We start from the raw sequence: 72,089 nt of genomic DNA, 5'->3' as shown, positions 1-72,089 counted from the left end.
ATAATATGCACTATGATGTGCATCTGGCAACGTAAGATATACGTATATGATGTTTACTTTTTAATTTATAACATATAGTATCAAGGATGTGACGGGACCGATACGAGAATATTCAGCCTATACCCACCTAATATTGTTATAGTCCAGCGTATACCCATCTTAATTATACGAAGGGACGAGCGTATATAGAGGTGAGTATATGTTGTATTTCTGAAAACGGTAGAGCATATACGTGTCAAAAACTCAAGCATTACAACACTGTATTGTAGAAATGGATTTTAGTATACGCCGTTTGTACATTCAATATATGGTAATACATAATTACTAACTTAATTTGCAGGATACATATTACTATTTTAGATGCATGTATTTTCTGTAAAGCGAACACTAACTGCATGAGGACGAGCGGTGGCTCGGTGGTGTTTCGTGAGGTCCTGCTTCAATCCTCAGCCAAGTAAGTTTGTGGTGCACAACAGTGTATTCGTAGGTTTGTACGGGTACTCCCGTTTCCTCCCTCATTATCATTCCACCAATTCTTCCGTCGTTATTCACTACCATTATTCATCCGTCTCAGCCTTATAGGCATGACGATAAACTGAAATATGTCATTCCATTTACTATCTGTGTGTGAGTTGGCTATTTTTGAATAAAGCCAATTATAACCAACATAAACTCGTTCCATTGTATTTAAATTTATTATTCTCCATAGCATCCTCAAAAGTTCATTTAATCGATCTCTATTGTTTGAAATGGTAATCATAATATGAAGTAATAGCTTCACAAGTTAATAACGCACTTAATGTCTGCTGCTGTTGTTTTCTTCTTTCGATTCCCATCAGCAATAGCCACAGTTATGTGCTAGCGATAATGTCAATACTCAATAGAGCTCTATTAAGGAATGTACAGATAGTCTATACATCCACTATTAAGTACAATGCAAATAGTCTGCAATATATTGTATTTTTCTTCATAATTCAATGGCAGAGACTTGAATTGTATTGAATATAACGTGTCAAGACGAGCAATGAAACAAACATCACGCTTTTGAATAGGGCAAATGTTTCCATTTGGATTATGTTGTAGTTGTTAATGCGAAAACTCAAGTACAGAGAGCTTTGAAGTATAGGTTCCAAAAACATTTTTACTAGTTATGAACTTTATGATCGTTGGGGAAAAAAATAATAAATAGCAGAGTCATATGTACACTCATGTCCAAAATTTTTGTCGCATGTCTATAAATATGTTGATGTAGGAATATAATTTGATAACGAATTCGCCCGATATTTCTTACAATGTTAGTATGTGTATAATCATAATCGGCAAAGACATGTATGTGGCAAATTTCATGTCAAAAGAGCAGTAAATAAGAACAATAAAGCGAAAATAAAACTTTCCTGTCCATTTAGCAACATTTTGTTTTACTCATTCTAATTTTCATATTTATAATGCTTTTCCTATGAAATTTACCACAAATATACATTTACCGATTATACACATAGTACCAATATTAGAAAACCCTGCAAAATCATTATCAAATTATATTTTTACAAGAAGAGAGTTATAGATATGGGACAATCATTTTGGACATGAGTGTACGTTACGTGAAGGGTTCTGGTTTGTATGGTACGATTTTGAGTTGAGTTGATTTTGAGTTTTACGTCCCGTTCAGTAGCGAGACTATATGAGACGTGGACCTACTGATTAACGTGGAATCCGAACCACATGAGCTCCCACCGGGAATCGAACCCGGGTCTCTCACGCCTGGTATGATTTTGTCTCCGTTATCATGTAAACCGGAACTGATAGTTGAGTTATGCCACTTCCGGTTTTAGTAGAGTTATTATAGTGGAGATGCAACATATACTTCGAATGCTTAGTTGGTTGCAGAAAAGTGTTTCCTTTATGTTACCGTTCTTATTCTATCACAATAAACGTTAAATCGGAAATGGTTGATTTCTATCACTTCCTCTTTGAATAGGGCGTTAAAAGAGAAGATGGTACCTATCTTTGAACGCTTAATCGATTCTATAAAACCGCTTGTCACTATATCTTACCCTTCTTGCTCTATGTAGATCAATTTTGAAACCGGAAATAGCAGTGAATTTCTACCACCTTCGGTTTTAGTAGAGACCTAGTCAGGGAAATGAAAACGTGCTGTGGAGACACATAATCGACTGCAGAAAGCGGTTTCTATCTATGTATTACCGTTTCTACTACATAGCGATCAACATTGAAACAGGAAGTGATTGATTTTGGACCACTTCCGGTTTTACTAGAGAAAAGTGTGGAGATGAAATGTACTCTTGGCCTACTAAATCGAATCCATAAAACCGTTTCTCACAACCTATTAGTGTCCTTGCTCTATGCAAACCAATATCGAAACTGGAAGTCATAGTGAATTTATACAACATCCAATTTTAGTAGAGACTTGAGGTTAGAAATAACATATGTTATTGAGACGCTTAATCGATTGCAGAAAGCTGCTTATCTTAATCTTTTATCATTTCAGCTCCATAGCCATCCACGTTATAACCGGAAATGGTTGGTGTGTGGCAATTCTGCTGTCAGTAGAGAGATTAGAATATATATTAAATAGATCTCTGGGAAGTTTCTTTGATTATAAAAAAATCGATTAACTCCATCTATTTTTTTATTATTGCTCGGGTGATCAACGTTTCAACTGGAATTGTCTGATTTTGGCCACTTTCGGTTTAAATAAAGGGATAAGGGTAGATGCTACCTATTCTGAAGACACTAAATCGATTAAAACAAGAAAAACAAAAATTCTCACTACCTTTCACCGTTTTTGCTATAGGCAAATCAATATTGAAACGGGAAGTTGTAGTGGATTTTTTGCTACTTCCGGTATTAGTAGAGAGTTAAGGATGTAGATGTAATACATTCTTGGGACACTTAACCAATTGCAGAAAACAACATCTTTCTATCTATCCATTATCGTTTTCTAGCTTTAGCGATCACCGTTAGAACCAGCAATGATTAAGTTCTACCACTTCTGCTCTGAATATCGGCTCCAGAAAAGAAATCGAGTTCTAGTTTTTGATCATCTACATTTTCACCAAATTTGGTGATGGTTGGTAAAGTAGCTCTTGAAATTTCTGTCTCCTGGAAAACAGATGGACAAACGGGGCAAATATATAAATGAATTTTAGTAAATCAGGCTGCTTGAACATGAATAGCTACCAAAGAGATGTGAAGTATTTAGGTAAGCATACATTATCTTGTAAAGTAAACGTATTTTGTTAGCACACACACACACACACACACACACACACACTCACATATATATATATATATATATATATATATATATATATATATAGTGGCGGATCCAGAATATGATCAAGGGAGGGGCTATTGCATAGTTTGCCGCTTTATCCAGTGTAAAACAAGATTGAAGTTCATTTTATCCAGTATATACCTGAGGGTCAAGGGGGGCTATAGCCCCTCCCTAGGATCCACCCTTATATAGGGTGTTTCAAAACGACACCGACAACGTTTGGGAGGTGATTCCTGCTACCAAGATAAGACAAAAAGTATAGACCAACCTGGGTGCACAAATGGTTCCTTTCGGAGTTGTAGTCTCCCCAAAACATGAAAAAATGAACTTTAAAGACCCATAGCTCCAAAACTATGGGACCTACCGTAGTCGGGTCAAATGATTGGTGTGTGGCAGGAACTAATACGTACTATGGCACTTAGGAACTAACACGTACGCTGTCCAAAAATACATATTTCAGAATCCTAACGTACCCACGCAACAATTTTTGTAGAAGGAGTTTGGCTATGGACATGTAACTTGCAGTACTCACCAACTACCTCTATAAAAACTTTTACAGAAGTACCACAGGATTCTGAAACATGGATATTTGCATAGAGCACGTACTAGTTCCTAAGTTAAGTCTAGACCCGACTACGGTAGGTCCTTTAGTTTTGGAGCTATTAACCTTTAAAGTTACTTTTTTTAAGTTTTCAGCAGCCCATAATTCCGAAAGGAAGCATTTGTGTTTCCAAGTTGGTCTATACCTTTAGCATTATCTTGGTGTCAGGAATCGCGTCCCAAACATTGTCGGTGTTGCTTTGAAACACCCCATATATATATATATATATATTGTGGTAAGATTTGTTTTTGAGTTAATAATTTTGTATATTTTTAATTTTATTTTAATGTTTATGTTATATGAATTGTATATTAAGGTTAAGGTAATTGAATGTTATGTACGAAATATAATGTAAGCTGTATAATGTTATTATTTTAGAGTTAGCATAATGTTGTAAATAAAATGTTAATAAAATGTTTTTGTTGAAAGTTTGGCAATGCAGGAAGGTAATGCAAACAATGCGTTTATTTTTGCATTAGCCAAATTTTATGCATTGTATAAAACAAAATGTAAAATTTCATAAATTTTACGAAATTATGGATATGCGAAAATTGCTTAGAATTGAAAAATTAAAGTGTGTTGAAGGTTGCAGTTTTTAAGTTTTAACACATGGAAAAATTTGTTTTCCATGTGAAAGGGGGTTGCATTTGCTAATAAGCAGCTAACAAGCAAATAACAAGCAAACAACAAAAGTTAAACCAAGCTTAACAAAACCAGAGGATAAAAAAGGTTTAAAATTAAGTTTTAAATTAAGTTTTAAATTAAGTTTTGGAAAGCAAGTTTAAAAAATTAGTAAAAATTAGTTAGGAGCATTTAAATTCAGTCCAAGTTTAAATTTTGAAAAACTTTATAAATTAGCCAATCTATTTTCGCCAATAGTTATAGTTGTATTTATATATAAATAAGTTGTTCAAATCTATTATTTGGGTTTGTATCTATTAGACGTATGTAAAGATAGTCTCCTGACTTTAGAAAATTGAAACAATGACTAAGTCATTCGTTTGTACCGAAAATATTTTTGTTTGTACCATTTTCCTTATAGGGTTACTTGAGAGGTCAACTGGGGGGCTATTTAACACAGCACAAACATTTGAAATGCACCATTCGAAAGCAAATCGTTTGTACCATTTGTACTGAAAAAAAAAAGTTGTGTTTGTACCCTGATAGTTTTCGAGAAAGAGGGGATGACATTTGGGGGGCTATCTTGTACGCAAGATACGCCCCGTAATGTGAACTATTTCCATGCCCTTTAATAAGTATTATGTGTTTATTCATGTGAATATATGTGTATTTAGAACTCTGGTTGTGCATATCCAAATAAGAAAAATAACTTTTTGGGAATAAATCAAAATTAACATTAAATCGGCGGGTGGGAAAACAGTGTGTGTGGAAATAAGCCATTTTAAGGGAAAGGCAGAAATAACACTAAAGATGTAGAACTAGAAGTTGTAATGAAGAGCAGTACAATTTGCAAGACCTCGCACGTTATAGCAGAATGTTATAATGTCGATTGTACATTTGTGGCATTAACAAAGGAAAGTTCTTTCTTCAAATATCCCAAAATGCTTTTTGCGGACTAGTAGTGTTTTTTCCACTCTCAGTCTCAACTTTGTAACCATAGTTTTAGACCCCGTAATAGATACAGTGAGAAAATTTCACCTTTTATTCTGACACAATATTAAGGTTTGCAGGATTTTTATTTAGCATGTAGGTAGCCAAGATGTAATCCAGCATTAACCTCAGTATTTCCCGATGTGGATTCAAAGTACTTTACAAGTCTGAGTAAGGCAAACAGCGACGACAAGTGTTAATTCTGAACTTATCCTGACAGAGATTACTTTTTTAAAGTATTTTTTTTGGGAGAAAAATGTTTACTTTCAAATTGTTATTATTACTAATTACCATTATTAGTATTTCTGTCTTTCATTAATATACTACCAATGTAATAGTGTCTAAAATTTTAGATATACTTCAGAAAAAAACCCTGGCTTCACATTTTGTCACCATGTTTTCTGTTAAAAGGGCGTGTGTGTCCAGAGTTCAATATTTTTCTACATTAGACCATAATTCATAGTTACATCCTATATAGCTAATAAGCAATCAGTAACCATGTATATTTAAACACACACACACACATATATATATATATATATATATATATATATATATATATATATATATATAACTCTATGGCCTATGGAACCCGGAGGTTCAGTGCCGCGTTCACAAAAGCTCTCCACTGATTTCTATCCTTAGCTAATTGCATCCAGTTTCTACTTTGTATTCCTATCTCTGCGAGATCCATCTTAATATCATCCTCCCATCTGCGCCTAGGTCTTCCTAATGGTCGTTTTCCTATGGGTCTACCAGTCAAGACTTTGAAAGCGTTTCTACTTTCTTCCATTCTAGCTACATGACCTGCCCACCTAAGCCTCCTAGACTTGACGACCCTAACAATGTTGGGTAAACCGTATAAACTATGTAATTCCTCGTTATGAAGCTTCCGCCATTCCCCATTCTCGTTCCTCTTGGGTCCGAATATTCGTCTCAGGATCCTGTTCTCAAATACTTTCAGTCTATGTTCTTCCCTCAGAGTAAGCGACCATGTTTCGCAACCATACAGAACAACAGGCATTAATATCGTTTTATATATTTTAAGCTTCAAATTCCTCGACAGAATTCATCAACCGAACCGATTCGTATTTTTTTTTGTCATTTCCAAAAAAATGTGTTTACTGCGCATACGTCATTTTAACAGAAATCAATTCATATATATATTTGCTTCATATTTCCTTACATTTTTTCCAAAATAAAAAAAAAAAAAAAAACAGTTTAACGTCCCATGATTATATTATTTAGACTAAGGCAGATGGATGATTAAGGGAAAATATTGATGACGGAAGGTTTGGTGGAATGAGAATGTGGGAGGAAACCGAAATACCTCGAGAAAACCCACAGATACGATGTTGTCCACCATACCTTATTTGACCGGGATTGAACCAAGTACTTGATGCACCAGAGGTAAGCACTATACCGCTGAGCCACCGCATTCTCTTCACATCTACGAATTAGTCCATTAATATCATTTGCACAATCATTTAGTAATTGATTAGTTCCACTAATACTAGGAGCACCGGCCTTCCCCCGGTTAAGATTCTGTCTGAAGAGTTAGAAACAAACCAAGATTTCGCCGTATTAATGCCTCATCATCTGCTAAACCCCTACTTCGCTTATATTTCTTCATACTTTTTTTTTAAAATAGTAATCGGACGGAGGTAAATCGGGCGAATGTGATGGATGGGGCAAGGTACTTTGCTACGTTGGGGCACGAAAGTGGGTGTTTTCCAGCTCAGTGTAACTGTTGCGTTCTCCACTGGCAGGAACACAATTTTCGAGAGCAAACCCCGTCTCTTTGCTTTGGTACATCCCGTAATTTTTGCATCAGGTTTCTTTAACATCTTTATATGAGTGTAAACACGGAAATGAAAGTATTCTCCAGTTGACAAATCTTTTCCCAATAACTCGAGAACAAATGAATTAATCTGGATCTTTTTGTCGTAATCCTTTGAATAGTTATAATTTTATAACTTGCCAAAATCGGTACTCTAACAGATTAATTTATTCGTGAGTTATTAGGGAAAGAAATTTTGTCAACTGAAGAATACTTTCTTTCGTGGCTGTAGTCCCACTTTGTAAGCAATTAATACACCTTTCTGATCCCAAAATGCGAACAGTATTACCTTGTTCGATGAATGCTACTTTGACCTTTGTGTGTTTGTGGATAACAATGTATGTTTCAATGTCTTACTCGTTTATTTGGTTTTAGAGTCAAATGAATACTACTTGGCATCCATGTATAGTTGGTAATATGTTTAAAAAAATCCTTTTCCTTGTGGTTTGGTACAAAAGGCTTTGATCGCATTGTATGCGTTACTGTTCTTCAAATAATGTCAACAATGGGGAAGCTCAACTTTCGTCCACTTCGGTTATATACAAAATGTCATGCAATATGGTGTGAACAGATTTCCTACTAATGTTTACTTCCCTATATATAATAAACAATTAATAATCAGGCGTATATCCCCAAGCCCTAGTTGCTCTACTTTTGCCACCACACTTGGGTCTGTTATCCATTGAGGGACAAATTTCTCTAGACTTGCATGACCACATTTCAATTATTTCTTCCAACTTGTCACTGTGTTATACACTAAGATGGTATTCTTTACCATCTACAGCTTCCATCTCTTTATGCATCGTTTATGCCAATTTTCACTGGAGATGGAATAACCTAATCACACTTTGGTATTCGATTTCACTCAATATGCTGCCGCTACCTAGTTTTCTAGTTATAATATCAGTTAACATGACTTGTAAAGACAAATTTTCACACCTATCAGCGGGATGGCAGCCTACCATTGTACAGACGTGTGCATTGCTATACCCTGGCCAGTGAACGATGATTTCTGACAGCTTTGCACAAGGCCACGGCGAGCAAGCAGAAGACAGCAGGTCAACCAACCTTAGGCTCAGAACTTATCGCGTCTCCATGGTAACCACCGCACGTTGCCAAACTTTCACTTACTCCCTCCCATCCTCAACGAGGAAGCAAACGATTCTCCCCTTGCGCGAGAAGCACATGGCAACACACCGCACTCCTCAGTCGTCCTCGCGAGCTGAGCTGTCAGAAATCATCGTTCGCCGGCCGGGGTATAGCATATCTCTATCATGGTGAGGGTAAAAACTCCCAATCAGCACTCTTAATAACATTTTGTCATCATATATGGCTGCATAGTTTTACTTTAGTGCATCGTTATGTCTAACTTCCTTTTTTCTTTACCTTTCTTGTTAACTTCAATATAATATTCATTACCACAATTTAATATAATTGAGTATTATAATTATTTTTCATACTTTATAATATGGTTTCTACAATATACGGAATGCTACTCACAATTTTCGAGAATTTTCCAGTAAATATTACAAAACTTACCTTAAATCCTTGTTTCCGCCGTCACTTTCAAATCAGTCATATCCGAATTGTATGCAACAGTTTCAGTGATTTTTTTCATGACTGGAAGCACTTCTGGGAGTCTCCGGTCTGCATCGTTCAAGAACTGTGGCGATTCCACTTAGATCCCGATGGAGTTGAATATGGAAACAGTGACCGTGTTGAGTTCTTAACTGGAACTCCCTCATAATGAGGTTCAAACTTTGCTACAATTCTAATCGTGTTCAATCCGTCCGTTAGAATGCGTAACATGTTAATTTTATTACAAATACTATAGTTTGTTTATCTTGTATCCTCGAGGATTACTTCACGTACGTTTCCGTAGTTGTACAGTACATGACGGCGGTTGACCCAAATGTTTGTCATCCTCTATAGACTCTCAGCCATCTTTGAAATGTTTAAGCCACTCAGATGGTTTTGCTGGGCTTAAAGTTTGCTAACCAAATATCTTCATCATTTAATGAACTTCAGCTGTAGCTTTCCTTTGTTCTTTCACAAACTTGTCAAAATTCGCACCTTCAGCAGAATACGGTGTAAAGAACCAGCAAGAAACTATGAAACGCCTTTAATCACAACAATACTACTTGGAGCATACTAACAGGCTAGCGGCTGGAGTTCGTACTGCTACCGGTTTGAACAGAACATTAAAATTTACGAAAATTTTAGGTAGCACCTCGTGTTCACAAAAGTACAAAGCACATGCTAGATTTCGAATGTATTACATGTTTAAATGTGTGCGGTATGCAATTTTAATTATGATACCTGCATCATAATTGTAAAGAAGTTGAAAGGAAATAGTGGGTAATATTGAACATCCAAAGTTAGTATGAGTACCTAGTTTAAAACTTATCCAGAATACGTGATATTAGTACTTGTATTTATGAATCATACAGCTACAAATAGAATATATGATAAAAATAGTTTCAGTTAATTAATGCCTCCAACAAATTATTATATATTGAGAGTTTAATTTGTGTGTCCATGAAACGCAACACTTACATTACACGTGGTATTTATTTTTCTGCTTCCTGTGTAAATTCTGATATCTTCCTCCTCTTAATTAAGTTCATTGTTTTCATTCTAAATTTGTAATCTTATCTGCACTGACCCATAATTATTCGTTACAATTCTGATATATGTATAAAAGCACGCATACCAAAAGTGAGAGCAAGGGAATTTTATTAAACAAAAGGTACGTAGATGAATAGGAAGAACAAAAAATTTTCTTCAAAAACAAATTAAGATCGTATCAGCTACATAAAATTTCCTGAAATGAGAATCTACCCCCAAATAAGACTTGTAATGAATACTTAATTGTATGGATTAAATGCCACATATTTCAATTCCATATTCTCTGCTGCATTTGTTTTAAAGACTTTATTTCTGTGCTGAATTTATATGAGATGTGGAATGTCACGCAACGTGTTGTGTTTCGAATTAAGTAAGAATTCTCCTTTTTTTAGGTTGTTTCAACTTTATGTACGTTCTTTCAATATCTGTTCACGGCTCCAACTATTCTGGAAAAATAAATATAAAAAAGGATGAGTATAGAATATAAATTATGTTTTGGTAATTGATTATTTTTATCTAATAATTTCCCTATTTATCTTATTGAATCATAATGTAATTATATTTCAGTGGGTGATTTTCGGCGTGATGTTTCAACACACATATACATTAATTTTCACAATCCTCTAGTGTAACAAGCCAGAATGAATCCAACTCAGAAGCTCCTGGCGTGCAAAGCAGTCGAAGACAGCTTCTGTTGAAGAGCCGAGCCTATTCAAGCTCCCACACTAAATAGAGCGATCTTTGTCAGTCAGACAAGGGGCTATTTGCCCACCAAATTTCCTTCACATCCCTCCAATAGTTACCGAGCCGGGCCGAGCTTGCCAATGACCATCAATTATAGCCATTCTCATTCCCTAGATAATGCAGTGCTTGTCCATTAAATTTGGTTTAGATCAGGTCAAAGGTACAGAGAAACAAAGTACCACATACAAGCCCAGTCGAGTTTGTCCTTGGCTAAGCCCGGACACCAGATATACCGATTGTTATTCCTTAGACCATGATGTACACTCATGTCCAAAATTATTGTCGCATGTCTATAAATATGTTATTGTAGGAATATAATTTGATAACGAATTCGCCCGGTATTTCTTATAATGTTAGTATGTGTATAATCGGCAAAGATATGTATGTGGAAAATTTCATGTCAAAAGAGCAGTTAATAAGAACAATAAAACGAAAATATAACTTTCTTGTCCATTTAGTTACATTTTGTTTTACTCATCTTAATTTTCGTATGTATAATACTTTTCCTATGAAATTTACCACACATATACATTTCCCGATTACACACATAGTATCAATATTAAAAGTAGCCTGCAAAATCATTATCAAATTATATTCTTACAAGAAGACAGTTATAGATATGCGACAACCATTTTGGACATGAGTGTACGTGTTCGCAAAATTTCGTTCATATCTGCAAGTAGTTACCAAGAAACCAAGAACCCGCAGACACACATATATAACTGGAGTGAAGCCTTAAGCTACCGTATGCTCACGTTGGGATATGGGCTTACTATTTGGGAGTCACAATTTAAAAAGCAAGTATTCTCGTTTAAAAAAAAAAAAGTATATTTTGAGTGAAACTAAGATTGTTCCGTTAGTATATTTGTCCTATGCTCCACACGATAACTTAAATGATATTGATTGTTTAAAAATTCTTTTGTTTATTTGCAACGGAAAGCTAGAGCGATCGTCTCAGTCGAGTTCGGGTGACGCTAATGCCGACTATTCGATTTTATTTAACATCTATATAATCCCTTGTTTGTATGCTACCTGCACAGTATCACAAAAATATTGGTTGCCTATAACAAAACAAAATATGGATTCCATGACCCTCTCATTGTCTTTAACAGAATCTATCGAACGTGTATTCACTAACCGCTTAGTCCGAATCCGATTTCCAGTATAAAGGGGTAAATTATTTCGCCCCGTCGTTGTCATTGTGGCTTAGGAATTCATCTGGCCTCCATCACACAGGTATATGGGGGAACCTGAGAGTAAAGATAATGTGGTGCTGAATTCACCGTCTCTTTTAAGTGCCGAGGCCACGCAAACAGAAATGAATTCTTATCTTCCACATTGTTTGCGTAGCAAAACAAGTTCACGGTCCCGATCCCTGTTCCCGCTCATTCAGGCTGGGAAGAAACTTTGAGAATAATAGTAATATCCGAGGGCTCTATTTGGATTGCAGTGGACTGTACCTCCTACGGCAACAATATTTGGGTGTCACAAGGTCATTCTGTAATTATCCTCAAAATAACCAAGAAATATTCCACAATAATCCAGTAAGAAATCTTATTTCTGGGACATAAGCGGGCATACATGTTTTAATCGGGGCATGTGGGGGCTATCCGATATACTGGAACTGGCATTTCCTGGAAGTCCAGAGAAAGCCTCTGTGATATATGGGTGACTTATTCCTAATAGGGCGTGTGCCCTTTACCTTTTCACATTTAAATCTGTATAAGAAATAATAATAATAATAATAATAATAATAATAATAATAATAATAATAATAATAATAATAATAATAATAATATAATAATAATAATAATAATAATAAATAACTTCGGCATCCCCTGAATTTGAATTTAAATTGCGAAATATTTTCTAAAACATTTTTCGAACGATTGAAACAAAATATTTAGTTTAACGCCAAAGAATTACTCCTTATCTAAATGAGACGGATGCTAAATAGAGAATGAATTGTGATGGAACGTTTATAAACAAGAACAACATAAAATTAATTCTTAAAAACAAAAACAAAAAAGAGACTGTTGACTATCACGCATTCTTATATATTTGGATCGAACTGGTTATCATATAGCCATAGAAGAACTCGCTATCTTTGAACTTCTCTATTTTCTATGATTGCAAATAAAAAGGGTTTTTGGTGTACTTTACTACTTTTATTTTCAGTTTATGCATATTTCTAATTGGAGAAAGGTTTTAGTATTCTGTTTCCGTCAATCGTGGTTTTATATGTATGTGCTAAATATTAACGGAAAGTACCAATATAAATATATTAGTTTTCTACCTGATATATATATATATATATATATATATATATATATATATATATATATATATATATATATATATATATATTAAGTGCGAGGAATAAATTCCTTGTAATTCAGTTATATCTATTTAGATATCTATCTATATATCTGCTATATCAGGTGGGTTTATAAAGAGGGGTATCTCCGAAATCCTGATAATATTCAGTTATTGAGTTATCTAGGTCATAAAAAAAAAAGTTTATATTCCTAAGCTATATGGAACGGTATCTCATGCCGCCGCTAGTTGTAAAAAGAATTGACTGTGCATCTACAAAAGATAACACACGATTTCGTTGGTTTTGGTGGGCAAAGGGAAGTGTTTTATTTCTGGCGGTACTAAGCGGAATGGCGTACCAGTACCTTTTAATATGAACTGAATATTTCCTCGTCTACCTTAAAAAGGGGTTCACTACTTCGAAAATATCAAATAGTAAATATATAGTTCTATTGAAAGTCAGTTTTTTTTTTTTTTTCTTTCTAGAGAAAAAAGTTGCAAATCATTGTTCCTTCTTAAAGTCAGTTAATTGTATTCAGGAAGTAGAAATGTTTGGGTCCCTCTGTCTTTCGCTTGCTAGCACGTTTTCGCGCCTCTCTTTTTCATTCCTTTTTCGCACGGTAATATAAACCATAAAGACTCTGTACCGACCAGATATATATATATATATATATATATATATATATATATATATATATATATATATATATATTTCTGAAAAGACTGACCTACCACAACGAAATAACAAATTTGTCTGTCGCTAAAGTTTGATTAAACTAAAACCCAATATGAAAGGTCTGTTGGGACTCTACTTTTGTATTTTCTCCGCAGAGGAGTCTTTGCTCAGTTACTATTTTAATATATGCATTTTTTTAAATTATTATTATTAGGATGAAGATTGAGTGAAAACATCCCCTAAATTATTTTTTGCAAGGTTTATCCATCAATTTAGTAGAAATTTGAATAACATTTTGGTAGAATGACAAGTATTCTAAAGAACACTATGTGAACATTGTACTCTATGCGTGTTATTATCGAAATTCAGTATTTCTGGATCTCTTGATGCCTTTTGGAAACAAAAAATAGCAGCTTACTTTCGTCCGTTTACAGAATGATAAAAAGGAAAGAAACAAACCACTAAGACATATTATTATTACGTTTTGTAGGGATGCGCTCGAGTCGAGACATGTCTCGAATCTCGACTCGACTCGACTCGAATTCGAGTCGAGATTCGAGTCGAGACACACTTTGTAAAATTCGAGACGAGTCGAGACAAACGTATTTCTCGACTCGAATTTTCGAGTCGAGACACGAGTCGAGTCGAGACGGCTCTTAAAAATCTCGACTCGACTCGAATGTCTCGAAAATATTTCTATAATTTTTAATATTATTTTGAAGAAAGTATTCACTCAGAAACAGCCTTGAAACCAATTCCAGCTTTTATTCCTTCAGAAAGGTACAGAACGCATAAAATTAATAGTTAATCTTTAAAGATCAAGGTTTAATTTTCAGCTCAATTCAGTTAATTAGAACTAATAGTTAATGTCGTTGTATTTGGTTGTACTGCAAACATAATGATAATAATAATAATAATTGATTATCTAGTTTGTATAAAACTATTATCCGTAGTCTAAATCTAGTTTGTATAAAACTATTGCGATAAAGTGAACTTCATAAATTCTCTGAATGAGCAGTTGGTAGTCTATAGTAATTTAGCATGGTTATAATTATTGTGTTTTCATTCCCATGAACGCAATAGGGTTACGTAACTTCTGGATTATTCGCTTGTCCAACTATTCTGAGGCTTTAATATGTTGCAGCATATAACGAGCTACGGATAATAATATAATGTAACATTTGTTGTAAATCACATATTATGATACGCGACTATTTTACATAGTATATCCTATCTAATATAAATAAAATAAAGAGTTTGTTTGTGTGTTTGTCTGTCTGTCTGTGTGCGACCTGCGGACCAGACGAGTGGACCGAGAGTTTCCAAAATTTGGTCACGGGTACCTTAGTCCAGGCCCCAGATCAAGACGAAGCGTTTTTTTTAAATTTCGAACCAGGGGGTCTGGGGGGGAGTGTACTGGGACCGACCTGGGGACCAGACAAGTTGACCAAGAGTTACCAAATTTTGGTCACGGATACCTTGGTCCAGGTCCCAGTCTAAGGCGAAGCGTTTTTGTCAAAATTGCAACCAGGGGGTCTCAGGGGGGCGTTTAGCGAGACATGTAGTAAAAGTAATGCAAATTGATCGACATTAGTGTCAAATCCACAGTTTTCACGGTCGCTGAGATCAATGGTGACACTTCCATGAGCGATGACTTGCAAATTCAGCTACTACTGTATGCGGGCCGGGTGTCAGCGGGTGAGGAATACCGAGACATGTATAAATAGCCCATATTGATTGATACTAGTGTCAAATCCATAGTTTTCGCGGTCACTGAAATGAATGGTGATACTTCCACAGGTGTTGACTTCCAAATACAGCCCCCATGCGAAGAATGGGTATATTAAGCTAGTATTACAATAAATGGACTGCTTGGATGCCAAGAACTAGTACAGATAAGTACCATTCACTTCTATGAATAGGTATTTTTTAAAAGAATTTTTGTAAACACTAAGTTATAAAACAATGAACTACATACAGTAGTTATGGTTTTGGTTCCCAACATAAAAGAAATATGGATTGTTCATGAGATATTGAACTTCAACTTTCACTCCTGGAAAATTTCAATTTTGGAGTTAGGCCACTTGGCATCAAAGCAGTTCACTGTAAGATAAATACATTCCGCACATTAGTAACATAGTTGTTCAGGGGCCTTCGATTTCCATCCTCTCAAATGAAAGCTGAACGATTGCTTGATACATGCTGACTATATAGGAGAAATAGTGTATTAAGATTTCGAGCTTTGGTGCGTATCTGTATTTACACTCTGATATAACTTTAAGTTCACACTCAAATCGAGCTAATTGTTTAATGCATTTCGAAAGCTTTTGTTTTTATGCAGCTCATTAAGGAAAATCTATTTCATAGTCGTAACATTTATGTACTAAGAAACTATGAACGTTAAGTGGACTCGACCTAGCCCCGTGGCCGCTGTGACTCAGTGGCACAGCTCTCACCCTTGGTGTGTGAGGACTCTGATTCTGTGTGTGTGTGTGTGTGTGTGTGTGTGTGTGAACTCCGCGGCTAGTGTACGCGTCTTTGCCGTGGAAGACTCGGGTTCAATTCCCAGCGCGAGCTCATGTAGTTCGGATTCCACGTTAATCAGTAAGTCTACAGTTCATGTATCCTCGCTGCTGAAAGCGACGGTAAAGTCAAAATCAACTCAACAATATATATGTGTGTGTGCTTATGTGAATTTCCTCGTGGCTGTATGGTTAACACATACGCCTTGATCGCGGGAGACTCTGGTTCGATTTACGGCGGAAGTTCATGAAGTTGTTACCAGTATCCCACTTTAAACTGTAGATCCATGCCTCATATAACCATAGATATAATATATATGCCTTTGATACACTTATTTTCCGACTTGGAAGCCATCGAAAATTTCCGGACACAGAGTCCCGTAGACCGAAAATGAGAAACATGGGTACAGAGTAAAACAACCATAGAAATTTAAGCTTTTTAGGCTAACTTAATCCTTACATACAATGCAACTAGCTTGGCCAAGTTATAATGGAGGAAATGCTATCATTGCAACACTCTGAGAATAGAAAATATTCGTCAGGTATTACTATCCCCCCTCTCCTGCAGAATGAAAACCCTGACTAAAACTCAATATATATATATAAAACTATTTTGTGTAATGTAACAAACAGTGGCGGATAGTATTAATGTTTCCTTGCAGAGGTCCTTACGAGGGTTCTCTTCCATCTTCCTCTCCCCAAGAACTAAAATAAATTTAAAAATTGCTATTACTTGTTAATCTTGTACAAAGGACGCAATTAAAGTCCCAGTGTAACACCCCTTCACATTTAGATTTTTCCCTGGAAGAAAACCAGTTATTATTGTTTCTTGATTTCTCAGTCTCACCTACATAAACATACGAATAGAATTACAGGATAGGACATGTTTAGATTGCTTGCACGTGACATCTAACTATATTTCTCATCAAATGTGTCACAGATGAAAATTTCCGTTTGTACTGCCTCTATTTTCTGGTACATATGTTTCATTTATGTTATGTTGCTAAAATTCGTTAGGAAACAAGTACAGACTGCGCCTGTGTGCCTGACAAAACGTAAATGTACTGGATAATTATTTCTTCACTTTCTTCCAGAAAAAAAAGTAACCCATCTCATGTCGGCTAACAAAAGGAAGTAGCGGACCAAAGATAGTCGTTGTTTACCTAAGGTCGTTACACAGCAGGGGTTTCATTCAGTCAGAGGGAAAAGAAAAATAATTTAAGGTTTCTACATTTATTTGAACTGCAATATACTTCTTCCTTTTATTTTAAGAACCATTTCCTTCTCATTTGTCTGCATCAGAAAAAATGCAAAAAAATCACTAGAATGTGCCTATTTACCCAAAGTACGTACTAGATCACTAGTTCAATAGTAAAATCACTAAATCTAGTACGAAATCATAAATGTGGCATCCCTGGGTTGGAGCGAAAGTAATGGTTGGAGTAAAAACTAGTCCGTATTTCTACTGCGTTCTGTTGTTGAATTCACAGAAATGTTCAAAAACAAATTCAAGAAGTAAAACACGATCCTACAAAAGACTGTTTACTTGCTCACTGGTTTTCGTATTGTGAACTGAAACTCAAGTGCGCAGTCATGTTGAATACTTCTGTCCCTTTCTACTTTACAACTTGAGGTGGCATGAGGGTCAGGATAGATCTAGTGATATACCGCTAAAGGAAGTGCTTCAGTACAGAGTCGGAAGCGGTATGTATTGTTTATACTACTTTCAACGTTACCCCCCACATAAAATATGAATTCACCCTTTCTCCCTTCCCTTTTTCAAATACAATGAACCGACTCTTTTGCTGAAGAAAGATGCTAAAAGAAAATTGAAACATCTGTGTCTAAACTTTCTTTGAAGCGCAGTCTTTTGTATTTGTAAGGTTTTGCGAGTGTTTTCGAGATAGCCAAATCTTTTACCATGGACTCCTGCTGCGAACTGACCATGAGTAAACACCCGATCTCGCTGTGCTCAATTTCTCTCGCACACGTGAAATGGGTTTGTTGTTTCCAAAACAAATAGGAAGTTACCTTGTGCTTTTGCATTTCTGCACGCACACAGATACCATTGTTGTTTTAATGAGCAGAAGAAATATCAAAACCATCCGATATATATGATACGAAACAGCTAACAGAGGGAGGCAAAGATAAAAATAGGCCTGTACCAAGTTTTCCGCGTGGCACCATTACGGAGAATAAATATTTGATAAAGTCACGTAGATGCGCTTAAACCTATTCCATCTGTCCTTATAACTTATCTGGTCTCATCAATTTCTCAGGAGAATACGTACAACATATGTCCAAATTCCATATATACTCTTTCCAAACTAATGCGTAAACTCATTAAGAACACCAACTGATATCAATAAACAGGAAAGAAAACAATACTTTATACTTCTATCATTTGGTACACATCTCTATGAAGCACAGCTTGTTTCTTTTCGAAATAGCTCCTTCGTGTCACAGCTGTGGTTAGTTTTGTTTTGTGTTAGAATGAAAGAGAGAAATGCAACATTTGCTTCGCGGTGAAGTTATATATATTATTAAGATGAGCGGTGATAAGCGAGGTTTAACAAAGAGTACCTTTCGGATGCACAATTTAACGGGTAGTTGCAGTCCGTGTTGAGAATCGAACCAAAGCTATGTAAGACATGTTATGACAAATCCAAAAGGTGTGTTGTATCGGTGCAGTACCAGTTTTTCACGTTTTTGAAAATGTTCCAAAACCCAAAGAATAATCTTTAATTTCTGATATTTTAGTCGTCACAAATTACAATTTTATAATGTAGTCAATGTTTATAATTACTGGGCAGTTGGGCGTTTAAACTAATGACATCATAATAAAGTCAAAACCATAATTTTGAGTTGAATTGATTCTGAGTTTAACGCCCCGTTCAGCAGCGAGGCTATGTGAGACGTGGATTTACTGATTAACGTGGAATCCGAACCACATGAACTCCCACCGGGAATCAAGCCCAAGTTTCCCACGCCAAAGGCAAGTATGCTAACCGTTAGCCACGAAGGAGCTCCACCATAATTTTAGTGGGCGTTAAGAAATATCTCGCCAGTGCTTTTACAATAAATAACATTTTATAAGTATTAAAGAATAGTGGTAAGAGATTTTATAATAGCTCTTTTATTTATGAGATATGAGTATTTTGAAAAAAAAAAACAACTAAAGAATAGGTTGGCGGAACCACAAAAGACTTTTTTATAAATACATACGCACCTTACTCACCTTTTATAATTGCCATGCTTACGTTCTCCATAAAAACAGAAATTCTCTTTTAGTGATACTTTACACAAGATCATGAAGTGGGTTCAAATTTAATTAAAGGCAAAACACAATACAATAATCCACAAATATTGCCTCAAGTGAGTTTAAAGATTTCTAAACAATAGTGCGAAACCGGGCTCTGCCGTTGCGGTCGATTTACAGGTCTTGAGACGAAAGAAAGAAGGGACTTACGCACACAGTAAGTAAAAACAATTAATATGCCTGTAACTTTCCCCCAAATGGGTGTATCTTAAAACTAACCTCACCATTATTTTTCTAATTAAATTCTAGCCCGAAATTATGTATCATATTACCCTGTTCCCACTTTGAAAACTTGACCTTAATTCAAAATGGTGGATTTCAAGATGGCTGCCATCAAGGTCATATCTACCATACGACTTCCCCCCAGGATTTATATGTATCCACATGGTTTTTCTTCACCTTTCTTCTTTAACGCTCTGTTTATAAAGGGTAGTAAGGGACTTCTGTAGTAATCTCTAATAACCACATCACAACTCTTAAAAGTTATTTAAAAAAATAGAAAACATGCACCATGGCAAAAATTTGTCATCACAAGTAATGATGCATACATGCCTTCTATCAGCAAAAAAAGTTTCATTGAAATTGGAGCCGGGCATTTGAGTGATGTCCCTTGTGGGATGTGATTGAACGTGACGTCAGAGCATATCGCCCCCCTTCCCGGAATTTACGGGAATTAGGTGACCTGAGTGAGCACATGTGGTGCCAGCTCTCTCCAGCGACCTGTCAAGGATCATTGCGTGTATGCCAAGACGTGTCGCCGTTTTTATCCATGCCAAAAGTCGACATACTGACAATTAGGTAGGTAGTCATGATGGTCTGGCTGATGTGTGCGTATATTTTAACTCGTACATTTTGTCTCGACTCGAATTTCGAGACGTCTCGACTCGAATTCGAGTCGAGTCGAGACAGAGACTGTCGAGTCGAGACACGAGTCGAGACAGAAACATATTTTCGAGTCGAGACACGAGTCGAGACAACATTTTCTCGAGACGAGTCGAGACAGGCTTAAATCTCGACTCGACTCGACTCGAATGCATCCCTAACGTTTTGTAAAATTAAGATGTAAGAATCAGACATGTTTAAGGTATCTTTATATATGTGTGCATAAGACTGCAGTGTAATGCTACTGGATATTATTATTATTAATTATTATTATTATTATTATTATACCCTGAAAGGTATGCAACATTTTACCCATTATGATCCTAAGGTTCAGCATACTGGTACCTTTATTTTAGAAATAAAACGATATATATATATATATATATATATATATATATATATATATATATATATATATATGTGTGTGTGTGTGTGTTTTATTTCTAAAAAAAAATAAAATAAACGTACCGGTAAGCTGGAAAACAAAGGTGCCGATGGTATATTTACAGTTTTATTCACCTAGTTTACACCTTGTCTCTGTAGTTAGCTCCCTCTTACAAAAAAAAAAAGAACTTAATACAATAAAATATGTTTCCATTTTTTTTTACTTCAAAAAGGTTTACTGCCAAAGGGCATGAAAAGCGTTATTCGTAAAATGTACACATTTATAGTGCATTATATATATATATAATGATGCATGAATGCATACATTTAAAAAAAAATAATATTCTCATGGCGCATATATAATGTGTGTCATACGTAGTACATCCCTTCAAACAACAGTCATACATGGTAACTACGAAATTTGCATTATCTCAGCTCTGAAGCTAAATTAGCCCATTTAAATCGTGTTTTCTACAGTAGAGGCAAACTGTTCCTACCTGTGAAATAGGAAATTGAATCACTATACACACAAATATAGGTTGGTTCTACATTTTATTTTTAAAACTTGTTTAGATTCACATCTCGTTATCCACTTCTGCTTCTCTGTTATACTGCCAGTGCAGAAAAAAGAAAAGAAAAGAAAAAAAGGAAAAAAATAATTTTCCAATGTTCTTTTCATGAATCTGAGAAAATTTGTCTGGAAGAAAAACATAATCATTCCCTTTTCATAGATTGTGCTGTATGCGGTGCGGCAATTTAATAATGATGCATCTATTTTATGTTGACTGATATCATGCATTTTATAATTAAAGGTGTGTATTCAATATATTGTTACATCCTGAACCTTAAGTTTGACAAAATCTATTGTTTCGCAATTGACATTACACTGTTATACAACGTAAGTAAGTTGAAACAATGCTCAAGAAAGCTGTATGAAGCAGAGCACTATGACAATATGAATTCTCATTTTCTGGAAAATCTTTATCTAAGAACAGTGATCCTAGGAGTGTTTACGATGATTCGCATGGAGGGAGGGGGGTTAGATATTGTCCGTCATTAAGATATATCCTTTTATGATTTTGCATTACACTATACTGATATTTTTTTTTATATTTACATACATTATTTTTTTTCCGCAGCAGGATCTTTACTGCTGAAATTAGAGCTCCTTGCGCAGCTAAGGAAGCGTGAGGTAGATAGGCTGTTGTCAAGTATATAAATGACACATCAGTTGTATTTTGACTTACCCAACTAACATTTTCAAATTTGAAAATATATATGTGTTGGGAAACAGATTTTGCAAAAAGAAAAAAAATGGATAAAATAATTTAATATGTACTAAGAAGAAAAACTATTAAAATGTTAAAAAAAAACCTTGCCTAAGGGACAAGAGAAACTTGTTAATTATTAGGAACATAATTAAAGTGTAATAAACACGAGGGATATAAGGAGGATACAGGCTGGCAAAAAGGAGGACGGGAGCAGCCAAAAACGAGAGGAGAATTCAAAGTCATGTGGGTGAGAGGACACCTTATACTCATGTAAAACTTTTTCCTGAAACCAGTATATTTAAATTGACAGCGCCGGATACTCATCACTACTAATACTATAAAATTATTTCATTTTTATTAATCACATAATTCGCTGCTTGGAGAGTACATCCATAATTGAAGAGTTTGATGTGATAAGGGCGTAAACGAGGTTGCACCCTTTTTGCATCAAACGCATAAGTGGCTTTTGCCATGCTTGTTTAGCCTCCTGTCAAAATTTCAACTCAATATTGGAATAAAATGCTGCATATTACACTGTTTTATGTTAATAAAAAAACTTAAAATTTCAACATCGTTTCTCTACAAATGCATATTTTAGACTTACACCTTTATTGTATCAAATTCATCAATTGATTTACTGCATTTTGGTGCGAAAGGCTCATGGTTAAAGCGATTCTATCATAAAAATTCTACGCGTTCCTGTTATTATTATTATTATTATTATTATTATTATTATTATTATTATTAATAATAATAATAATAATAATAATAATAATAATAATAATAATAATAATAATAATAATAATAATAATAATAATATTATAGCGTCATGTTCCGCTATTTCAACATAAAATCGTGTAGTACATGTTTCAGTAATCTGATATACAAAATTGAAAGTCACTATGTGTGTGACTTTTTATCTCTTGAACCACCCAACCAATCTCGATCATTTTTTTTTTTTACATTGATGAGGTTCGCGTATATTTTTTTTCACTTTCACGGTAGAACTTAGCGGAGGGGGAGATACATAAAAACAAAAACAAAAAAAAAATAATAACCCTTGAACAACTCCACTGATCTCAATCAAATTTCAATACCGCCTGGAATGGTATTTATCATATCACTTTGACGGTGCAACGTAGAAAAAAAAGAGGCGTATATATATATATATATATATATATATATATATATATATATATATATATATATATATATATATATATATATATATATATATATATATATATATAATGTATGTGACTATGTTTCTGACTTAATAGCTCTTGAACCGCCTGACCGATCTCGATCAAATTTTCCACATAGATGAGGTTCAGGCTTAGGATGGCTTTTGTCGTTTCACTTTGACGGTGCAACTTCAGGGAGGGGAAGGAGGATATATATTTAAAATGACTTATATTAGTGTCTAGTCCATAGTTTTCGGAATCGCTGAGATGAATGGTGACACTTCTGATGCCGCTTAAACCGGAACTCAGCCTCCATTGCCCTTTATGTTCGAAATTGGTGTCGTCCCACTTGCGACATTCCTATTAGCGACAGGAACTGTTAACTGTCCTATGAGCGACCGATTCGATCTGTTAACTGCTCTATGAGTCACCGATTCGTTCATACTAAGATAATGGAAGAAGACAAGGTTCTCTCTTCTTTAACTTGTTTCATGCTAATGCAATTTAGAACCTAACAAAATGTACTATGAAAAATTTCGCTCTACCTGAATTTAATACGTGAGACTACTCTCATTACACTAACAATATTTTCTACGTTTTTCCTAAATATTTTTGAATTACTTTCTATGAATACACTGACTATATCGAGGGGAAAACTAACTAAATATTTAGAGTAGCTCCGCCTTTGTCTATGATTCTAATATAATTAAAAATTTCATGTTAAAATGATGCGGAGCATAAGTTTAGATTGAATATGTTTATGGCATAAGAAAGAAATCAGAAAGAGGTAGGGGCGCCCGAAGAAAATTTTCTAAGGAGGGGCATCTTCATGGTTGCTGTACCATGTCTGGTATATCTGGTATTTAATATACGTGGTTTGCTATATTACGTATACATTTTCGTGAGCCAGGGGGGTGATCCCTGCCTTCCCATCGGGCGCCCATGGAAAGAGGGTGTTCACCACTTAAATATATCAAAGAAATCTTTAAAAAAAATGTATTCGAAGAAATTATTACACAAGTTACACATCTCTCGCAGGACTTAACAGTTCAAGGGATTACTCGTATTTCAGATTGCTATTCGACAAGCTTTTATGTATAAGTCAAAACAAGAAAGGAAGGCAATAAGCAATTAGTTTACGTTTTAGTAGCTTACAATAGGGAGGAAGGTAGTTTAAAGAGTTTGCATACCTTTTGGATTGTTTAGAGTGAACTGCATTGTAATTGGTGAGATTGGTTGAGAATAGCCAATCAGATGTAAAGGATCTCAAAAGCTGTCTTTTATCATTGATTTTTGTTTCATTTTATTCAGTGTCTTTGGAAGTCTAAAAAGTAGATAGTTAGCGAAACTGTTACACATTTAAGTTTTTCAAAATAAAATATATTGCTGCGCTTAGTGAGTAATTAGATTTAAATCAAATTAAGTACGGAAAACAGAGATTTTGAAGAAAGGAGATATTACAACTGGCTTTTCAATAATTACATAAGAATATACTTTTCATGGAAATGTCCCTGTTGTCTCGCTAAGTTATTTGATATGTTTTATGTCAAATCTAACTCAAAATTAAAATAAGTTTTTTTTTGCACTCACTGTAGAGGTAAAATATATTTTATGAACTGTGTTACTGGCACGTACGTTTTTCGTAGCAAGGTTGTTCGGGCGCTAATAACGCCAGAGGCAAACATATTTCACGAGAGGGAATCATATAATCTTCCATCATCTCAATGTAAATGAATCGGTCGCACATAGGACAGATAACAGTTCCTGTCGCTAATAGGACTGTCGCTTCTGGGACTAATTCTTCGAAATTAAATGTATTCTCCCCGTGTTAAGAACGGGTATTCTACTGACATGTACTATTATTAACATATTTGGAGAGATTACATTTTGTATAATTTGTTGTACAATATTTTAAATCTGGTCATTTGTTATGCATTTTTGTTCCTAAACTCTAATTGTGATCCTTACTGTATCTCTTCACTCCAGAAGAAGAACTATCATCCTGTCTCTATTTTTTTAGTAGCTCCGTCAATCTACGTTAGGTAAATGGGCTAAAAATTGCCTTCGAACAGGAACTTTGCAACCAAAAAGCAAGTCAATTATTTCACATCACAATTGTAAGCACCAAATGTATTCACAATTCCCTTCTCGCCAGAGATTAATGCCGATTATGACTATTTTTGGATACAAATAGTTTGATAATATTAACCAACTATAAAAAAATGACCGAAAAATAATCCAATTGAAAAAAAAATGTGCACCAGATATAAACCAATACCTACTCAACAATGGAACATCAAACTCCTAGTTATGCAAGGCTAGCAACTTTGAACTAGAGTTTACCATCTTTCCAACCATTTAAAGAAGTATTTAATTAAGTGGCTCAGAGCACAAGGGAATCAAATCCAATTACGAAAGTTGTGACAAAGAGAGATATGTAAAGTTTGCACGCTCCATTTCAAGTACATGAAAAAGTGAACACACTTTTTTTTTTTTACATTATAAGTGTTTTTTTTTTTTCATTCTACAATGTCTGGACATGCATCTTTTAATGCATGAGTATGGCATATCTGAGTTATCTTATATCTGAGTGTTGTAAGTCTATTTAGGAGTAAAATATCTATAATCGTGAAAACATATATTTGTCAAGCTCATGGAACATAGTCACTTCTCAAGTGGAAAATCAAGTATTCTCTATTTTTATATTTATATTATTTAAATCAAACTGTGATATGATATTGCGAGTCGATGTTTTGCGCTATACTATAATAAAATCATATGCTAACTACACGTTCGACAATTTGGAAATACCATACAACTCTTAGAATTGTTTTATTTGGCCTAAAAAAGTGTTTTCTTTTTTAAACTGACGTAAATCTAGGACTCTCTTTGAGTAGTCGTAATTCTTGCTATATTCTTGCTAAGTGTCTATATTTATTACTATATGCGATCATTACATTAAACAGCATTATATTATTAGGCCTATTGCTATGCATTCTTTCATTGAATTATATTCAGCATATTAAAATTGTATACATACTTATATGAAATACTTAATATTATCATATTCGTATATTCGTGCATTAGTATATTACTGCATTTATTATCGTATACTTATAGAAATAAATACGTCATCTAGTAAGTTATACTCGTAGTATAGTAAAATCCGTTGATTATTATTGTCTAGTTTTGTAATTATGCTTGTTTCTTTGCAGGTAAGTACTTTCCTTCGTGTAAGATTCATTGTCAAATTATATGTACGTGTGTGTCTGCAGTACGTGAGTATATGCTTAAAATTCATATTTATATATTATACTATGAACTAGTAAAACAAATGTAATAGTAAAATAACTTAACATACTATTCTAATGTTTTAAGGAATAATTCTCAAGTATAAAAAAAATGTTCGCCCAGTAATTAATTTCGTATTGTCATAGATACTGACTAATTCGATAGAAATCACACAATTAAATGAACAATAAAAAAAATCATATGCTTTATAATCAAAGAATGCTTTTTATCCCTTATATGTGTTGTACCTTAGCGACTTCTTACTAAGTTCGTCGTCGAAGACGTAAGAAGTATTCGTATGGCTGTTTTGTTCTGACTTACTTCTATTTACTAGTAAATATATGTAATTATCTTAATATCTAATGTCTCTGGGCTTAAAATTCTAAATCACCTTAAAATTACTTAACCACCAAATAAGGGTGGGCGGGTTTCGGTTTTAAAATATGTCTACCTGGAAGTTAAAATTGTCTTGAGACGTAGAAAAATGCGTAAGTCTTAGAATATTCTCCAATTATGTCGAGCTATTATCTAGAACTGTTAAAATTACTTTGTTTATTCATTGTAGAACTACTTTTCTGAGATCGAGCGGTGGATATAAGCCACACAATATGCCTCCACCATGCGATTATCCTATATGCTATATTGATTACTACAGAACTGGACGTACGCGAGAGGTATCATAGTCGTAGCAATAACCAACTTTTTTTTTTTTTTTTTTTTTTTTTAGAAATCTAGATATCAATAATTCTTACACCAGTATTGAAGAACATTCTGTTTACGGTAAAACGAAAGAGTAGAGGTTTGGAAGAAATGATTTTAATGCTTGCAATTTATGTTTATGCATATCTGTTGAATCTTCCCGAGTACCGAATCATGACTAGGTATTGACAAATATAAACAAGTACATATATTCGACTTATGGATGGAAAATAAAGATGATGCCAATCACTTACTGTACTCGCGGTGAAAAAGTACGTACCTATACCTACGAAGTCGCTCATCATATTTGTCAGTACATGAACTTATACGATGACTTCAGTACTTGGAAACAAGTTTAAAGACATAATTATATAACAATTCTTACAAATAAGGAATTCATAGAGTCCGTGACAATGTATTTAACTTCAGGACAAATTAAATCGTTTTTAATAGTAACAAACCAAATTTAGGAGGGCTGTGATGGCTCCGTGGTAGAGCACTCACCTTTGACGCGTGGGGTTTCTGGTTCGATCCCAGCTTCTGCCAAAGTAGACAAACACAGTGTGCGTGTGTATGGTTTTCTCAGAGTTCTCCCATTTCGTCCCACTTACGCCATTCACCATTGTCATCTACTTCACCATCACAGCCTTGCTTAATCAGTACATATTCGTGATGCGTTAAACAAAGAAAAGAATCAAATTTCGAATCTTTTGGACGGGTGTAATTTTAATTAATATAATTAAACTATATACTGTAATACCACAAACAAAAATATATAAAATGGCTTCGTATTAATTCTAGAAGAGACAGGGATATATGTCTAATTCATACATTACGCATTGTTGACTGGCTTACCCTTTAATATTCTCGTCGACATAACTGCAAAACACTATTCTACCAGCTCGTCAAAGTTGATATAGTAGATGTGTGCATAAGGATACCCAACCTTACGAAATATGTGGGATGAAATTTTAGCATAACCCCTAAGTAAGATTTTCTGTTGATAAATCAACCAAATAAATTGCAGTATTTTTCCAAGTCTATTCAGCAAATGATGAATCCGAGAAACAAAAGACTGACATGTTTGTAAATGTAACTAAACCTTTTTTTTTTTAACAAATGAGAGAAATGTTCGTTTTGTCACATACGAGTACAGTAAGTGAGTTTTTTTTTCTTGTTTTCATCTCATCCTTATACATGTGTGAAGCAAGAAAATATACGCACAAGTAAAATCATATGTTGCAATCGGTGTATATTTATAAAAATCTCTTAAGACTAAATTACTACTTGTTTGCATAAAACGGAAAGTTTAAAAGCATTTTCAAACCAGCCATCATGAGTGTTTTTTTTTTCTTTTGTTTATTTTTCCTCATTCGGACTAGGTAAAAACTGGGGTGGTACTAACATAAAGGCTCCAGGCCGCTTCCTTCCTTCACCACTTCCTCGGGTAGTGTGATTGTTGAGGGACGCCATCCCCAATACGTAGCGAGCTAAATAGTCATAAACACTGAAAGCCCAGGCATATAATTCTTATTGTTTTTTTTTCATAAAAAAAATGTGGGTGCCATATATTCACATGTCTATATTTGCCTAATTCGACTGTTAGAAATTGTTTAACGTTTATTGAAAAAAAATCATATTTGCATCAACAGTAGTTAATTGAGACCTCACAATGTTAGCTATGTAACATGAAAGTTTGAAACATTGGTGTAAGAGGAAACTATAGATCGAATGGAGAGAGGATAGAAAAAGATGAATTGCACAATGTAAACGATCTGTGAGGTCATTAGGAATTACACGTAGAGGGTTGACCACATCCCTTGTTAGAGCCACGCCCTTTCAGTTAACTTCCTAAACCGGATTCTCTTCGCAGATTACAAGAGAAGGCAAGCTCCCTCTGTTGATTAGATTTACTCTTCTATTGGATAATTATATCTCTTCCGTTGAGCAAGAATCAATTCTATTAGCGATTGCACCCACGCAGAGCTTCTGGTATCCACGTTTCTTGATGGAAGTCAGTTGTGTTTAGGGTCCACAGCTGTAGCTTCATGGGAACCACTCCAACCAATCCTATCTTCTACAGGCGCTTATTTGATTATCCAACTCTCAACAATCACTATTGTTGTCTAGGCTGCTGTCTCTGAAACTACTGAGATAATTGAACTTCTAACATTTCTGTTCATTTTTAAAGCCACATTTTCAGACATGTTCAAATAAATAAGTAACTGTAAGAAATTCGTTAAATATTCGTACAGGTAATAATTAATTACTTTGCCATATCAGAATTGAGGCTTACAGACACAATCATATGTCGTAGTTATTATTATATATGAATATATTAACGAGGTAAGTTTACTGGTACACTTAGACTCTGCGATCCACTAACATGAAGCATTTCTGCGACACACAGGCATATTATGAATTCAGTATACAAACATTCAATTGTATATACAGCGCGTTCAATTTAAAACATACCTTACAGATGTATGAAATAAAAGAACGTAGTACACATATTATTATACAGATACCTATTCTGCAGTACCGGAAATGAGATACTTTTTTGATGTGCATGTCCGAAGATTTACCATTTTTTTCTAGCAACATTATGGGGCATTCCTGTTTCTACATTCCGAATGGTAACCGTAAAGTGATTCTTCAGTTTTTGTAAAGTGTGCAAATTAAGTTTGTAAACTGTTTGTTTGAAACAACGCAACGTGAATAAGTCAGGACTGATGAGCTGTGAAGACCTGCTGGCCATAATTTATTAGAAATAATATTGTCGCTAAAGAAATATTTCAGTATCGTTATGGTTGAATTTGTTGTACCCAGGTATAGCAAGTTGAAGAATCATCTTGCTGTAGCAAGCACAGACTTTTATCAGATTACAACACGGCAACAAACTGTACGTAACAATGTTTTAGTAGCTCTCACTACCCGCTACAATTATAGAACATTAACGAGAAATGTCTACAAATACACGTAAGACTCCTTGGTATAGCAACAGAAGACGCTCATGCAAGACTGACACAACAATAAAACAAGTCATAAACATTTTAAACAAAATTGAGAAATGTTTCAAATTGAATACACTTCGGGGACAATTTTACAATAAACACAAAGCGCAAACCCGAAAGAGTATCATCATTTATAATAAACCTATATTTAAAATTCCCAAATATATATTCCTACATTGCGCATGTCATGGTATTGAAAACAGCCTGGTAGGTCGAGGGCGCTAATTATGAAAATTCAGTCATTTTGTTAATCATTTTCTAAAGATCTTGATACACAATCGAAGTCACATTCAAAGCAAATTTCTGGCGATAACACTAATGAACAAACTGAGACTGATAATTGCGAACTTCAAGACCGTTTCTCGATAACTGGTTTCGTATTCAAGTTGCAGGGTATTACAGAAGAATGGGTTTACAAGCACCATGAGTGCACACAAGCGTACTTTTTTTTTTACTTTCGTTCAAAAGAAAGATAAAAAATATATATACAAGTGTATAGGTACAGATCACAAAATAGCAAAATAGTACGTCAATAATATTACAATAAGGTGGGGTATACACTTGAATTTTACTGACGCTAACAGATGGAATTATTATCTGTCTACAGGCTTTAACTGTCATCTGGAAACAAATCGTTGTAACTACTTGATGGATTCGTAGATCAATGATAATGGCCCAAAATTTATCAACGACGTTCACACATGGCCAAATTTTTGATTGACCATTATAACTGAAAGAAGCCCAGAATGGTATATCATTATATAGCATTTTTGCTTTATTTTGGCCCTTGAATATTTTATTGTATTTCAAGAGGAAGATTATTCCACTTACAAGAACATAATACATTACGTGATATGATCGAAATGAATTAAAAGTTTTGTGTTTGTCACGTTTTGTCCATTTTTATTCAACAGCTAGATTCCTGTTAAATATAGTTTAAACTACACCTATCATAAAATGTATGCATGGGTTGGATTAAATAGAATCATATATTATGAAGAGTAAATACTATAGAGATAATGATTATAATCCGGTACGTGTTAGTCCATAAGGAAAAAGAAAAGTTCGTATTTATGTTGCCAAACAAGAAAACTAAGTTTTAACGCGTATCAAGTTTCCTGTTAACCGTTGGTGATTATAGTTTCACTGAATTGTTCAACACGTATTATAATTCGTTTTTTTTTTCCTGCATGTACCTCACATCTTTGTTTAGACATTTATGGTTTTAAGAGCTAAACACATTGTGTGTTTTGGTGATGTGCTGTACCGCTAGTATACAATTATTGTTGTGTGAACAATACGTATCAATTGCGAACTCGTGTGAAAAATTTCGTTTTTTTTAAAAAAAATAACCTCTTTAAAGTGTTGTTTCATTGCAGGTGCTCGAATGGTTGTCAGGGAAGCAAAAAGCAAATCTAATTGGGTACATTTGTTGAAGAGTTTCTGCGTGTTCTGTGTTGTGATCAACAAACATGAATAGCCACGAAATCAATGAAAATTTAGCGGCAAAGTAGCTGAAAAACGGCTCGAAAGCTTTCCGTGCTAAACTCGCACCATGAAAGCGGATTGATTGAATGTTTAGTTGAATCAATAAAACTCATTAAACATATCCTCAACGAACAATAGTATCTATTCAGTACCAAAACGATGTGGTTTGAAGACCAGTTTAGGTTATGTCGATGTTGCAGCTATCCCAACCCACATGTTTCATGGGAAACAAATAGTGTTACTAACATTAAATAAACTAGTGCACATTAAAAAAAAAAGTTTATTTAACGGTTTCAAACATGCTGGTTTATGTGAAGATATTTATGTACATCAGAACAGATGGAGTATTTTATAGGGTATAAAGTAAGAACAACCTAAAATATATTTATGGATAACTAAATATACGGACACAACTGTGAATATATCGCTATTATATCAATGACATTGTATTATGTTGCCATTATTAGTGTAAAATATATTGTTTTTCCTTAAATCAAATAGTTACAGGCTAGTAATTATTTATTAACTTCTTGATTATAGTACTACGTCAATCAATTAAAGCAAACATATGAACTTAAAACCTTGAAATATGTTGTCAGCCTCATGTTAGTGCCTAGGATGAATAGGCTGTAGTCCATAGCGATATGCATAATAGGGACGGTATATTTGATTTTTTATTATGTGCTTTATTTATATTACAAAATAAATTGATTCATTGTATTAGGTATGTTTCTGCATTACATTGTATCATCGCTTTTCAAGATTAAAATGTAGGTCGATACAAATTGAGAAAAGCACTTCCAAATTCGGTAAGTATATATATTCGAATTACGTTACATTACTTTAGGTTGGATAGACGAACGGTTCTGGATGTATAGTCTAGAGCGATATATCGTGTTTATCCTGTTTTATATCTTGTTCATTCATTGATTCTAATTAAACGATTTGTTCGTTTCTATTGTATTCTCCGTGTGTTGTCTGCGGCATTTCTAATTTAATTGGTGACATGGTGACTCGACGTCAGAGTGCTAACTTCTAGTGCGAGGATTCCGTGGTTCGATCTCATGCTATGAGAGTTTGGGGTGGATTTCTTCATAATCAAGCCGCACTGCTGACGACCCCCATTAAACATTACAATCAATCAATATGTCATAATTATTTGGTTTCATTAATCAACAGTCTTCTTTAGCCTAAAGGAAGTAAACGTCGGCCATTAAATTAAATAAAGTATTTGTTTCAATTTTTTTTTCGTAATTTAGTTGTATTAGCTGCAAAGATACAATCACATAAGGAGTTTAATTCACATTAAAATTAACGAGTGACTCTTCTACAATGTTATACACGAATAAATGAAGTTATGTATGCATACTAAGAGAATTGTAGTTTGTTTTGCTTTTTGTCAGCAATTTTTCCTTTTAAGTCATTTTTTTTCTAAGTGTAAGAAGGCAGAATTCCTTACATTGAAATAGCATTAATTTACGTATGTAAATTAAGCGCAATAGGCTCAAATGAAACAATACACATTGTTTTCTTGTGTTAATGTGGTATACAGTAAACCTGACTTAGTGGCCCAGGTTAATTACAGTAGGTAAATGGGGTCGAACTTATTTTTAAGCATAATACTCAGACAAGATTAAGTAGATTCAAATATTTCCCATAAACCTATTATCCCGGTTCGAAGGATGGTTATTTCAGCCAGTAAACCATACAATAACGTATTTGTTTATCGCAATTAAACACAACTTTCAGATGTAAAAGAACTTACACTTTATCTGCATTTCTGTTTGAAAAATATTATTATTATTATTATTATTATTATTATTATTATTATTATTATTATTATTATTATTATTATTATTACTAGTAGTAGTATTAGTATTAGTATTAGTATTATTTATTGCAAAATTTTTCACCAGATCCTCAATCATTACTATTGTCAATCATTTCTTCTTTCATCACTGTTATTGTCAGTTTACTTCCGCGAAGGTTATATTTTAGACGAAATGATATATATTGTTTTCACTGACGTATATAAAGTATCCAAATATCATTGACTGCATGCAAAGTTTCCCTTGCATTTATATATGCGAGAGGAATATTTTCCCTTCGATTCCATGATCCTTGACGGAGGCCTGAATTCTCTGAGTACGCTTGCTATTGTTGTATATATGTGCATTATTATTATTTCAGTTAATGCGGGGTCATCTTTTGTCGGATCTTGTTTCAGTTGCACCATTTGTAGTATTGCATCATATGGCTCATAGACCGTAGCGAATTCAACTATGGGAAAATCTTCTGTGGTGCCACCTTCCATTGATACCCTAAGTACGTGCTTATTTTGCTGGATGGTTAATACTCTACTAGACGTATATTTAGCTCAACCCACATTGTACTTTATATAAATAATGACTCTTTATTTATTTATTTATTTACTTACTTATTTTGCAAATTTGCTTTTTAAAATATATTTAACTTAGAAAGCAAAAAGATAGAAAGCAATAGATAGCTTATTAGGATTATGCAAATAAAACATTTAAGTAGTACGTTCTTACGTTACTCCACATGACAGCTCTTGAATGAATGTTTTTTATTATTATTATTATTTCATTACAGTAGATAGAGCAATTATTTCCACCAAGTTCGTTTATGGAGTCTGTCTCTTATATTCTTCATGGGCAGCGGTGACTTTAGCGGTGGTTATCCATATCCCATTTTATACTACTGAAACGAAGGTGGTAGTAGTTACACATGTCGCCATTAGATGACACCAGTATCCTTCAACGGTTGCCATCTACACCTATATTCATAACATAGATAGTGGCACTTTCGACCCACCCTGTACACATAATTGAGAAGCCTTATCCATATAGTTCCTTACTTTTTTGTTTTCATCGTATTAATTAAAAAAAGAACATAATTAAAACAAGAGTACCAGGAACAAAGATATATGAGATGAAGAAATCATTAATTTACCCCGTAAATATTTTGCTGATTCAGCAATGCTCCCGTTGAATCTTTCATCGTTTTCAAAGTTTGTATATGTATGTAAGTACCTTTTTGCAGCATGCCTATCTACTAATTAGTGCGAGTGAATCCTATTGGAAATCCACCCACCGTTCATTAGATCAAAGTTTTGTCAGAGTTTGTTTTAAATCGTTAACGTCGATTTTCATCCTTCGTTGCAATTGAGTTCTAGGTAATATTGTCAAGTGATTAGGAAAATAATGGTCGACCCAGGCTGAGTGAAAATTGAGCACAGAATATTATGTCGGGCTCATGTTGGGCACATATTACAGATGGGAAATATGAAACTACTTGTTAAGAGAATTAATGAATGATGTTCAGCTTGCACGAAGGGAAAACAAGCACAATCAGTTCAATTTTTGAAAATGATGCCAAAGTAACAATTATTATGTAGGTAATTTGTAACCTATGATGTTTTTGATACGCTGGAAACACGAGATGAAAATTGTAAACTGATCGTTTCATGATGCTTTCTCTTCCCCTTGACAAATTTAACTACGGATTTTCATGAAGTTTGACTGCAGGAAAACATGGGAGAAGTACATAGTTAAATAGAGCGAGCAGTAGTGAGTGAATAAGAGAGAAAGCGAGAGTGAGAGAGAGAGAGAGAGAGAGAGAGAGAGATCAGCTTTATTCCTGGTAGTCTCACGTATGTACAAAAATATGCATGCCAGCTGTGTAAATTAGAATGTAGCCTATAATGGTAAATACTTGGATTACGATGGCGGAGGTTTTCTGTGAACATAAGGAAGGCTCAATCGTGTAAACATCGAATACAGACCAAAAAATATTGTAAAATGAGTAAAAATTAAAGATAAACTAGCGCAATAATGCATTATATATATATATATATATATATATATATATATATATATATATATATATATAATATATGGTGTTTCGAAAGAACACCAACAACGTTTTGGAGGTGATTCCTGACACCAAGATAAGGCAAAAAATATAGACCAAACTGGGTGCAGAAATCCGTCATTTCGGAGTTATGGGCCGTCGAAAACATGAAAAAAAATGAAATTTAAAGGTCCGTAGCTCCAAAACTACGGGATCTACCGTAGTCGGGTTAAGACATTACTTAGCAACTAAAATGTCCGCTATCCAAAAATACATGTTTCAGAATCCTAAGGTACTCACGCAACAAGTGATATAGATTGAGTTTGGCTACAGGTATACAGTTTGAAGAGGTCACAAACTGCATTTATAAAAAAAAAAAAATGTTTTGGAAGTATCGCGGAATTCTGAAGCATGGGTATTTTTTTATAGCACATACTAGTTCCTAAGTGAAGTATTTACTCGACTACGGTAGGCTCATAAGTTGGAGGTATGGGTCTTTATTTTTTTTTTTTCATGTTTCCGGCAGTCTATAACTCCAAAATGACGTTTTTTTTTTTTTTTTTTTTTTTTTTTTTTTAGATAAATACGCTTACAAATAATACATTTCTTACAGGTGGAAAAAGCTCAAGAAGACTGAGTCTAGTTCAGAGAACACTTCTATCATTTAACAATACTTTCACATGTTTTAAAGCAATTTTCACTTGAAAGAAATACGAAGGAAACGAAACATCATTAGTTACTGCTGTTATATATATATATATATATATATATATATATATATATATATATATATATATATATATATATATATATATATATATATATATATATTTAAGTAGTGAAAAAAGGTGCACTAATTGCATTTTGTTAACATGTGAAAATACTAGATTACTATCCATGCATTTAGAAGATACTTTTAATTTAATTGAAACATGTTTCTTTATAATTTCTTTCCAAATTATTCACTCAAGAATAAGAATAAAACGTAATAAAAAAGGCTGGCTGTGATAAATGTCATGGATCCTTTAAGGGATGCTTCTACCTGAAGAATTTAAAGAAAATGCATAAAAACAGAATAGAAACCAATGACGTTTAGTTTAATGTTAGTATTGGAAGAGTGTAAGTCAGCTGAAGGCAACTTTTCAACTTCGTCCAACACTACCTTCGTATTCTGAGTTCTCGACCCATTTCTAGATTGCGAGAGAGAGAAAGAGAGAGAGAGAGAGAGAAAGAGAGAGGAGGGGAAAGGATAGAGAATACTACATAGAACAACAAGGAGGAAGGAATTCAGAGCGATCAGGCGAAGTGGTAAAGAACGTGACTTGCCACAAGCCGCAATATCCTTTGGCTCGATCTGCAGACTTTGGGGACAAGAAAAGATCGATTCTCTTTTTTTTCTGTAATCCTTCTCTTCGTTTATATTCTATTAAATCTATCGCTCGTGTATTTGCATTAAAAAAATAAAATAAGGGGAAAATAGCTGTGTATCTGGTACTGCTTACTATTTTCAGTATTGTTGTTGTTGGCTGGCTGGATTAAAGTTTCACGTGCCCCTTCAGCGCCGAGGCTAAATGAAACGTGAAACTACAGCTTAACCTTTAGATTCAATTGGAGTTTTTTTTCTAAGTTACTACATTTTGGGGAGGCGTCATTTTGACCCCTTGATTTTTTGCTTGCTTCTTCCTACATTGTTTTGTAGTTGGTGTTTGAAACGTACTGCTAGGATCATAATTAATATTTTCGAGCAATATTTTCTTAATGATTTCTCATTTAGTTACAAGGGCTCCATCTTTGAATAACAGTAAGTGAGTACTGGACATAAATTTCGTAAACATTAGATCTCGTTTATACTTTCAAGAAATGCAACTTTATCATCATTTTTTTCATAACAAATTCTATTTTTGCGAACTTTGATATACATTGCAGAACTTAAACAATAGGAGAACTCTTACATTTCAAAACTTACACAATAGGTGAACTCTTCATCTTTTGTGTACAAGGGTTTCAAATTTGTCACTCCCATATCCTATAACACTGTTATTCCTTTTTCTCTAAAAATAAGTTCCTGCAAAATTTCATCGTTTATGAGACCACTCATCTTTCACGAGACTGTTTCGACCACACAACAATAACCTATCAGACTAGACGCAGTCCTTAGACATCAGTTATCTGACCTAATAAAAAATATCCCAGCTATTAGAGAAACATCAGGCCTTCTCCCCTCACTTTGTCTTCCTCTTTTATTTTTTTCTTCTTCTTCTTGTGCTTATAAAACACAGTGTAGTAACTGTCATAACTTACACATCGAACTTTGTACAAGATTCTACCAAAAAATAACAAAATTGAAAAAAAGAATGGCCAAATTAACACCACAAATGGAAATACGTAGTACATGTGAAAACTACATTCCTACACCATTATTTTAAATAAAATTATTAACTAAATATAAAGTAATAATACCGAAGAACCTACTGCAAAATGTCAGAAAAAAACAGTAAGATTAAAAAAAAAAAAATCATACACTTATCTAGAACGCACACAAAAAAAGAATACATGGTGGGTCAATTTGACCCCGAAATGCATCTAAAGGTTAAAGTGGATCCGAACCATATGAGCTTTCACCGGAAATTGAATGGGGTTTCCCAGAAGTTACATACTCTAACTACAGAACTAGCTACGAAAGCTTATTATTATTATTATTATTATTATTATTATTATTATTATTATTATTATTATTATTATTATTATTATTATTATTATTATTATTATTATTATTATTATTATTATATGGAGATACTTCTCATAAAGCAATTCTGAACTGGGGAAAAAATATGGGGCAAAATAAGACATTTTGGAAGTAAATATCCGAGTTTGTATGTTTAAAAATACCTATTATCCCGGGATTCGTCTGACAAGACTGAGGTGTATTTTTTTAAACCTTTAAACAATACTCTATAGCCGGCCGAGGGATTTAAGATCTGGAACTTCGCATTGACAAACGAGAGCAAAATTCCTGATAATATCACACGGTTTCAATTTGTTGTTGCAGTCTCCCTCTTGCCGATTGTACCAAACTACTTTAATTGGCTTGTAAATTTAGGCAACATTTCGTGTTTGCTAGTGTGTTTTTCTATTCCTATCCCTATATTATGACTACCTTTGTTCGTAAAAGTGTAATATGTTGTAATGTCATGTAATTAAACAGCTGGGAGGATATTATGTTATGGCTTTGCTTAAAAAGGCATGACAACATATAATTACTTTCAATAATTTGATATCACCAGCAGTCAGTGAACGTGTGCTGTCGTCTGCTTTCCAGTCAAGCTGCCTCATGGTTAGTTCGCCACCATGACCAAAGAATTATGAATATCAAGTATTTTACAATGGTTGTTACAACACTGAATCTGATTTTGTTCGCGAAAATAAACAAAAGATCTTTTCTTAAAAGTGACATAGAAGTAGGTTCCGCTTCTGTGCTAAAACCTCATTGATACCTATATATCAAAATAATGTGTCTTTGTGTGTATTTGTGTACATCATCAGAATTTTGCACATAAATTACTGACCCAGGGACAGTAAATTTCGTACAAATATAGATCTTCAACAGATCTTATTCAGTACGAAGCCCTCCTTCTTCTGACTTTCGGCTCGGCGGGGTCGAATTTAGTGGAGAATGAAAATGTATACGAAACATGTATACAGATTTCTCGCAGTTTCTGAAATCGCCCTATGTTTATGCAACACAATTACATCATGGTTGTACGGGTTTACATAACATCACAGGATAAACGCTAGGGGATAGAGTGAAGCATCTATCTACTTGCTCTCTATTAATGTTCTGATTAAGAATCGGCAACGAGGGATGCTTTCCTTTTTTTTATATCCAGGCTTTGAATTATGACCCAGCAACGGCGTGCGTATACAGCTAGTGTGAAAATGAACGTTGACACTTCATAGCACAATATCTAATGTTTTAAGATAAAAATGTTTTAATTAATTTTGAAAAAAAAATCATGTTCGAAGAAAACAATAACATATGATTTAAAATTTGGAAACAATGTAGTAGTAATTTACCTAAGAAGAAATAAAATTCAAGTCTATCTGTGAACAAACTTCTGCCAAAGTAAAAAATACAGAGACTAATAATCAACATTCCCAAGGAGTAATATTAGGTTTTATTAGTTTGTCCAAATACATATTTTCCTCCAAAATTTTCTGTGTTGCTTGAGGATAATTTATTGTATGTAGTTCTCGAGAAAGTCGATGTAAGAGTTTTTTTTATGATGGTATAAACATCATTCCTTGCCAATTTCGATATATTTTTTTTTAATTTGCTGGCACTAATAGTTTACTTTAAAAAAAATACACACTATATATGTATAATAAGAAAGATACATCGTTAAGTGTCACATTGGATGTATTGCCTAAGGGTAACAGAGACATTTCTAATAATGAAATATGTAGTTCTAACACTAATACAAATATTTCAAAAAGTAGGGGGCGCGAAAGCTCAGTGGTAGAGCGTTTACCTCCGGTGCTTGGTGTCCCTTGTTCGATCCCAGCTCGTGCCATGTGGATTTTGTGGTGGACAAACGCCGTGCTCGTGGGTTTTCTTTGGGTTCTCACGTTTCCTCCCACTTTCTTTATTCTACCATTGCATTCATTATCGTCTCCTTTAGCCTAACTGGCATAACTGTGGGACGTAAAACTTAAAGAATAAAGATATTTAAAAAAAATCAAGGATATATATTTTGAACAATAACGTATATACTAGTTGTATTTTTTTTCATTAAAAATAATAAATTCATACTTTCACGAATTAAATGTGTATGCCTGCCTACCTACATTCATTAGGGTTACTCAAGTGGGATTTGTGAGAATGTAACGTAAATGCGTCTATCCGTCCACACTAGGAATCTTGGAGGAAATCGAATTTTTATTTAGCAATTGACGGCTGAAGCAAAAATCTAATCTGAGTTTATTAATGGAGTCAGTTCTTTAACAAAGTCACACGTAATTGTTACTTTAAAGGTAAATGTAACATACAAAATCGATTAAAATTCATGTTATTCCCTAATGTATATTGAACCCACACGACACAAAAGAATTGCTGGTTGCATAACATAACATAATGTTAACATTTGCTGCAAAAAAGTTCATGAGCCTTTATTACTAGAGTCATCCTAGTGGGGTTTATAATATTGTAATGTTCGTACGCATCTCCTTCCCGTCAACCTCATTACTGTTTTTACTCTTTATTACTTGCTAGCTTAACAGTATAAACAACATAGGTATCATATTTCTATAGTTGATGGTCTGAGCGGAAAAGAGGCATTTGCAACAAGATTTCGAAGTAAAATTTGTAGCCCCGACTGATAATCCCTGTCAACTACTTGTGCACTGTCTTGCATGATAGTTAGTACTTTCATATATTTGTTTTAAAATACAATCAAATGAAAATATTTTATAGGACACATTTCATTGGTTCTACCCAAGGAACTCATACAGATTTTTTAAAAAAAATAAATAATTATATCTGCTGTTTCGCACATAACCCTCATTTTGTAATCATGAATTTCATGGGTTAAGTACAATGCACTATAAGTTACATTTACCTAAACAAACGTAATCAACCTAAACAAAATACTGTACTCCTAATTATTTAAGCACATTTCCTACAATTATTTTCCTGAAACGATCACAAAAAGAAAAGAAAAAAAAGAGAGGCCGTTCTATTGTGTATTTATATTTGCTGATGATGTGTTTGACGTAATTGGCACAACGCATGCAGATAGATAATTAAATGCCATTAAAAGTTTGTTTCTTTTTTTTAGACAAATAAATATTATACATATATTCATCAGAAAAGATATTTGGAAGTAAATCTTTACTTCATTAATTAGGAAAGATCCTTAATTGATGCTTTGTTTTTTTCTCTTTACAATAATAGTTCTTCTGAACTGGAAAAGTACAACAGGAGCTCATTAAGTAGGAAAACAATTAAAAGAAAATAAAGCCAGGAGGAATAATAAACAACAGGAAATTCTTATTTCTGTATCAGCACAGCTCCAAGGGAAAGAAGGAGAGAAAGACTTCTTCTTCTGACTCAATAATTAAGGAGTTTCGAATTTCTTGCTCAATAATTGACGACTCGAAATGCTAACTATATGAGAGACAAGTCTTTCCAGTTTATCTTAATTTAAACCTTATCGTTGTTTCTACTTCTTAGAAGAGTCGTAAGATTTTTCTTAAAACAAATGAAATAATGTATCAGCGTTGTACTTTACAAACAAGCTCACGCAAAGAAGCACGAGTTACAAATATACTTCTCAACAACTAATTGCATCCCCTCCTCCGTTTATAGTTCATATTCATGATTTCATTTTCATCAGTTGTAGAGGTAAAGATGGAAACGTGCTACGGGAAGCGTAATAAATAAATAAATAAATCAGATTATTGTACCTAAATGTAAAGTAGGTAAGGATAAGCAGATTATCTGATGTTTTATGTGGTCATCTGAGAAAAACAGATAGTGATTTCAGTGTGCTTGCTTCAGCATCAAAGCATTATATGGTTTCTACGAGACACAGTGTGCACTCCAGAAACAACAATCTATAAATTAAAATGCTAGGTTTACATCTTTGTCTCCAAAGAAAAATGTGTATGTTTGTCTCCAATCCTCTCTTTTTTTTAAAAAAAATAAGAAAATACTAAATTATATTGTTGTTAGTAATACATCAGAGAGCATTGGATATTTGTGTGATGTTCTGTAAATTCATTATTTCTATATTGTACTATCTCTTGCAGTGCAGTGGGTGGAGATGAAATAAAAAAAAGAAATAAACGAAAATAAAAGAAAAAAAAATCTCACGTTCATTCGCACTTCTATGCAGAGGTACCAATAAAGAATTTGTCCAGCAAAAAGCCTTATTGCTTATAATTGGTGGAATGAAAGTATTCTTTTTTTTTTAAAAAAAAAAAAGGATCAGAAATCTAGTATTCAAAGTGCCCAAGGATCAATTAAGTAAACTAATTTAATAATTTAATGCTTCATTAATATACACCTTAATTCAAATATGTGTGTTCTAAGGAATTCTTATATATATATATATATATATATATATATATATATATATATATATATATATATATATAGAGAGAGAGAGAGAGAGAGAGAGAGAGAGAGAGAGAGAGGGAGAGAGTCGCATCCATGATTTTCTGATTGGAGGTGCACCAATAACTACCAGCAGAACCAAGCACACTGAAACTCTTCAATGTGACATGCGACTGCGACAGTATTCCTTACTCGTGGCAATGCAAAGAACGTGGCTAGGGGAGTATTTTAAAGAGGGTCCCAACTCCCAAGTGATATACAGGGAAAAAAATGTTCTCTCTTCCTGGCTTCTGTTTTCTTGCCTACTTGACAAATGTTACATTGTTTTGCTTGGAATTCGTTTCCTTCAGCCTTCAGAAAATCAACTTAAACTACAGAAGTATTACTTTTGGAAAGATGTGCCTTCCTTTACGCCCCAAAAGGATAAATAATAGCAGAAAGTTTCGGAAATTGTTGCTATTTTCACTGCTAGTTTTTCATTTTAGAAAGTGTATATTTAGAACGAAGGGCGGGGTGCACGTGCACCCCCTAAATCCGGAAATATATATATATATATATATATATATATATATATATATATATATATATATATATATATATATATATATATATATATATATAAAATTGCTTATATATTTGAATATTTTTGCTTAAATATTTTTACCTATAACACTGCATTATTTAGATTAATTATATTTACTAAGTGCACAACAGTAATCATAAAATATTTGGTTTCTAAATTTAATTATAATTTTTAATGATCTGTAAACTATACTACATTCATTTCCATCATATTGATTAAACATCACTGTCACAAGTAATAAACTATTCACCAGACCGTAAGATCTAACGATTGTTCGAGATAGGATGAGACAGGGGCGAATCCAGGGGGCGATCGGGGCGATCAATCCCCCCCAGAAAAGGAAACTTTTTTATATATAAAAACAAAACCTATCCCAGAGTTTGGAACTCTCAAAAGTAGCTTTAAGTGGTAGTATCACAACTCATCGCCCCCCCCCCAGAAGTCCGTCCTGGATCCGCCTCTGGGATGAAACATAACAGAACTTTCACTTATTTCAACATCGCTACAACATCACGTTACACGTAACTCGTCGAAGTAGTAAGCCTTTACTGACATGGACACTGGTTAGGGTTTCAAGGAGTTACTTTGTTAATTTTCGGGAAATTTTCTTCTTACGTAATATTTTAATATGACAGTAGGAAAGCTTACCTGATACAGTATTAAAGATGAATTACTCAAAATAATAATAATAATAATAATAATAATAATAATAATAATAATAATAATAATAATAAATGAATAAATAAATAAATAAATAAATAAATAATAAATAAATGAAAAGGTTGATGTTTCAGTTTTCCAAACGCAAAGACAAGTTATTCTACGCCATTTAATCATGACTATTACGGACAAATTGTAAAATCTACAGGGTGGCCCAAAAGTAGGTGGCCTATACAGATCAGTATCGATCAAATATGACATTTTATTTTTTTTAAGATAATGAATTTATTTGCTTTGTTTTGTTTCGAGCTTAAAGTATAAGTGAAAATAAATTAAGGACAGATAAGGAAGAAACTAAGTCAATACTTGTATGGATAACAGTAAGTAAACGATATAAAATATCGTGACCGATAAGTACGGAAATGTTTACCTACTTTTGGGTCACTCTTTACTGGGTCAATCCAAATTAAATCGACCAATGATGGTTGCTAACAAAATGTATTTTTTTGATTAATTCTATTACCTAAGTTTGTACCTTATTCTGGGAGTTGAAAACGGGCATTTATTTATTTTTTAGCCGTGCAGGTTTTGTCGTAGCGGCCAGTTTGTATAGGCGCATGAGCGTATTTTGAACTTTTCAGAGGATTCCGTTAAACATTGGAACTTTTTTTTAGGTTTTAAAGATAATGAGTTCAAACCAAAACCATATGGAAGATGATGGAATGGACAACATTCCTGCGTTCTGTGGACATTGAGACGTACTTTAGAACCTCGGGGGAAAAGGTCTGAACATTGGTGTTGGAAACCTAAAATTGTCAGTTTTGGAATGTATATTTTGAAACGAAATAAATGAGACTCACCTTCATTTTTTTGTCTATATAGAGGATAGATAATAGAAAACGCCCCGAACAAGTTTCAGATCTGAAAACCATATACTTGATTTTTGGAAATTTTTAAACATTACAAATTTTCGAGAATCGCGTATTTTCACCATCAAATATCTCAGGAACGACGCAAGTGAAAAATCTGAAATTTGTACAAAATACACGATCGTTCTGCAGTAATAAGTGGGTAAAATTGCATCACTGAGACTTGAGTGGTTTCTGAGTTGTAAGTTTTTTTTTTAATTTATTTACTGGGATTTAATATCATGAAGCGCCATGAGGCGTGAATGTAAACTTTGTAGCAAAAGTCAAAATAACACGACAGTAATGTTAAATTGGTAAAATGTGCACAATTTATGAATCATATCTTGTACAAAAAACGGAAGTCGTCTGTTATTTTGTTCTGCCTATAGCGATGTTGTTAAGACATCAGTGAGGTAAACAATTGACTAATTTGTGTACAGGATTTGGCACTGATATTGGAAGTACGACCTGTAGGAATTGTGAACTCTGTGGGTGTGAGTTTCCGGAGGACCTTAGTGATTGGCACCCATACCTTCTCATTCGTAGGTACTTTAAAAAGGTTGTTGGACCATGGGAATGGAAAATGCGAACAAAAATATCGTCCTGACTGATGTCTTCAATTCTCTCAATCCTCCATTTCTCATCGTAAATACAGACTACGATGCCATTAGGTGCGCAAATGACAACATGCTATGTTCTGGAAGTACTGAAGTACTGCAATCAGTAAATTCATCTGGTTGTGGCAATTCATAATATCTGATTTGTGTTTGCGTCAGAGGTACAAATGTATGATATGATCTGGTATTGATAATTCTTTTGCAAGTAGCAAATCTCGAATTTCTTGCTGTTTGACTGCACTTCTGATGAAACATAGATAAATTGTATGTCTGAGATACTATCAACACAAAACATGAAAATCTGTTCAGCTCTTAAAATTTGGAATTTCACATCATTGCAAAAACTTATAACTCAAAAACTACTCACGTTTTAATAATGCAATTTTACCCACGTATTACAGCGCAAATTTAGTTTATTTTGTGTAAATTTGGGATTTTTCACTTCTGTCCTTCCTGAGATACTTGATGGTGAATGTACACGCTTTTCAAATTTGGCAATGTTTAAAAGTTTCCAAAAAAAATCAAGTATACGGTTCTCAAATCAGAAACTATTTCGAGACGATTGTATATTATCTAGTCCCTATGCAGACGAAAAAAATGCAGGTGAGTCTCGTTTACTTCGTTTCAAAATATAAATTCCAAAACGGACATTTTCAGGTTTCCAACATCAATGTTCAGTGCTTTTTCTCCGACTTTCTAAAGTACGTCTCAATGTCCACAGAACACAGAATGTTTTCCATTTCATTATATTTCATATGGCTTTGAATTGAACTCATTATCTTTGAAACATAAAATGTTACCGCGTTTAACGGAATCATCTGAAAAGTGCAAAATGCGCACACGCGCCTATACAAAATGACCGCTGCAAACAAACCTGCACGGCAAAAAAAAAATAAATGAATACTCGTTTGCAGCTCCCTGAATATGGTACAATCTTAGGTAAAAATAAATAAATTTTGTCAGCAACAATTGAGCTTTGGCCTGGAAATTGGTAGGTTTCATTTGGATTGCTCCTACTGCTTTTGTTTGGAGCAACAATTTGGTGTGCTTGGTACTTTCTGTCTCTTTCTAAGGAATTGTGAACATATGTTTTCAAATTCTGTACATATTATCAGCATATAGACATATAAAATTAAATGAATGAAAGTGAATCTTTGTGCATGCCTTATGAGAAAATAATAATAAAATGTAAACTTTAAAAGTTTATGCTGTTGCTGAAGTATATCATCAGCAAACATTTTATTGGCATACAACAGTAGACATTACAGTTATTGAGATATAACTGAAAATTGTGATTATTTTATTTATTTATTTTTTTTTTTAACTTTATACTTCGTTTAATTATAATGTTGTCAAAGACGATACATATGTCAATCAATAGACTACACCAAGATGAAGACATACTTTTATAGTTAATTTCCATGCTTAATTTCGTAGAAAAAAAATGACACAAAAATAGTTTGTATATCTCTAAACGTGTATTGTTTGTCATTATCATCATAGTTATTCTACCATTATTGGCAGGTAACTTGCCCCAGCTGAGAAGCTTCCATGCACCACGGTCTTTTCCTAACTTCTCCGTCTTCACTTGCTATTTTTTTTTATTTTGATGTCCATCACTTGTAACCTCCTTTCCCGCTGCCTCTCTTTCGTGCCACCATACCCTGTAGCATGTCCCTCAATATACAATTCTCTCTTACGCAATGTCTCAATTAGTTTCTCTCCTTCTCAATACTAACTAAAACTGTTCTTTTCTCATCCAACAATTCTACCATTTTCTCATTCATTTTTCGTTCGACTCTGCTAATTCTCTCAATTCTTCTCCACATCCACATTTCGAAACCTTCCAGTAGTACATATTACAAAGGCCAAACAATAGTAAGTTGGCTAAAGGAATCTTGTGTTTAACAATGGGACTTGGAGACAACTAATTTTCAGTATATATACATTATTATTATTATTATTATTATTATTATTATTATTAGTAGTAGTAGTAGTAGTAGTAGTAGTAGTAGTAGTAGTAGTAGTAGTAGTAGTAGTAGTAGTAGTAGTAGTAGTAGTAGTAGTAGTAGTAGTAGTAGTAGTAGTAGTAGTAGTAGTAGTAGTAGTAGTAGTAGTAGTAGTAGTAGTAGTAGTAGTAGTAGTAGTAGTAGTAGTAGTAGTAGTAGTAGTAGTAGTAGTAGTAGTAGTAGTAGTAGTAGTAGTAGTAGTAGTAGTAGTAGTAGTAGTAGTAGTAGTAGTAGTAGTAGTAGTAGTAGTAGTAGTAGTAGGAGGAGGAGGAGGAGGAGGAGGAGAAGAAGAAGAAGAAGAAAAAGAATAGCCAGCTTTATTTAATTGGACAGTAGCACTAAGAAAAAAAAATAAGCTATCTAGTTGAAAAGAGGTTGTAAACTGGTACTTATTTAAGGTAGCTGCGCAGAAAAGAAAAACTCAGTAGACCAGTGGTAGGACAACTTGTTTCTGTTTCCTGTGGTCCGAAACGATATGTGTAAAAGTAGGAAGTATGATGATCGAATGATAGAAGAGCTGAAGGATTGCACAATAATTACAGGAACACAGATACATTTCAAAAGATTCACTAACGTATGCACACGTCAACTAATATTAATGTAATATATATAATTCTCATTTTTTGCAGTATCTAGGAGAAATCTCGTTGCGAATATGGTCACGGGAAGTAGTCAGCTTTCAATATATGCAATCGTTTACTTGTTACTTTATCGTTTTCTCTAAAGAGTGTTCTTCTCTACTTGCATTTCTCTCGAGGATGAGGCAGCAAAAAATAGGCCGTGGGACCATGGTACCATTTACGGGAGGTGACACTCCAACCACAAAAAGCAAAGAAGGAGAAAAGGAAAGATGTAGCTGGAGTAAGGAGCTAATTTTCTTGGAGAGAGCCGAAAAAGAAATACGTTAGGCAGACCGGATTAGAACTCGGAAAACCAGCCATTTGTATTCTTCCTCTCGACTCCGTGAGTGTCGACCTCTGGCGTATAAAACGAGAAATGTTTTGCAATTGGTGAGCTTTCCCAGTAGCGCATGGATGTACTGCGTGAAACTAAATGTTTCATATGCTTCATATCTTATTCCATTACGACTTCCCTTTCCCAGCTCTGAAACGTGGCCACGGGAGACACGAGGTGTGGACCAACACCAATGATTCACGCTTCTTATTCCGCTTTACCCGTCTTCTTTCAGTTTTGCATTATCCTTTACAGTGCGTTGAATGACTTGACTGCAATCATTCTTTTTTTTAAGTCTTGAAAATCGACTCATATTTTCCATCAATGGTCAGCTGTTTGATTATCAGGAAAAGTCACATGGAAATAAGCCTTCCAACACCTATGCTACGTGACACATGGACCTACAGGTTAACGCGGGATCCGAACAGATAAGTACCCTTAGGGAATCGAGTCCAAAGTTCGTACGCTAACGAAATAGCAACAAGGCAGATCGGACTTATATCAGGCCTGTATCCATGGGGATCTAGGGGGTCCGCCTCCCTAAAATTTTGCTGGCCCCTAAAAGTTTCACAGTAGACTTGCAAATGAACTACAATATGGTTAGATCGGGTCACCAACTTCTACACCCCTCCCCCTACATTCTTGGGCTGGCTACGGGCCTTATTATTTGGATGAGTATATATACTTTCTAACACTTAACCAATTTTCATGTAGCAAAAAGTATTTTGCTCCTTGCAATGGTAGAATTATTTAACATTGGTAACATTTCATACAAGTATCACCATTATCCAACAGTTTTCATAAATATTTAGAGACTTTTGCACATACTCCGGCAGTACGTTTGCAAGAACTTGCCAAATTAACTCTTCAAAATAATCAAGAGTTATTGGTTTTGTGCGATAAACTTCCTCTTTTGCCCACTCCCAGAAGAAAAGTCGCTGGGTATGAGATCAGGAATCCTTGCTGGCCATTTGAAAATGAGACGATGATCCAACCAGCGTCCTGGGTAATGAAAGTCGAGCAACGCACGGACAGGATGAGCGAAATGAAGCGAGGTTTTATCTTGCATAAAAATTAGGTTGATGTAATTGTTTTTCACGTGGAAAGAACAGCGTGAATATAATCTTCAAGCATAGCAAGGAACCATTCTGCATTCATTGTGTGCCGAATGACGTATGAACTCACAACTATCGTGGATATTATGCTGCACCATACTGTGATCTTTGGGCGATGTTGTTTTTGTTCAACAACCACTCACGAATTCTCCCCTGTCCAATAACAACAATCGTGGAGGTTAGCCAAGCCCCCAAAATGAAACACGGCTTCATCTGATCAGAAGATATTACCGAAAAGATCATACCAGTCTTAATAGTAAGCAAGTATCATCTCCCCATACTCCAATTGATGATCGCAGTAATCTGGCGATAATTCCCGGCAGTAATGTAATTTTCATTGACGAAAATTCAAGTCTTCCTTCAGAACATTTTGGATTGTATTATGGGTTAAATCACTTTCCCGAGATGCCTGTCTCTATTGTCCCGAGATGTCTCTCTATTTCTGGGAACTTTGAGTGAATATATCCCGAATCAGTTACACATTTTCTTCCGTCCTGGATGTTGGGGGGCGACCGCGTCTCCTAATATCTGCTACAGATACAGAACCTGTGTCTATTAGCTTCAAGTGGCAATTCCTTATGGTGTTTGCATCTAACGAGACACGATTACCTTTTCACTTTGCCACCATCTCTGTACTTGTATTACAGACTGTCATACTTCATACCGGGATGCCACCTGAACTTGCTCGCCGAAGTTAGACATTGAGTCATGCTTCGCCACTAAATTCTGCAATGACATTTTATATTATATACCTTGTAACAAATTCTACCAATAATATGCTTTTTGTTTCATGAAAATCAGCTAAGCTTTCATCAAGTTACATTTTTAGTAGGGAACTAATTCCCGTCCACCTTTTATATACTAGCTAAAACGCCCGTTCTTCGAACGGGGAGGGTAAGTCTTACGTAATACATCGCATTTGTTTGAAAGTGAAGAAGTGAGTGAAGTAAGTGAATAAAGAAGCCTTCAGTGTTGCTTCTGTCGATATGAGTGTAGCAAATAAATAAATAAGTAACGAACATCGTTATTTAACGTTTTAGCGAATAACAAATAAATACCGAACGTGAGTGTAATAAATAAGTTACGCTATCCCTCTCAATATTACCACTATTAAGGTTAGTGTGAAAGGACAAGTTTGGCCGATAGGTGTCACTACAATCTTCGTATCTCTCCCATGTATTTTTTACCTTTCACGAAAATTTACAATTTCTTTTACAAGTTTCAACGTAGAGACTTCGAATTTTTAGAGAAGGAACTTCATAACCTATTAAAGGAAACAATCCGTGCCGATTTTTTATTATAATTTTCTCCATTGTTGAAATGGCTTGATTGTTGAAATAGATGTCCAAACCTTTAACAATGGAACTGTTTCAACAATGAATACAATTCTAAATAAAAAAAATCAGCACGGATTGTTCCCTTTAATAGGTTATGAAGTTCCTTCTCTAAAAATTTGAAGTCTTTACGTTGAAATTTCTAAAAGGAATTGCAAATTTTCGTGAAAGGTAAAAATACGTGGAAGAGATACGAATATTATGCTGCCATCTATCGACAAAACTTGTCCATTTAAACCAGCCTTAAGTATTTTGCCTTTTGGCAGGTGCAGAGTCTAATGATTTTTTTTTACTAGGTTGGGTCCTGGAAATGTTTGTTCACGTTTCTCGATCTTCAGCTTCCTCTTTTAACTCCCAATATTTTATTGCATTTCTCAAATCATCGATCAGTTGTGTTCTTATTCCTACTTCTCGCTTTCCTTCCATCTTTATTTCTGTGACGGTATGAAGATGACAATTTCTTTGCAAGATGTGTCCAATTCTATTGCCCCTTCTAATAAGGATGCTGACAAAAAGCGTCCTCTTCTCTCCTATCCATTTAAGACATCTTCGTTTGTTAATATATTTGTCCATTTTACACCACATTCTCCAACACCATATTTCGAAGCTCTCTATTGTATAAAATTTCTTCTTGCATCCTAAGTTCTAGATTAAACAAGATTTTGTAAATGTGAATCCGAAGAGGGAATTGAAAGTAGTTTTTCTCTCCCTTTTTTTTTTTTTTTCTCCAGAGCACCAGAACTATTGAGCGCACAACCATTAAATTGTATTTGTGTTCTTCATCAGCATTCAGGATCGAAGACGAAGAATTATTTATAACTGAGAGAGGAAAATATTGTCCGCTGGCATACGCTAGTAAGCTATATTTTCAACAAGTACAATAATAAAGATATATAACAAAATAAGAATTTCATAATAATATTTAAAATATTTTTTGTCCCCTACTAGATCCTAGTTATATTTATCTCTCTTCTCCCTTCGCGACCCACAGGTTGAGAAACTGCACTTATACTCTAATTGCGTTATTGTCATAATAAAAAGCATGATCATATTTTAACTTCGGCATCAGTTTCATGGTCACCATACAGCATATTTTTTTTTCTTTTAGACTTACAAAAAATATTGTTTTCTGGGTGTTTTCAAGATCTACAAATGAGAATTCGCTCAGCTCAATGAGCTCTATTGATCGGTATATGACCCATGTTTGGACTTTATTTTTTTCCATTAAACGCTAATAAAATTTTATAATTAATTAGATTAATTTGTTGGTTGATTTGTTATATATAACTTCTCTTTTTCAGCAACGTGACCATAAATGACACGACAGATTATTTTAAGTAGGGTCTGAACTACTACTTGAGCTTATATCCGAAATACCTATTTCTGGCAGGAATCAAACCCGGAACCACATGCATAAAAAGCCATTAGCCATTTGGCTACAAAGAGGCAAGTGATTTTTAACTTTTATTCGAAAATTATACTTAAAAAAATGTATATAATATCTAGTAAGGTAGTGCACATAAATCAAGAATCACAGATGAGAAATAAAGTAATGAAGTAGACCGTATTTTCTTGTTTACCATGACAGATTTGGAAACATTCCATAAAATTGTACGGGACAGACTGAACTATACTAAACTAAGTAGGTTGACTGCTTTGACCTCCTCAACTGAAAATACAATGAGCTGTGAATGCAGATCTTTCACTCTGTCCATCACTCCGAAGTTTGGGTCGTAAGAGACGAAGTGGGTAAACGGATTTGCAGAGCGTGAATGGATGGCTACGTTCAGAACGTGACAACTTCAAAGTGATCCAGAGAGTGACCCGCTTAGGAGATGTACCAATTTCTTCTCCCTTTTTTCTCGTCTTTGAAGAGAGAAACACTGTTTCAGCACATCAAATAAGTTATGTGAAATCGTTATGGTGAGAAGGAGATGGTAGAAACAAGAGAAGACAAGGAAAGGATTGAAGTTAGTTGAGGCAAGCAGCGATGAGAAAGAACCGAATTGAAAAGAAAAAAAAAAACGACAGAGGGGAAAAAAGGAGGGTTTGACGTCGATCATCACATACCGCCATTGTGCTGAGTCACTTCGATCCAATTCTTTCAGCGAAGAGGAAGCGCCAAACTTGACGTCCGTTTCTATCTCTCGCAGCTTGCGTCGAGAGTCAATATAAAGGCGTACTACTCGTCTCGTCTCTACTGCTGACAAAGATAATATTCTTCTTACATTCGATATTATTCTCTGCACTAAAAACGAAGTGTCCAGTTAGACAAAGGCCCTATGCGTTACAGCAAAAAATTCGAAAAACACATTTATATATACCGAGTCCTTCAAGCAATGTACGAGGTGTGTTCAGGAAATATCGAACTTTCGCTGTTCTTGCCTTATTACTCATTGTACAAACTTAAAAAGAAAAAACAGTATTATTCAAGTTAATCTCCTTCATTGTCAATACACTTTTCTTCTTTTCTTTTAAATTTAGAACGCCTGCTAAAAATCACTTTTTTTCGATAGTGTGTAGTATGCCCCCTGCAATTTTCCTGAATTTATTCTATGGACTGGAATCGACGCCGTTTCAAAGTGATTACGAATTATATACGTTTGATAAACTTTATACAGGTAGTTGGTGAGTACTTCAAATTATATGCCCGTAGCCAAATTCCTTTTTTTTAATATTGGTGCGTGAGTACCTTAGGATTCTGAAACATGCATTTTTTTAGATAACACACATATTAATTTCTAAGTGAAGTCTTGACCCGACTATGGTAGGTCCCAAAGTTTTGGAGCTATGTACTTTTAAAGTTCATTTTTGCATGTTTTCGCCAGCTTATAACTCCGAAAGGAACCATTTGTGCACCCAGGTTGGTCTAGATTTCTTGTAATATATTGTTGTCAGGAATCACTACGTTGTCGGTGTTGTTTTGAAACACCCTGTATAAAGTTTGTCGGGCTCAGCTCCGGACAATAGTGCGTATGGGGCACAGTCAGTCAGGATTTGATGACATGAAACTGCACTCATGCCAACACCTCCAGCAGCCCTACAAATACTTAAACGATGATGTTCGCGAGGTGCATCCCGCACAATCTCAATATGTTTGACGTCTGTTGGCGTGGAAGAGAATCCAGTCCATGGATTTCCGGCAACTGAATATCTACCCTCCTTAACATGATTAAAACAATTATAGCACTGCGTTCAGCTCATTCAGTCATTTTAGTTAAGCATTTGAAATGCTTCTCAGAAAGTTTTCCTCAAATTTACTCAAAATTTCACACACACACACAAAAGATGTTTCTCCAGTTCCTTCATTTTTTAACTAATCTGACAAGCAGTTGATGCATGTCACTTAATCGGTAGTTACTAGACAACAAATGCATAACCGGCAACAAATCGGAACGCAGGTAAAAATGTAATATTTTAACCAGATATGTATTTAGGTACGCACGATACAAGGAGCACACCATATGCAGTTTTTTTTTAGTTTTCTTTTTTGAACACACTCCGTGTACACAATTTAACGCACGAAACTCTATGTTGTAGACTAGCAGTAAACTTAATTATTCAACACAAAATTAATACATATTAAACTAATGCAACAATGCAAGTTTCCCGCAATTGTAGTATAATAACTGAAGATGCTCCAAGTGGTTGCAAACTCTTTTGAAGGCATAGCCGAAGAGCAGGACTTGCAGCTATTCGAAGTCTTATAGAACTTACCTTATTGTGCACATTCCAAATTATGCCATTCGTCTAAAACTCGTGTCACTATCAAGCATGAATAAGGTTATGTTTCAAAGTCACGCCTCCACTGACGTTGAACTCCAGTGACATGTTCCCAGAGCATAGCTTTCTGTTCCTGAAATGTCAATCGTAGACTGGTCACTTTGTTTTAATATTATAGCTAGTAACACGTTTCGTACATAAGCTCACTACCCTATAGCTGAATACCACGTTAGGTGTGATGCAAGGTCGACTACTGGACAGTGAACAGTGCACTACAAATGCAAGTAGCGGCTAATTTATGCTCACAACTTCTTTTTTTTTCATACATGCAATACAATTACACCGTAAGTCAGTAATTTATCAAATGGGCGCAGTCTGTAATAATTGTCATGTATCAATCTGTCAAATAAGAGGGGGCGCAGTGGTACAGTGGTAGAGCGTTCATCTCCGGTGTTTGGGGTCCCTGGTTCGATCCCAGCTCGCGCCCTGTGGACTTTGTGGTGGATAAACACCGTGCTCGTGTTTTTTTTTTTCGGGGCTCTCGCGTTTCTCTCATTTTTTTTTCATTCCACCATTTCATTCATTTATCATAATGACCGTCTCCTTTAATCTAACCACCATAAATATGGGACGTAAAACTTAAGCTTTCATTTGTCCGTCAACTAAGATTTTTTCGCCGGACATGAGTGAACTTTCAACCCAAATAAATCGCTTGTTTACAGTGTCCATTTTCTTACGTTCTTTATATGTTTGATTCTTAAATCTAAATAATGTGTATTCTCTATTAAAAATAGCTTAGAGGACAAATGTTACGTAAACATTAAATATTCAATCATCGTCTTCTGGTGCCTTCCATTTCAACTCAGGCAAAAAAATATAAAATTGTACCATCACCATCTCAGATATTGTTGAAACTTTTTTTATAGCAACTAGACATGTTTTTAAGAGACCCATATTTTTTTGTTTTGTCGAAAAAAATTTTCCCGCCAAGTAATGGGTCATCAAAGACGGGGAGTACAATTTATGAATTGTAGAAGACATGGAAAACGGTCAATTTCGGAGCCTCACCATTCGGCTATGGAGACAGGTAGAGTTATAATTCTTGTTGTGGTATGTACATAGGGATATAAATAAACTATATTTTATTATAGTTTGGTTTGCGCATGCGTATCTTTTTGTACATAAATTAACAAATGAACGTCAATTTATCTGAAAAGTCGAAGTTTGCGAATTTTTTTCGAGCACTTCCGGTTCGAATTTTAAAATTCTGTTTTCATGGTTGGTAAGACCTAGTTACCCGCTTTCCAAAAAAAAATTTGTATCGCTTCTGTGGTCAACCCTTTTGTCGCAAAAAATTCGAGAAATTGTAAAATTTTCAAAAATCGCCATTTTTGGGCGCCATTTTCTCGAAAACACCATTTTTTAAAATTCTGAAATTTTGTCAGATGGTTCAACTTTACCTGAATAATAAACACACCGAATATCATTCTCGACCAATGCTTCATGGATTAACTGCAGCCTTTTAAAGTTAGCGAAGTTTCGCTAATTTTGATGTCACAGTTAGCAACACTGGGAACAATGAAAGTGCAATGATTTGATGATGTTTGTGGTTCACATTCATTAAATGAAGAATAAATGGTTTTCTTGGCTGTTTTTTTTATTATTATTATTTTGATTAAAAAGGCTCTCTGAAATAGTAAAATGAGCCTCCCTCTACTCCTCCGTTTTCTTAAACTGAAGTAATCTGAGGTGGAAATTACGATTACGAAACACACAAATTTCAAGTTCACTTACTTAAAATGGTCTTCGGAAACAAAATTTCACTGATATATATATATATATATATATATATATATATATATATATATATATATATATATATATATATATATATATATATATATATATATATATATATTTTACATGGACCAATTATTTGCTTGGTTGTTGTCTTCTTTGCTAATAGCATGTAACCGTGCAGATGCTCCAATAGATGTTGGTAGTTCACTCACAACTCATCCAGGAGTGGATCTAAGGGGACGATTGCCGCCCCCCCCCCAGAAGAAGAAACTTTCTTATTTATATATAAATAAAACCCATCCCAGAGTTTGGAGCTCTTAAAAGTAGCTCTAAGTAGCAGTATTACAATACCCCCCAGAAGTCCGTCCTGGATCCGCCCCTGCGTAGCACATTGTCGATAGTCACAAAACACTTATTTTCACTTCTCTTATGCTCTTCTGGAAACCTGTACCCTGCTGAAGGTTCATGTGGAAGCATAAACAGCACTTAAACTTCACGTAAATCATGATTTATTCATAATATTTCTGCTACGCACCACTGGTTATCATGCATATATGTATATAACAAAAGTTCCTTTTTGCAGATTTCTTAAATCTACACTTTGAATTGCAAAAGTTCGATTTTGGGGGAAGTATGAAGTTAGTTCATTGTGACCCGTTACTGCCATAAAAACTTCGCAATTTTCCGAAAGCCAAAGATAACTTCGTTGAATACCAGTTACCGGTCGCATACTTTCCCTTTTTTCTTCCGGAAGTCGTCGAATTCAGTTCCAGGTAACAAAACGAGAGTAATACCCGGAGTTTGTGCTTGCACTATACTCAAGAATTCTTCTGCGGTTTTAGTGGGGACGCGGTGGCTCAGTGGTAGAGCGTTCACTTCCGGTGCTTTGGGGTCCCTGGTTCAATCCCAGCTCGTGCCGTTCTGCATTCCACCATTTCATTCATTTCTCGTAATCACCGTCTCCTTTAGCCTAACCGGCATAACCGTGGAACGTAAAACTTAAAGATTTCATTTCATTTTTTTCTTCTGCGGTTTTAATACTGTGTATCTGTTTTAGCCTAAGGCTATGGCGCGTTGCCACATTCTTTGCCCCCCCCCCTTCCCTTCCCCACTACCGTCGCAGAGACCCTTGCATGGCCGGTTTCACTGCAAAAACACTGCTTTATCGGACCTGTCTGCATCTCGAACATCTGAAAGCGATTTTTAAAGTGGCATGCAGCACCATCAGAAATCACTGACACGGTTTGGGAAATTGTAGACACTTATTTTCACGTATTCAAACCTTTTTCTATAAAATATATTTTCGCTTTTCTTCGAGTATGTTTAGAATCTTGTCTATGACTATGAGTACATGAGCCGAATCGTGTGTTTTATCGTCGTTTATTACAACAAAACTGTCAATTGTTTCATATTTCGGTGATAACTCTGAATTTCACTTTGCAGAATAACAGTCCAGTTTTCAACGAAGTCCACATGAAGTAAAATAGAATTTGTATCTCGAAATTTTATACGGTTTTCGGTAGCAATTGATTCTCTTTGGATTTTCTTGATGTAGTCATGAATTACAATTCTTACAGTTAAACCGGCAATGTACGATACGAAAACAGAAAGTAGCACAGTTTTTTTTTTTTTTTTTTTTTTTTTTAACGAGATCATTATTCTCCCATATGGCATACGTAACCACTTTCATTTTCATCAGGATCAATAATTAAAGACACCACACTTATTTCTTCCACTCCAGGACATTCACCACATTCTTGAAGAAGACAGCTGTCATTTTCTACGGATCATACTACTAAAGGAAATAGGTCACTCATGACAGCTTCAATACAGGTTGCACCTTTGATTTGTAGCAACGCAGTACCAGCTAACTTAAAATTTGCACAATACACACACACACACTTCCCTCTCAGGTTGCGGACTGACACACTTTAGTCGAATACTATAAAATTCCAAGTGACCCATTTTTATGCTGGGATTGTTCTGTTTAAAAATTCAGTAAATTTCTTTGGAACGCGTAAGAAAACGTTTCGATTTTTTTTTTTTTAACTTTTTGTCATTTTTCGATCACTGTAATGACATCGCACTTAATTGAGACTTTGTCTGGAGCATTCCAAATCATACTGAGGTAATAGTTTAGGCCTTTTATAGATCATCAGAATTCATTGGATGGCCATTTCAAGTAAACTTAAAATTTGTGTGTTTCGTAATCGTAATTTCCACCTCAGATTACTTCAGTTCAAGAAAACGGAGTAGGGGGGCTCATTTTACTATTTCAGAGAGCCTCTTTGTTCAAAATAATAAAAAAACAGCCAAGAAAACCTTTTATTCTTCATTTAATGAATATGAACCACAAACATCACCAAATCATTGCACTTTTATTGTTCCCAGTGTTGCTAACTGTGACATCAAAATTAGCGAAACTTCGCTAACTTTAAAAGGCTGCAGTTAATCCATGAAGCATTGGTCGAGAATGATATTTGGTGTGTTTATTATTCAGGTAAAGTTGAACCATCTGATAAAATTTCAGAATTTTAAAAAATGGTGTTTTCGAGAAAATGGCGCCCAAAAATGGCGATTTTTGAAAATTTTACAATTTCTCTAATTTTTTGCGACAAAACGGTTGACCACAGAAGCGATACATTTTTTTTTTTTTTGGAAAGCGGGTAACTAGGTCTTACCAACCGTGAAAACAGAATTTTAAAATTCGAACCGGAAGTGCTCGAAAAAAATTCGCAAACTTCGACTTTTCAGATAAATTGACGTTCATTTGTTAATTTATGTACAAAAAGATACGCATGCGCAAACCAAACTATAATAAAATATAGTTTATTTATATCCCTATGTACATACCGCAACAAGAATTATAACTCTACCTGTCTCCATAGCCGAATGGTAAGGCTCCGAAATTGACCATTTTCCATGTCTTCTACAATTCATAAATTGTTCTCCCCGTCTTTGATGACCCATTACTTGGCGGGAAAATTTTTTTCGACAAAACAAAAAAATATGGGTCTCTTAAAAACATGTCTAGTTGCTATAAAAAAAGTTTCAACAATATCTGAGATGGTGATGGTACATGCTCTGCCTGAATTGAAATGGAAGGCACCTTCTTTTTTGTTATAGAGATTGAAAAAAAAGGAACTATGGGCTCTTTCCCTAATGATTTTGCAATATATATATATATATATATATATATATATATATATATATATATATATATATATATATATATATATATATATATATATATGCGGTGGCTAACGCAACGCAAAGCTTGCATAATAAGATATAATGCAGATTTTGGCGTTACGTTGACGCAAACCTCACGGAATGGGAGCATGGAAGTCTAACCAATTGTGGTATTGTGTGGTACGATAATGGTTATAATTTATATTGTCTACACGCTTGATTGGAAAAAAAAAAAAGATGTTTTATTCAATGGGCAGCATACTCAGTTCACCTCAACCGATAGAATTGTCCATGAAGGAAATTTTGACATCTCGATATATCTTACCGTTTTTGTTCTAATACCTGTCGACAGACGATCGGTGGATGGACAAAGTCGTTCCATAAGACTTCTGACAGTTGTGCACAGTATAGTTTTGAAGTCTAATAAAAATGCTAGAATGTTTGCAGTAAGTTTCGTTTAATGTATTAGTTAATATTTGAATTAATATTCAATTGCTTGATAGGATGTATTCAGACAGAACGGTGTTCTTCGTTTGAGTTAATTACACGTTGGCCGATACTATTATCCATTTAGCATTAAAAGAAGCCATTTGTTGTGCCAAGAACTTGAGTATATTCCGAACACTAAACACAGTAAACTCGTACTTTGATGAGAGTCAATTCTCACCTCATGCAATATTTTTGATTTTCATGTCAAGCATAGTTCTACAGATATTTCTTTTTGTCTTTGAGAAACAGAAAAAAAAAAAAAAAAAACTTGAGTAATGCAGCTTTTGAATTATGACATTTTTCAAAACATTATATTTTTTCCTCCTTCTTTTGTTATCTACTATCGAACTGTAATAATTGTGAAGTGTTCAATAATAGCAAGTTATTGTATGAACGAGTTAGAGGGCGATGCTAACGGGGAGTAATCTATTCTATTTCGCATGGTCTCTATAAATGACGCCGCTTGTCCCATTAAAAAAATCAGATTTGATTTATTAACGTGATAATTGATAAATGCTGTTTGATAAATGCGGGAAGTCAGGACTCTTTATTAATGGATCGACTGAATGGAGAGGTCCAGTACCGCATGAGAAATGGAGGGTGAGGGAAAAGAAAACAAAAGATGGAGGAAGAAAGATGGAAACCCTCCCTAAATCCCATCAAGTGATTGCTTCGATTCTTTCGTTTGTTTATCTGGCATTCAGTGAGGCAGAATAGAACCGTTCCACCAATATCCTTTCTGAACAAGAAATACAATTTTGTTCAACTTTATTTTGTGACTCGCTTACTATACAATTGGATATTATCATATAATATCATTCACTTCACAATATAACTTTAAAAAAAAATATACTAGCTGAACCTGCGCTCTCTGTACAGCCCATCATTCACATATGAGCATGATTCACCTTGTCATTCCTGACAACATATGTACATGTTCCTTTACAGACACAATTGAAAGATGTCTTGATGAAAATCGGGAAGGGGTAACATAAAGGGGAGATTTTTAAGGTTATTTTTTTTTCAATATCTCGCACCGTTTGCAAGATTTGAGCCTACTTCCGGTTGGAGTTTCTAATTCATGTACGACCAGTGATTTCTTTTTATTTTCCTGCATACAGTATGCAATAAAGAAATCTTTGAGTTTTACTTCCCACGGTTATGCTGGGTAGGCTAAAGGAGACGATGAGTAATGAATGAAATGGTGGAATGAAGAAAGTGGGAGGAAACGGGAGAATCCCGAGAAAACCCACGCACACATTGTTTGTCCACCACAAAGTTCACTTGTCGGGGGCTGGGATCGAACCCGGGACCCCAAGCACCAGAGGTAGTATGCAATAAAGAAGTACATTACACACACGATAATTATAATGTCAGTGATATATGATATTCTTGGACAAAACGCTCCAAAAAGAAAGAGTGGTATTAGCCTGAAGAAAAAGTTATCCTTCGTTTTTCATTATCATTTGGCCATGAAACAGACACCTGAGACATATACAGTCCCTACATACAACTATGTAGTGTTGAAATGTATAGCCCGCAGAATATGATGCTTTCAATTTTCTCAAAAAAAAAAAAAAAATCAGCACTTCTAGTGTATCCTAAGCAATATAATGAAGAAATAAAGGTCATTTTTTTACATGCAATTAGAAATGGACAATCTACCTAGGTACACAAAATTTGGAATCGACCACTGACATTGGCACTTTCTAGTACTCGTAGTTTTTGAAATATCATAGTCGAAAGGATTGGAGACAAATATATAAACTCCTAACTCGCTGAAATCTACCATATACCTCTATTATTCCGCTTATGCTCGTTACCAGTATAGAAAACATACATAAGAAGCATTTGCCATCCATAAAATAATAATAATATAATTAGGCATCAACATTTCGTAAGAATATTTATTGATGAGTGTATTCTAAGTGTCTTATTATTATTCTTAATTTATAATAGCTGTTTGCTAGGGTTGGGTTCGTAGTTATCGGTTTTTGTTTCATTTTCTTCTGAATTTAAAATTTTCGTTGATTGCTCCTTTAAAAAACGACCATGCGGAAAATATATTTAATCAGTTCATTCTTAAAATAGCATATTTTAAGCTATCGTTCACAACAAATATTGTAAGTTTCCAGTCAAACAGAAAAAAAAAAATCGAAGTAAAATCTGTCTACTTAAAAAAATACTCGGGTGTTATTCTACTTACTATTCTGTTAAATAGAGAAAATCTTACAATAAATAGAGATCCCACATCTAATATGCATGTCCCATTTAAGAAGAAAACTGACCAAGTAATTTCCACCTGTGAAGTTGGCCCAACCACTTTCTCCGAATCTAAAAATGTTCGCGCAAGAAAGTATTGCTAAATAATGTGCGATTTTTATTTAGTGCTTGTCTCGTAGCGCGCAAATTTTGGATTCAGGCAGAGTGTTTGGGCCAACTTCACGGAGTGATTATGTATTTATTGATATAGTGTTACCCCCCACTCCGATTTTTTTTATAATTGTCGTAAGGAAATCATGCAATATGACGCATATTATTTGATACTTTACAATCTTCTTCACTGGTGTACTTTTATTTGAAATAAATCGACAACGGAAGAGTGAACTCCCTCATTTGCAATGTAAGAAATGTGTTCCGTGATTTTCTGCACAATTATTGCTAAAATTTCAAATATAATGATGTATTTGTTTATTGAGGTTCTTATATACTCCCCAATATTTGGAGTTGATCAGTCGAAAGGATTTGTTATATATATATATATATATATATATATATATATATATATATACAGACAATATGAGTACCGAAAATATGAGTAAGTAAAATTCATACGATTGTATGTAAGTATTCCTGTGCTTAATCATGTTCTATATATTTTAATATGTTCTGACAATCACTGCAAAAAATACAGAAACTACTTTTAGACAGTAGGACATTGTACATATTGAAGACACTCTTTGAACACTTCTAGATGACACATATTCACCTCTTGTAAATACTGTGTTGTCCAAGTATGTCCCAGATTTATGTACAAAATGTGCAAAATGTAGGTCATCACTTTACTTTCGAACTGTTTGCCGAGAAGAAGTGTTTTAAATATGTCACACTAAATACTGTTTTCGGAGAAAGAACGCTTTTGCACACACGGAGCACAATTTATGAACACACACTTGACATATTTCCCCCTCAACATCTTTAGCAAAAGTGTTTAAATGCTGTTTTATTTAATTCTTTTACAGTGATGTTTTAAAAACAAACTTGAAAGTGAAATATAAAACTTATCATTCTTCTACAGTATGTTTATATAACGAGTAGCCAGATGGAAGGGTCTCTATTGTGAATATTAGAACATGACAAGTCTGCCACACATATTATATGTCAGAGTACTGTGAACCCTTTTTTTTTTTTTTTTTTTATTAACTTCACATTGTTTTCATTTAGTGTTACTTATTTGCTACTGTTACGATCATGTTATTTTCATTCTATATTATTTATCAAAAAACACTCCAAATGTAATAAATAAATAAATAAAACTAATTCTGTGGCAAGAATGGATTACATTTATTTGCATTGATTTCAATAAGAAAATTATATCGGTTTGGGTTCACAAAGTTCGTAACACGTGAGTCCACTGTACTTCAAGAAAATCAAGACCTACTTACTGTCAACTATGTAGCTCTATAAACCAGCAATTCTCAACCGTTGTGTCGGTAAGTCCAACAGGATGTCTTAAAATATTAGATTTGAGTTGAGTTGATTTTAAGTTTAACGTCCCGTTCAGCAGCGAGGCTATATGAGACGTAGACTTACTGGTTAACGTGGAATCCGAACCACATGAGCTTCCGCCAGGAATCGAGCTCAGGTCTCCCACGCCAAAGGCTCGTTCACTTCGCTTAGCCACAAAGGAGCTCTCGAAATATTAGAATTTAATGAATCAATTAGAATCAATTTTAAGCCATATTATACCAGTTAGCATCTCCAACGGGAACAATATTGCCCAGTATTACATAGAGTCATTGCTTTATAGAAACTTATAGATTTGCACTATTAGATATATTAGTGGCGTACGCAAGGGGGTCGGAATTTAATACCCGTGAATAAGATAATACGTAAAGCTACCATGTAGAATATTAAGATATATACAGATGTCATGCTTGTCCTGAAAGGATGCAAAATTGAGTTCCTGAACCTCCTTGATCAAACACTGAGTACAACATTGATAATTATAGTTTATATTATTTTTATAAAATAATCAAACATTTTTCTCGCAGCGATGTAGGCATACAGCAAAGTGTGTTTCCAGTAAAAATGGAGTGGGAACCACTCCTACGTTTACATTTTTACAGTGCTAATATTTTGAAACAGCAATCATTATTTTCTCTTCCGTCTGTTTGTATTCTTACCATTGTAACAATCATCTGTAACAATCATTGTAACATTCTAATGCTGAAGGACATCGACAATGAAGTACACGGATTTATGGGGGGGGAAATGATATTATCACGGTTAATTAACAATATATCAACTGGCATTGGACAATAGCAATACCAAGGATGTGAACGTGCATCCAAATTCTTCCGTTTCAAGAACTCAAAATATTTGCAGTGATTAATGAACAAATGACAGCATTTCGGCACAGAGTTTTGCCACTATAAACACCATAATTAAATGTTATTATACTATATAGTTTGTATACGTCCATTATATAACACTGCTCTGTATTATTCTACATTTTCATTTCGTGGTAATGTGTAACTGTTAAATTATTCATTAATTCCAAAATAAGCTTCAGCTGCAACCTTTCTGTGTGCTACAGCTTTAGCTGTTGAAATTGTGGTTACCCTGGCAACATCCCACGTATTAATTGTGTAATACTTCAAAAATGGCAATTGCGATGTAATTCTATCCTGGTTCGATGTTTAGGTAGGAGGTAAATAGAAATATATTACAGATCCCAAGTAGTAAATTAATAATTTTGGAAATATATGTTCCTCAATGTGGGATATTCAAAACATCTCAATCCGGTACTAAAGAAGTTGTCAAGAATTGGAGACACACACACACACACACACACACACACACACACACACATATATATATATATATATATATATATATATATATATATATATGGATTTTTAAACAATAGCGGTTGAAGGATGTAGTTCACAAATTTCTAACGTCGTCTTTATAAATTTACGACTGTTTCATTTAATATATGTAGGAAAATGCTAGTGTATCCAGCGTTGCATGCTTTTTGTCCGTCGTGCCTTTCGGCATTAAACCTTTAGCACGTAGCATTGCATATATGCAAAGTTTACTTTGAAATTGTATTGCACCACGTAGTTTCTAGTTCGGATATAGAAAAGTAGCTTTGCGTATCAGCTAAGATGCCCTTTCACTAATGACGTTCTGAAATTCCCGTTAGATGTCATGCTAAGACAACGTTGAATTACTTTCTGCACGCGGAGTTGTCATCTTGTCATCTTTGAGGATTCTTTGCTCGTTTAGGTGGACACGTTTTGAGCTGTTGATTTTTTCTGTATTAGAAGAGTAATGAGTGCAAATGTGCAAGTGCGCTGACATTCGTTGCGTTTTATTGGTTCTATCTGTTTTTAGTGGACTTTGCAAATGTCAACACGCAACTTTGCATAGAGCTTATATGCAAACATCATAAAATATTCCATAGAACACATATTATTTGCATTATTTTTTTTTAATTCCCGTGTTTCCTATACAAAAAAAAAAAAAAAAACACTTCAACTTAAAAAAAAAATCAGTTTGATTGAAAAAATGGCGCGTTAAAGGGTTAATTATTTCGTGCTTATGGTTATCTCCGGACAATCTGTAGCGACTGTTAAATCCTCGCGGTTCCTACTGAAATAAAAAAATCGAAAAATTATATATAAAAGTGAAGTGGGGCAGCGGTGGCTCAGTGGTAGAGCGTTAACCTCTGACGCATGAAATCCTTGGTTCGATCCCAGCTTACGCCAAGTGAGCCTTGTGTTGGACAAACACTGTGTGCGTGGGTTTTCTCGGGGTTCTTCCGTTTCCTCCCACTTTCTTCATTCCACCATTTTGTCAATTTGTCATCGTCACAGTTTTCTTCAGCCTAGCAGACATAACCGTGGGACGTAAAACTTCAGGATTTTATTTCATTTCAAAAGTGAAGTGATAAAATTTTACACCTAAACGTGCCATTTATGACAGTGCAATATTGTTGTAAACATATCATAACAGTTAGGCCTTCTTATGAAATCAACGCTCACCTAATGTGATAGATAAAGCTGTTGTGATAGATGTTAACTTCTGTATGTCTGAAACAAAACTGAATAATTTCAGACATACAGTATATATGATTCCACGTTATATCTGTTACTATATTTGGTTTTCCTGCAAACGATATGAGAAACTGTTGTTCGCATAGATGTTTAGTGGCGAATGGCAATATATGTCTTAGGGGGCGCGGTGGCTCAGTGGTAGAGCGTTCACCTCTGCTGCTTGGGGTCCCGGGTTCGATCCCAGCCCTCGCCAAGTGAACTTTGTGGTGGACAAACACCGTGCTCGTGGGTTTTCTCGGGGTTCTCCCGTTTCCTCCCACTTTCTTCATTCCACCATTTCACTCATCTCTCATCATCACCGTCTCCTTTAGCCTACCGTCTCCTAACCGGCATAACCGTGGGACATAAAATTCAAAGATTTCATTTCATTTTCAATATATGTCTTACAGCATTTGTAAATTTTAGAATAAACAACCTTAAACTGAAAATAAAACTCTAGTAACGCTAACGAAGAAAATATCATTTTGAACGTTGAGTCACAAGACAGCTTGGTATGTTCTCCTTTGGCAGGAGAAAGTTTATATTATGAGTCTAATGGTCTAATGATTCTTTCTTCCAAGATAAATCGGAAAATGGGGCAATTATATTACATTTTCAATCATGCGTTCAACGACATCAGTAGAAGGAGATTGTTCACTGAAATCAATGAAATCACTCAGTATGTAAAAAAAAAAAAAAAAAAAAAAAAGTTTTGTTTTTCTTTCTTCAAACGGTGCATGACAAATTTAGCTTCTTGACTTTTGGCCCTGTCTTCGATTAGATTTTAGCATCCCTTTCAGCAGCAAGGTTGTATGAGACGGAGACCTACAGATTAAAATTTAATGAGAACATCATACCCCCCGATGGGAATCGAATCAAAGACGAGTAAATTCATTGCCCCTATATTGTCTTGCACAGAAAACACAGTGACAAATACACCTTGAAGACTCATTCCGTATTTGTTTCAGAAGATAAAAATTGTCGCTCAATTTATTTTCCTACATCACCCATCGGTCAGAGTGAAATGTGGTTGTTGAATAGCGGTTCAGAATTTATCACCCTTGCGAAGGTTCACATTTTGCAATTTTTTTTTAATGCTTAAATTTATCCCGTCTAAATGGCATTTGGATTTTATATATTTAATTTCTCGTGAATAGTGTTACCTACAAGGCAGGACGATAAATAAGGTGTTCTTGTCTCGTTCCTTTAAGGATTATTTCTCGTCTCGCCTCGATTCTCGAAACATTTTTACCGTGTCGTCTCGTTTTGGCGGAATGAATAAAGTGGGAGAAAACGGGAGAACCCTGAGAAAACCCACGAACACAATGTTTGTCCACCACAAAGCATACTTGGTGCGAGCTGGGATCAAACCAAGGAACCCCACGCACCAGAGGTGAACGGTCTACCAGTGAGCAGCTATGCCCCCAATAGGAAATTCAAATGCTATATATGGGCAACTATTGAATAATTATAATTAATTGGAAAAAGTATATACACATCATTCTGGTTCCTTGATCTATATTCATACCTTAGCGGACATAAAAATTGTTCACTGCCCAGAACTACTAGTGATTTTACCAAGGCAAATGCTCGAGGTGCACTTGAAATGCAAATGTAATTACTAATATTTTGACCTCTTACAAGCACAAATACTGTTGCCGGCATGAGCTGTAAAAATTCTCGTATCGCTTCTAGTCTAGTAACCCAAAATTAATGTTTCTTGTTTTGTCTCGAATTTAAAATACTTCTTATCTTGTTAGAAACATTTCTCACGCATCACTATCTTCATTATTTAGAATATGTTTTATATTTGCATAGTGAATAGCTTTCTAGTAATTGCATGTGTCTTGCTGCAACCAATAGCCCATATTACCTACAAACAGTCCATCATGTATCGTCATTATTCCGAACTATGTCTGCACATATATAAAATCGTAAACAAAAAACAAGATAAAACACGAGCTTAGTGTTTGTCCTTCCCAAAACAGGGATATTAACTACATTTGGCTTCCCTCCCAAAAATGAAGGTGTTTTATGTGACCTTCAGGTTCTGAGGGGGAAAAAATGGATTCCTGAATACTTACCACAAATGAGCCACGCTCTGCCCTCAAATGACCTAATAAGTAACGGTACGGGTATTCAGCGTGTCTCTGCTATAATTCTGTCCTTCTTCTTCATGTTCTGCATATTCATGAAGATTTAACGAAGACATGGCGACCCCTACACACATTCCAAGGAAGCCTTAACTCCTTTTGCAGAACAACTTAGGGGGAAGCGCCACCACTATAGAACATAAACCGAGAACTCACGCATCTGGAGGATAAGGAGCGAAAATTGCCACCAAAATTTCAGGGAAAAACAGAGAGAAAATAACTTTGAACGCTACGTACGTAACGAAAAGGCTAAGATGTTCAATTATATTATCATCCCAATTCTGTGATATCCAGAATACCTGGTGGATAATATGTTTTTTATAGTCGAAATCAATTTTTAAGAATATTATTGTATGAGTTTCAATTAAACAAAACAACATGCATTACCATGCGCTTCATCTCTTTAGCTACATAAATAAAGTAAGTTTTATATAAACCTAGCAGAATACCCGTTCTTTGCACTGGGAGAACACATTTCATTGTAGGCATAAAGGGCTGAATTTAGGTTTAAACGACATCGGAAGTGTCACTGTTCATCTCAGCGACGTCGAAAACTATGTATTAGACAAGTCTTGTTCGGTAATTTTCGATCATGTTTGTATATCTTCCCATCCTCTCCCCAAGTCGTTAGGTTAAATTTGGACTTAAACGGCATCGGAAGTGCCACTGTTCATCACAGCGACCCAAAAACTATGGATTAAACACTAAAAGGGATATTTTCGATTATTTTTAAATAGCTCCCCTCCCATACCTTGCACTGTCAAAGATAAGCCCTTAAACAATTAGATTTACACCTCATCTATGTTGAAGATTTGATTGAGATCGGTCAGCTGGTTCAAGAGTTCTGAAGTCACAAACCGAGTGACTTTCATTTTGACGTAGACCTATATAGATAATGATAAACATTCTCAATTGCCCTGCTGATACCCTGTTGTTAAAATTGTGTTTTAGCTTATAAGGAGAAGTGCAACACTTTTATTTAGCATCTCAAGAAAATATCTAAAAATGACACATATGCAAATCGACAATTCTCATGCAGCTGAACAAAAATGATATGACTAAGCCTAAATTATCATGCACAGTTTTTTTTTTAGAAAATAGAGGAAAACGAAGTTTTATTTTGTAATCCTAAAAAAGAAAAACAGTGTTTTATGATGACCAAACCAACTTCAAAGATGAAACAAATACTGGAATATTATCTAATCAACCTTTTCTTCTTCTCCTGATGCCACTAGCAGCATGACAGCGAACTGTATGCCTAATACGATATGAGCAGAATAAATGACTATTATTATTATTATTATTATTATTATTATTATTATTATTATTATTATTATTATTATTATTATTATTATTATTAATATTACTATTATTATTATTATTATTATTATTATTATTATTATTATTATTATTATTCAGTGTATTTTTATGTAATAATCTTTTATTCAATGAACCAGTCTTTTATGTTAAAATATGACAATAAGTGATCAAGATTTTTTGCATGTTGGATATGCAATTTTAAGTAAGGTTGTTTCATTCTTTTAAATGGTAGTTAAATTAGACTTTGATTTGCACACTTGTTTTAATTGTATATTATGAAATTGACTGTTTTTTTTTTTTTATACATCAGTTTGAACCTTATAATTTTAATATATTAACCTTCTGACGCAGGCATTAACTTGCTCTAATAGTAATTCTATACTATACATTTTCTGGTATGTTTAAAATCATTATATAATGGTTTTAACATAGTGCTGTATTTTGCCTATGAGCTCTTCATAGCACCTAATATAAAGTTTATTATTATTATTATTATTATTATTATTATTATTATTATTATTATTATTATTATTATTATTATTATTATTATTATTATTATTATTATTATTATTATTATTATTATTTGTTTAACCATAGTACTGTACAGAGATGATACAAAAATCAATTGATTGACAATATTGAGATGAATAAAATGAAATGTTTGGGAGTAAATTGTAATGCGTAGTTTTTGAGGAAACCGTGAAAATCGATTTTTTTTATGATGCTAGAATTGTATTTCACTGGCAATAAAATGTGATTATTTTTGCAGTTAAATCAGATCGTTTATTTATTTAGTCGTGTGCAATTTTAAGTAAAGTTGTTTCATTCTTTTAAATGGTAGTTAAATGAGACTTTAATTTGCACACTTCTTTTAATAGTGTTCTTTTAATAGTACTGTGTGTTCAAAAATATATACTGCTATGTAACATATTGTATCTATTTTTTTTTTTTTTGTTTCACACACACACTTGTAACAGGTACATTTACAATCTTAGCAGCGACACTCATAATCCTAAAAAGTGGTGCACGTACTACTTTTTTTTTTTTTTTTAATGGCAATGGTTGATGTTAAAATCAAGACTTAAATCGTTGTTTGTTTTTAGCCACATTCCTAGTATATTTTTCTTGCAATTTAACGACACTTTCGTAGCAAAATATTTGCCAGTATTTCGTTGTCATGTAACTGAACGTTACACAGTGCAATACTGTACGCGACAAAATTACAATGAACAGAAACAAATATTATGCACACGTTGTCTTGATATTTCCAATAGCCAAGGAGGGTTTTCCATACACATCGCTACTTGTATGTTCAACTTTAGAGAAAGACAGCCTGGGAAACCACACTAAACATATCAGTGTTATTTCAAAGTAAGCCAAGTGTTGCAGTTCCTTTAAACTTTTGATAAGTCTTTAGCCTGCACTCTTCTACCTACTCAATGTCTTATTTCTCTTTTTCTTACACTATCTTTTATCCTTTCAGACTTTTCATATAATTCTCAACTAAAGCATGTATATCTGTTGTGTCTGCCTCGGATTGCAGACCACTGTCTATTTTGCTACAAAGTATCTATCTCATAGAATGTCGAAAGAATCCGAAACTGAAAATTTTTCTTTAACCCTTATCCGGGCAAGCGGGGCCTCGCAGGCCCAATAGTTTCATATATATTTGAATTTCTCAATAACCATAAATATTTTGATGACATAAAATTCTGATTCCTTCTATCTTTAGTCGAAGTTAAACTCGTGAACATATCGAGTTGGTAAGGTTAATAGAGTTGGTAAGGCCCCAGTTGCCGTCTATGTTACGAAAATAGCTTGCCCGGACAAGAGTTAAGGACATTATTTGATTTCCGTTGTCCGAGTAATAAAGTTCCGTTTCATGAAGGGAACCTAATACGATTTTGACTAGTAAATTAATGGGAACGTGAAATATTTCCGTTTAACACAAGTTCCTATTTAATAAAGAGTCCGTTGAAGACAAATTTTACCGTATATAAGAGTCGATTATCAATGTTTACAATGATTCATTAATTTTAATTTAAAATTTTAGGTGTCAATCTATCTAATACCATAATGCAACGGGGCGCTACTTGAGTTAATGCGTAGTAAATTCTTTGTTGGAAACCGGAGTACTTACATTTGGAACTGATG

This window comes from Thermobia domestica, chromosome 6 (assembly GCF_964235325.1).
Source record: "Thermobia domestica chromosome 6, izTheDome1.hap1.1, whole genome shotgun sequence".
Lineage (NCBI taxonomy): Eukaryota > Metazoa > Arthropoda > Insecta > Zygentoma > Lepismatidae > Thermobia > Thermobia domestica.
Note: the sequence above shows the minus strand (reverse complement) of the source record.